Source organism: Acomys russatus, chromosome 1, assembly GCF_903995435.1.
Source record: "Acomys russatus chromosome 1, mAcoRus1.1, whole genome shotgun sequence".
Taxonomy (NCBI): Eukaryota; Metazoa; Chordata; class Mammalia; order Rodentia; family Muridae; genus Acomys; species Acomys russatus.
In genome coordinates, this window is record NC_067137.1 from 112,117,353 (window position 1) to 112,188,907 (window position 71,555).

At 47.9% G+C, this 71,555-nt stretch overlaps 2 protein-coding genes across 2 annotated transcripts; both read right to left on the bottom strand.

Moving 5' to 3' along the window:
• Nucleotides 1-9,128: 9,128 nt before the first annotated feature.
• Nucleotides 9,129-25,788, bottom strand: Serpina9 (serpin family A member 9). Its single transcript, XM_051150881.1, has 5 exons — nt 25,512-25,788; nt 19,985-20,631; nt 12,468-12,741; nt 10,739-10,886; nt 9,129-9,635 (listed from the first exon to the last, which is right to left on the bottom strand). The coding sequence occupies exons 2-5, from the start codon at nt 20,613-20,615 to the stop codon at nt 9,435-9,437; spliced, it is 1,254 nt and encodes a 417-aa protein (XP_051006838.1). The 5' UTR covers nt 20,616-20,631; nt 25,512-25,788; the 3' UTR covers nt 9,129-9,434.
• A 13,723-nt stretch (nt 25,789-39,511) lies between these two features.
• Serpina12 (serpin family A member 12) lies at nt 39,512-54,933 on the bottom strand. The gene is made up of 5 exons (XM_051150843.1): nt 54,746-54,933; nt 47,316-47,966; nt 45,167-45,437; nt 41,178-41,325; nt 39,512-39,704 (listed from the first exon to the last, which is right to left on the bottom strand). The coding sequence occupies exons 2-5, from the start codon at nt 47,947-47,949 to the stop codon at nt 39,513-39,515; spliced, it is 1,245 nt and encodes a 414-aa protein (XP_051006800.1). The 5' UTR covers nt 47,950-47,966; nt 54,746-54,933; the 3' UTR covers nt 39,512.
• Between the last annotated feature and the right edge of the window lie 16,622 nt (nt 54,934-71,555).

Sequence of the window (71,555 nt, forward strand, 5' to 3'; positions counted from 1 at the left end):
TTCCAGTTTCCAGAAGTGCAAGGCACATATATATATTCCAGGTGTCCCACCCACCCCCACAGCCCTGCAGAGGACATATTGCCACTGCCCACCCCGAAGCCTGGAATCTTCTGGACCCCGATATCTTCCCACATCCCTCCAACACAGCCCTTCCACTTTTTAATTACGCAGCAGCTACAGGCTGATCCTTGTTTTGTTTGTCCTGGAAGCATCCACACTGTGATCAATACCTTCTGTATGTTTTGCCTATGTGGTGGCCCTTGGCTCGGTGTCAACTGCAGAAGTGATGTGACGGAGGGAGTCTAGGACTGCAGATAGACTACTGCTCCTGGTGCCCAGAACACCTGCCCACCAAATTACAAGAGCCGCCTGCTCTCAGAAGGCAAGGGGACACTGTGTGGAAACACATTTGCTGGTGGGGTGCCTTCTAAAGTCACAGGCTCCCTCAAGCCCAGTTTATCAGCAGTTCTGTCTGCTTGGGACTTTTCTTAGGTAGAAAACCCGGAAGACATAGAATAACTGAATAATTGGAAAAGTAAGGGCAGAAAATGTGAGGGAGTTGAGTTCAGCATCTTCCTGTACTCTGGGGCACCCCAAGGTGACTGGCAGAAGGGTGTGTTTTCCAAGGAATACTGAGCTGTAGCCAGAGGCCTGGGCTCTGCAGTAATTCTGTCCCATTTCTACCAGGGCTGGGTGCACTGGAAATGTAGTGCACTTAAGTTCTTCCCAGGCAGGTTCTCTGAGATAATTCAGAACCCTATTCCTGACTTATAACCTCGCTGCTGAGTGTTTGTGGAAGTGCTGGTACATTGGGCACATTGCTTCATCGGTCTGCAGACAGAGGTGTTGACAAATGTGTGGGGAGGCTGTGGTGGGGGTGGCGTCCCAGGTTGTGACAATGACTATATTGCTGCTGCTTCTCAGCTGAGACTCAGACACCTGGGAGCTATTGAGATAGAAGAGTCATGGTCCTCTTCAAATGCCGTGCCAATGTGTTCTCGTCTGTTTAAATCAATGCTCCCGAGACTCTCAAGTCACAGAACTTTTTACCCAGGTGTGAATATAGAAAAACTGAGGCTTAGAGCTGGCTAGGCTCAATTCCAGACCTGGGCTTCTTTGTATGGGCCTCTGTGCAGCTTTCAGAACTAAGTTCCTAGTAAAGTTGCCATTTTTTGCTTCGAGCCCTTTCCTTGTTGGCCTGCCAGGGACATTGGGAGTTCATGTGTCAAGAGTCCTGGGGGCCTGGGTTTTCCGGAGAAGATGACTGAAAACCTGAAGCTCCAGTTTCCAAGATTCAGAGGCTGTGCTCAGCAAGGTCATTCAGGGTCTCATTGTCCCCGTTTCTGCCTCTAAGCCAAAGGTAAGCAGGCAGGCAGGCAGACAGACAGACAGGCAGACAGACAGACAGAAACAGCTCCACTTTCATTTGGGGTACAGAGCATACTCACCGAGATGTCACTCAGGTGGGCACAGCTCTACAGCCCGCACTGCCTCCTGCTCACAGGCGGTAATGTTTGAAGAACACAGCATAACCTGGTCGATATTTGTTAGGTCGATTCCTGGAACTGACAGGAAGGCAAATGGGACAACGGAAAAAGGATTTTTTTTTTTTTTTTTTTTGGATGTGTGCGTGTCCTGGCTGCTGTGCCACAAACAAGCGAGTGACTTGTGCTTGTCTGATAATGTTGTGACACTGGTGGTGAGGGGGTTAGGGAGTGTGGGAGATGCTGACACGTGTACTGGGGCTTTGCAGGATCCAGCAACCCTAGCGGTGAGATAGTGAGAAAAGTGTGGCCATCCCTACTTCACAGAGAGAAGCACACGGCCAAGTGACTTGCTCACAAGTTACCCCAAGCCTTTGCCACTGTGCCAAATCATCCCACTGTTTTATGGACACTTTAAATAATATGAAGTAGTAGAATCTGTGCAGAGCATGGAAGATTCTGGAGAGAAGTTTACTGAGTGTTGAAAGATGTAGAAAATGGGGACCGGAGATGTGGCTCAGAGGCTGAAAACGCACTGCTCTTGCAAGGACATGAGTTTGGTTCCCAGCGTACACAAGTGAGTGTGTGTGTGTGTGTGTGTGTGTGTGTGTGTGTGTGTGCGTGCGTGTACGTGCACACATACACACAAACAAGTAGTGAATGTACACACTTTTTTGTTTTGATCCCAAGTGTGGGATATGTAATGAATGTAAACTTGTTTTTGTTTCGATCCCAAGTGTGGCATGGGGAACAGACTTGTAAGAGAACAGCTGGTGTTTATCCACTAGAAAACAAACCACCTCTGGCGGAGGCTTGAGTTTTGCCAGCTGGAACACATCTGAGAGAAGATACCTATATGAGCCCAAACCAGTAGGTGGGGGTTTCTTGGGTCTTGGTTTTGCTTGGCTGTTCATCGCTCCATTTTGAGACTCTCCTAGAGAGACTGCTCCAGTGAAAGCTTCAGGGCTCCAGGTTCCAGCTGCTGTTCCAGGTTCCAGTAGCAACTTTGGTTGAATTGCTGGTCTGCTGAAATCCTGCCGACTTCTTCAGGGGAATCACTCCCAGGAACTGAGTCCAAAAAGATCCACTTCTCCCATTCCCATTAACCTCTTTTCTCTCCTATCTAGGGTAGGTGGGTTGGAAGGGAAGTATAAATAAAGTAGGTTTGGAAAAGGTTGAAGCCTACACACACACACACACACACACACACACACACACACACACACACACTAAAAAAAAAGACTTGTGAGTTGGGATGCTGGGTTTTTGTTTAAGAGATCTTTTCCTGTTGGAGCAGGTATGATTTTTATGTTCATGTGTGTGTGTGTGTGTGTGTGTGTGTGTGTGTGTGTGTGTGTAGGGGGATGCTGTGTGCATATTAACATGGAGGCCAGAGGCCAGTCCCAGAGGGTGTCATTTCTCAGAAGCCACCCACCTTGTTTGATGAGTCAGAAGAAGACATACATACACGTGGGTGCAGGAGGTGCCCAACACATACGACCTCTGGTAGCTTCATGTTCTGAGTCTCCCGGCAGCCGGTATGATAGGAGAATTGGCTGTGCCCAATAACGAGCCTCTCTGCTCTTGTCTCCACTCCCCTACACTCGCCTTCCACTTCCTAAAATCAAGTGCCATGTATGACCCCCCTCCCCCCACCCCCAATGGCTGCTCTGAGTCCTGCTTTCCTGGCTGGTTCTCTAGACTGATCTCTTCAGGGCCCTGGGGTCACTGATTGGACTATGCCAGCGTCTCAGGGAGCCCAGTGAGATTACAAGCACAGAGTACCACATGTAGCATCTTATGTGGGTGCTGGGGATCCAACCTAGGTCCTTGCGTTTCACTTCACCGACTCAGTGGCATCCCGAAACCCCTTTGCAGGCCTCCGTGTTCCTCAATTTTCTTCTAGAGCACGTGTCTTGATCTCAACAAGACTAACAAAAATTTAACATGAAAAAGTAGAGTTCTTTAATTTTACAAGTAAATCTCACCAGCAAGGGGCATTTTTAAGGTATGACATATCACAGGAGGCTGCCTGACTCTCCAGTGGGAACTGGGAGTCTCCAGTTGTCACAGGGCTTTTCCTGACCCACCTGACACAGCGTCTTCCTGGAGCAGCACTTGGAGACAGTTGGTAACGGTCTGCTCCTCTCCCCACCTTGAATATTCTCTCAGCTTCCTTTTGAGAGAGAGAGAGACTCTCAAATATAGAACCAGCAAACAGCTCAGTGGATGAAGGCGCCTGCGTCAAGCCTGACCACCTGAATTTGAATAGGGAAACTGAAGATGGGAATCTGCACTCTTGACTCTTTCCCACTGTGGCTGCACGTGGGGTCCTGTGGGATGCAGAAAACACAGTGTGGGAGAGATGGGGTCAGGCCTGAGATGTAGGGAAGAGAAGCCATGTGCCCTTGTGTCCTCACTTAGGACCAGGCTCTAGCGTCCCCTCACAGGAGCTCCTTACCAGGACTCTGGGACTTGAAGGAGAGAAAAACCTATGTTTTAGGATCCCAAGTGTGAGATTGGAGCTGTCTTGAGAGAACAGGTGAGGTTAATCCACTAGAAGACAAACCACCTAGTGCAGGAGCTTGATTGTTGCCAGCTGAAAAGATCCCGTGAACTGACTCTGGGAGGAGATATACAAATGAGCCGAAAACTGAAGGCAGGGCCTTTGGAGACTTGGGATAATTTTGGCTATTCATCACTCCACTTCCAGACACTCCTAGAGAGAACTGCGAGGGGTGGGGGGGGGGGGGGGGGGGGGGCAGAGGGAGGGCTTTGGGGCTCCAGCTCCTGCTGAAGTTCCGGGTTCTGGTTACTCTAGGTTCCAGCAGAAGAAATCCTGCTGGTTATGCCAGGAGACTCATTCCTTGGAACTGATAACTTTATGGTTTTGTTATTGTGTTCCTTAATCCTCTTATTCATACTGTTTTGGTTAGTTGGGTTATAAGTGACATATGCTCAGTTAATACCTGTAATAAAATATATTGGTTAGGAAAACTGAGCCTACAGAGACTGTCCTCATCAGGCAAGCCCTGCCACCACATTCCCTGAGAGTAAAACTTTATCCCCTATTCCACCTCCATGGGACCACTGGAAAGAGTGGTTCCTCTTTCAGAGGCGCAGCTTCCTGTGCTTTGTTTTGAAGGCTGCTCTCAGAGTGGGTGGAGCAGACACCTGTTGCAGAAGGTGCCCGACACTTATGACCTCTGGTAGCTTGATGTTCTGAGTCTCCTGGTGCCAAAATGATAGAAGAATTGGCTGTGCCCAACTCAACTCACCACTTCCTAACCAAGGGCTATGTATGACACCCCCAACCCCCCCTTCCCCAATGGCTGCTCTGAGTCCTGCTTTCCTGCTGGTTTTCTAGAATGCTCTCCTGAGGGACTTGACCCCAATACAGGTGCCTCATATTGGCTGCAACAGCATGGCCCTGGCTTTTGGTCAATGATCACACACGCCTGCTTGCATCGGGGCCTGGCCTGTGTTCCTCCCTCTGAAGACTCTTCCTTGCCCCACCTCAAACCTGGTCAGACTGCCTACCTGCTCTCCAGTCTGAATTTGCCCATTTCCCCCTTTGCAGCCACCAGCCAGCCATTTCTTGCAGATGCTCATGGGACTGCTACATTGCACCTCACCTCCCACCTCCGAAACTCCACTCTTGCACCATCCCGAACAATCACAATAAGCAAAGGAGCTCTGCTTCCTTTTGTGCATGCCCTATCTCCTGCCTAGCGTGACGTCCCCACCCCTTCTGCTCCTCAGACAGACACCAGGCCCTATTCATTATTCATTCTTCAGTTTCAGCCTAGATCTCTCCTTCAGAAAGCCCCCCCCCCCCCCCCCCGTGACCACTCCTCCCCAGCTGCCTAGGCTGTTAGTTCTTCTCCTGGGTTAATGCTTGTAGCACAATGAGTCACCGGACTCTTCTCATGCTGCCTTGCAAAAAGTGTCATTTCCCTTTGGTCTGTGAGACCTTTGTGGTGTGGAAATAACCAGTATATAGTTGGTTCTTGTTGCCTGTTGTGTTGGTACAGGGCAGGCACATGTGTGTGCTGCCAATACATGCATGTTGGCAACACAGAAACGCACTTTCTTACACTCACAACCGATAGGCAGCTGACAGATGCTGGGGCAGAGGGTGGCATGTTACCCAGCTGTGTGCCCGCTCTTGGGAGTATAGCGCTCCGATAGTGAGTTTGTTCCAAACTCAGGGTCACACAGACACAGCCTTAGTTAAACTCTGTGGAACATGACCCAAAACAAAAACTAGTAAATATGGGCCAATGCTTGTAAGGAAGAAAGGGGGCTGACAGGGGTGAGAAGAAAATGAGAGAGGGTAAGAGAGAAACCTGAATGCATTGTATACATGTGTAAAATGGTCTAAGGACAAACTTTTATTAGTAATAAAAGAGACTCACATTCTTTTCTACGGTCATGCCTCTTTCAGTATGGCATGGTCACCTGTGACAGAGGAGGAAGGAAATGTGACTTATAGGTCACTTCTGAACACATGACTTGTGCTTTTGAACAGCAACAGTGGTCACCCCTGTGCTGTAATGGAGCCTGTACCACTCATGGGGCCCTGTGCGACATGCCCTCTGCGTGTTATATCACACCAATCTTCACAGCTACCACACAGCAGGTGATGTTACCACTGTCCCCAAACTCATTGTATGTGGGCTCCTTTGATTGGTGGAGAGGAAGAGTGTTAACACCGGGAAGCAAGCATGCACCATGGAGCAGAAGGGGCACATTTTCCTGCAGCCGGTTCTGAGCTCCAGGAAGGATGGAGGATGCTGGGTGTCAGGTGTCAAGGATGCTTCTCAAGGGTGGGGAAGTGGGGAGGTGGGTGATGGGTAGGAGCCAGGATGATATTCTGCAGAGATACCTGCCTTTCTCCACGGCTTTCAGCTTATCAGAAACATCATTGCTGTCCGGCTTCTGGACGTCAGCTGCGGTAAGAGCAACAGTGCGCATGGGCGGTGCTCCCTGAGATGTCTTCCTCAGCCCTCAGTGTGTTTGCTCATGTGACAACCCAGTGACATGAAAGCCACGGGTTCTTAAGAAGGGGGATGGAGCACATAGAGATTAAACAGACAGAAGTGGTGCACAGCCTGGGGGGTGGGGCAGGGCTGCCTTTCCATATACCCGAGAAAACCTGCACTGAGACCCCTCTGTGGTCTTCAATCCTGAGCTTGTTCCCTGCTGCCTCTTGCCTGCATGATGGGTACCTGTCTTGCATGCAAAGTCCCAGTGTCAGACACCAGAAGCCACTCTTACCCGTGTTTGTGTCCTGAGAGGGCAGGGACACAAGTGGAAGCCAGAACTCTGCACCTGATGATCTTCCCAATCTTGGTACCCATAGGAGTGCTCTTAGCACTCGTGAACAGACCCAGCCTCTTGTCTGAACCAGTGAGTGTTAACTCTTCCCTCCCTCCCTCCTACCTCACTGTAAACTCTGCAGTGTGGGTGTGAGTCGTGAGCACACCCCATCCTCAGGGGCTGCTTCTACCCATAGTAGGGCCCAGTTCAGTTAAATACCTGCAGACTGATTCTCTGAGTAGGTGATGAGGAAGGGACATCCACTTAGAATTTCCAAATAGCTGGTGCCCTGGGACAGGTGCCCACATGCTCTATTAACACTCTTTAAAATATTCCTGCATGGACAGGAATGGCCAGCCATTGTTTTTATTTACATTCTAAGGTGCTTAGGTAGCTGCCAAGGATCCAGCTCAGCCATCCCACCTGAGGGCTGGTTAGCATGGGCGAGCTGGTATTCTGCACCCTGGCCGAGCAGAATGCACAGTGGGAGCAGTGAATAGCTAAACCGAGAAGGAAACATGTTCCATCGAGGAGATGCCTGGTGTGCAAGATGTAGAGCTTGGCTAGAGTAATAGTTCCTTGTCCTTCTTACTGTAAGCAAAAAAACAACCTTGGCAAATTCAGCTCAAGAAAGGAAAGGCTTGCTCTACCTCATGGTTCAAGGTACAGTTCAGAGAGGTCTTGGTGGCTGGAGCTTGAGGCATCTGGTCGCACTGCATCCGTAGTCAGGAAGAGCAATGTTTGTGTCTGGATTTCTCCTCTGTATTTAGTCAGAGATATCAGACCAAGGAATGGTACCCCTCTTCCTACCTCAACCAACCTCATTGATAGAAGCCCTCACAGCTTCTTCTCTCTGTCCGCTGACACTCCATCCTGACCATCACATCTGCAAACATTGTACAGCTGCCTCTGGAACTGTATGGGCAGCTCGGGCCCTTGAGCTCTGGATTCAGGACTGGGAATCTATAGTTTGTTTGTTTAGATGCCCCTTTGGAAATGTTGTCACCCTGGCCTCTACTAGCTACAACTGCCTTTAGAATATTGTTAGTCATCTTGGGTGAGACACTCATGCCAGGCTTTCTCTTTCTGGGCGTTTTGTAGTTGATGATCTTGACGTCATGGGCCAGCCCCTGGTGGTGAGTGGTTCCTATCCACACCTCATATGCAGCAGTCAAGCCTTCCAACGTGTATTTTGCTTCCTGCCCAGCAGAGGGCACCCCACTTGACTTCCTTTTGAAAGTCAGCAGCAGTCCCCAGGGTTAAGTCTGGTTTTTTTTCTTTCCGGGTAACAGAGCACTAGAAAGCCAACACAGGGTCCTTAGGTGACACATTTAGGATGGTAGGAAGCCAGAGCCTCCAGAAAAGGAACCCCAGGTTTGCTGAAGGTTGCAGGGGACACGTCATTGCTGAGAAATGAAGTGGCCAGGAGCCTACATGGGACACCTGCAATGGGGGCAGAAGGGACCGTGGGGAATGAGGGTGACCTGCTGCTGCCTCCAGGGCCCAGGACATTCAATGTGGCTTTCAGAATGTGGCAGCCTGTTGTCACTACAAACAACCATATCCAGGGAGAGGCTGAGAACTTGAGGGCTGTGTCACAGGGCTGAAAAGGTGGCCTCATTGAAGAGGTCTTTTTTTTTTTTTCCTTCCCGAGACAGGGTTTCTCTGTGTAGCCTTGGCTTTCCTGGACTCACGTTGTAGACCAGGCTGGCCTCGAACTCACAGACAACCCATACTGTGCGGACACTTGTTATGCTCAGGGAAACTCTAAGGTATGGCTGTTCCCATAACTTACCTGGCTTAGGTCACTGTCCTGGGCAGTGTGTATTCCTATACCATTCTCTCTCCAGTTACTTGAGTGCCAGCGTTTATCTGAGTGTCCGTGACACACAATGCTGCAGCCACAGGACCATCCTACTGTCCCTCTAATGCTGGCTTATCCTGCAAAAACTCTCTTGCCTCTCCTGTGAGTATCTTGACTATCCGACACAGCCTATGTGGCACTTACCCTATTTTGTCACAACCTCCTTATGCACAGATTCAGTTCCTCGCTATTGAATGGTCTCTGTCACGTAGACCTAGCATGCCAGGACCCTTGTCCTTGAAGAGCTCAATAGGCTTGACTGAGAAAACGAGAGAATGGATCAATGTAGCCACTGCAATGTCACAAGTGACAACCCAGCCACTCAGATATGAGCTATCTATCACTTTCAGAGTAGGGCCCTGGTGATAGGGGTAGGGGGTGGAGGGGTCTGTTGCCACTGAGTTTATACATCAGGTTTATTGAATGCAGTGTTGGAAGCTGGCAATTAGAGTAAGGGAACTGAGTTATGTGTGCCATTATCCCCCAGAGCTCTGAAGAATGGAGCCCCGCCTGCCCTGCCACACTCCAGAAAAAGGCTATGTGGGAAAACAAGTGGGGGAACCACTGGCAGGGTGACCGGGCTCTGATGTCACTTTGATGATTGGGCCCCAGAGGGCTATCCCTGAGGCCAATGCATTCTTGTTTGGGTCAAGTGGACCTGAAGCAAGGAAACAAGTCTTGACATCAGCCTGCGAGCGTCTTCCAACACATTTCTTGTTTCTCGTGCATTGTCAACATGAGACCAGGCCACAGTTCACTTCCACTTACATCTTCCTGGGATTTTCAACTTTCCCTAGAAAGAGAATAGACTCTGTACTTTTTTCTAGAAGTAGAATCAGGAAGGGCTTGTCGAAGGAGAGGACAGAAGAAGGGGTGTCCCTTGAGCGGACTACAAGGTTGGTGGTGGTGGCTGCTGCGGCTTCTGTTCCTTCCTCACTGACATCCAGCACAGCTTTGTGAGCAACCTGTAAAAGGGGGAACATGTGTCAGTGGTTCCCACAGAAGCTGTGACATGAGCCTACTGCAAACCCCCGCAGACCAATGACAAAAAAAAAAAAAAAATGTCCTCAGAACTGTATCTGAGCATCACAGTCCATTAGCAAATCAAGAAATTAAGCCAAGGGTCAACAACCTGCTGAATCTGGACTTGGCTGTGGACTTAGGCTAGACAGATGACCCATAAACAAAGAGACGTTCTGCAGGGGATTGGGGATGCAGGGGATGGCACTGCCAGGCTAAGCGACTACAGATGCAACTATTGCTAAAGCATGTGGGAATTGAATTCAACAATTTCTCACAAAAGGACAAAAAAAATCTGAAGTTTTAGAACCCAGACTCCTTCAGGACAAACGTCATAGCTTATAGGTACAAAACGCACCTGGGCAGCACCTGCCATGGTATCTGCTTGGGATACCAACCCACCCTGGCACCTCAAGCCGATCTTCTTCCACTGAAGCCAGACTAGGCAGCCCAACTAGGGGAAAGGAACCCAAAAGCAGGCAACAGAGTCAGAAATGTGCCCTTCTCCCGTTGCTAGCGGACCCACATGGTGACCTGCAGCACACCTGTTACATATGTGTAAGGGATCTTAGAGGCCTCTCCTTCTCTGAGAAGAGGGAGACGATAGAATCAGGGTAGGGGATTGTGAGGGCAGGGCTAGGAGGAGAGGAGGAAGGGGTTTGGGATCAAGTTGTAAAGTGATGAACAAATAAATAAAAACAAACAAAACCCAACTGCTTGGGAATTCAGCTGCAGTGGGGAAGGCAGGGATGCTGGGCTCCTGTTTGCTCTTCCACTGCTAGTATGTGGCAACAATGCTGCTTTCTAGGAACAGATCTGCTTTTCAAAGAAGCACCAACTATTTGCTTGAAGAGGGATTATGGGTATCCACCAGTGAGATTTGTGGTGGCTGTAATGGCCCAGGCCTTGCAGCCATGAGCCTTGGCTTTTCCTTTGGCCGTTAAACATCTCCCCATCTCCAGCCTGCCACCTTCTCAGAAAGATGAGAGTACTTTGTTGGCTGGCTTTTCCAGCATGGGCTTTCTTACAAACATCTCCACCAACTCACTTTAGAAACCTGCAGGAAATGTGTCTTTGTAATTCCGGAAAAGTCAGCATTTGCGGTAAAGGCATCTCGGATCCCCATTTGGGGGAGGATGGTTTCCAGGTTGTAGGAAGCAGAAATGGAAAACTTGGGGATGAACACCTTGATCCACCTATGGGCAACGGAAAGGAAAAAGACGGGGTTAGGGTGTCTCCATCTCTGCTTCCGTGTGGCATTTTTTGGAGAGTCTGCTTTCTCCAGCACTGTTAATGGCTTGCCAGAGAAATCCCCATGTCCCAGCCCCAAAGCACCAGACCGCTCTGTCTATGACCCTCCCAGATGAGCAAGTCCATTTCTTGGAATCAGAATAAAACATAAGGACCCTATAATCAAGTAAGAGCCAGAGGTGAGATGATGGCACAGCAGGGGAACCACAGCAGAAACTAAGAGGGACATCAGGAAGTGATGGTAGCTCAGGGACCAGGCACATTACCTGGCCCTGCCCAACAGGATTTCCTGAGAATAGTGAGCCTTGATAACCTCCCAGAGGGACAAACCCCCAGAGAATGTTTTACCATGCTGGGACTACACCTACACCTGCCCTGTCCAATATGGCTGCCACTGGCTGCATGTGGCTACTGAACAATTTGATACATGTCTACAGCACACAAGGAGCTAAACTCTTACTTTAGTTAATTTGTTCATTACACTGATTGATAGATGGCGTTTGGTGTCACGTGTGTGTGTGTGTGTGTGTGTGTGTGTGTGTGTGTGTGTGTGTGACAGAGACAGAGACACACACAGAGAGAGACAGAGAGAGAAGATCAGAGGACAACATTTTGGGGATCAGTCCCCTCCTTCTTCTTACTTGAGGATCTTGAGGTTCACACTCAACCTGTCTGGCTTGAAAGCAAGAACCTGTACCCAGTGAGCCACGCCACTCTCCTTTAATTTCATTTCATTTTGCGAATTCAGATATGAATGAGCACTTGTGGCCAGTAACTACCATATTGGACAGTACAAACCTGGAGTTTGGCATATTTTCTTCTTCTGTAATGATTTCCCCACCCGAGAGCAAACACTGAACATTTACCATGAACCACTCTCCTAGGCACATTCGGCTACATTTCTCTCATTTTAAAAGATGCTCAGGCTTAATTGTAGTCCTTTGCCTATGTTTATATGCTTAGCTTCTCTCAGAAAGAAAAGCACAAGACATTGGGGAGGTACCCCAGTCCTCATCTGATAGACCTCCCTGACATCTAGTACCACAGACATCTCTCTCTCCCACTGGCCTGGGCATCCCTGTGTTCTCAGGCTCCCTATGTGTTCTACCTTCCCATAGCCTCCCCACTGCCTTGTCTTCCTCCTCCATCCACCATTAATGTGGTGGGAGAAGAGAAGAAACCCTGAAAGCCTGCAGCGTCTCTTCATTCTCACCTTCCACCTTTGTCAGTGACACTGCCTACATCAGAAGTGCCCCCACCTTCACCACAGCCTCTATGTGTTTATGTCCTACCTGAGGCAGGCGAGCGTAGGGAACAGCTCAATGATCTTGGACTCCACTTGATCTGGATGATACACACAACCACTTCCAATCAACGTACCTAGCAACCTGCTGGCCACCCAGAGTCCCCACCTTCACAGAATTGCACACACACCTGCTTTAATCATGAAATCATTTACACATTGCTCTCCCTCCATCAACCCATCTTTGGATGGACAGCTCCTAGCACACGACAGCGGTACTCACCTTTTCTGGAGTGTACGCCTCCACTTTCTCAGCCTCCTGGCTGACAGGCTTTTCTCCAGCTGCCACATCTTGCCCTTGTCCGGGAGGACAAAGAAAGCCATGGCGTCGCCCTTGTAGTCCATCTGCAGCACAGTGCAGCCAAGCTCTCTGTCCACACCAAAAGCAAACAACTCCGTCTGGTGCATCATGGGGACACGCACAGTGCTGCCCTTGCTCAGAAGGAATGGGAAGCTCCTGTTTGTGTTTGCAGCACTAAAGGGCTGTGTCCAGTTGGCTAGCGTGGGGGAAAGAAGAGCGAGATTAGGTCAGTGGGTGTTACACCCCTGCAACCTGCCAGGTAAAGACAGGCAAAGAGGGGAGATGGGGATCTCTGAAAACTCAATTCTCCAACAGACAAAAACAAACACAAAAACGAAACAGCCATGACTAACATTGTGAGGCCCAGACTTTAATCCCCAACACTCCTCACACACGTACCGCACACACCACACACACATATAAATAATACCACACACACATACACCACACACACACATATAAAACACACTACGCACACACTGTACCACACACACATAGCATGCCATATACATATCATACACAATGCCCCCTCATACCACACAATACATTCCATATACATGCACACACACAAGGCACAAACACACGCATCACAACACACATACACACATAACAAACACCCCCATACACCACACACACATATGTGCCACATATATACACACACATGCCACACACACACAAATACACTCTACACACCACACCCCCACACAAACCACACATGCACTTGCATACACACAGAAAGGAACCCACACATGCTACGTACTTCCACTCTTACATGTACTTTCCCATACATACAACATACACTGTGTACACACCAAACGCACCTGCACACATACAAATACACTTCACTTATCTAATACTACACACACACACACACACACACACACACACACACACCTGCCCACAGTGGTCATAATAAATTCATTTAGAACTCTGAAAAATACTCAAATTCTCATAGCTAGCTGAGAAACAAAATATTAAAGAAAATAAGTGGCATCTTGCTAGCAGCTGTGATGTTAGACTCAGCTTAAGTTTCTCCAGCACTCCACCTCACTCCCCATTCTGGGTGGTCTTGAAAATTAACAGCCCACAACAGCAGTGAAATCAAGATGCAGCTGAGCACGTGAAGGTCTGCTTCTCAGCTTGAACATAGTGGCTCACGCTTGCAATCCCAGAACTAGGGAGGCCCAGGCTAGAAGGTTGTGCACTTGAGGTTATCTCAGGCTACAGAAAGAGACCATACCGCAGAGCATCAACAGCCACAAGCTTATTCCCAAAGAATTGCCTTTATCAGACCTGCCTCTGCCATACCAAAAGGATGACTTATAAAAGCTGTCAGTATTTAATCTGACTTGGCGTTCAACCAAGGCAAATACCATTTCCCCGAGGACATTTGCCAAGACAGTGGCAGGCGGAACTCTAAAACACCTCGGGCAGTACATAACAGTTGACACAAATAATCCACTAACCACAAAGCTTAAGAGGACAAACTGAGAGGAGAGGGGGAAGGTCTTATCAGCAAAACTGACAAAACATTTGTCTCTACGAATCCACCCTTCCCAAGACATGGTCCCAGCCAGCTGTGGTGACAAAAGGAGAGGTCATCCAAGACAAGTGGCTGAATGCTGGTGGCAATGGCCAGCCTTGTGACACCCTGACTGGCTCTGCTCCCGTCCTTTAGATCAACACTAGTCTAGAAGGATTCTAGACTGATTAGTGCAAACGGAGGGAGAGGAGCAGAACTTGGAGAGGGGCTCAATATTTCATTCCCAAAAAATTGTCATGGTGTGACCTGCATGGGGGCTCCCCAAAGACTCCCCCTCACACAACTACCTGAGGCACACTTGGTGCCTAATGCCTTCTCCCTAGAGGTGTGGGGGTGTATTTCAAATGCAAGTACAGACAAGTGTCCTCACTTCCTGGCTGTCTGAAGGGTGGATAAAAGATAAGACATAGAGATATAAACAAATAAATATCTAAGGAATCAAATGTTTACAGAAGATTTGGAAACTTCCAGCATATCTCACACACACAGGCCCAAGACATGAGTAAAGCTATAGACAGCTTGGGAAATAGCTGGGCATTTCAGAGTTCTCACTGCCATCTGGCCTTGGCATTCACAAAGAGAAAATAAAAGGTTAGTCAAAATTATACACTAGCTAGCCAAGTGTGGATGGCAAGTTGTAATATGCACACAACGGTCCTATGCAAAATTGGGGAGATGTTCCAGCCAAGAAATCATCTGTGACTTTAAAGAATTCACTCAGAAGAAATAGGAAACAGTTACCACAATGAACAACTACAAGGATAAACCCTCTGGATGGGAAAGTTATTGTCTAGAATTGATTTATACTATTTACAATGTTGGGCTGAAAACATACAAATGGACTGAAGACATGGCTCTGAGGCTAAGAGCACTCACTCCTCTTGCAGAGGACCCTGTTACAGCTCCCAGATTACATGTTTCTGTAGCCCCAGGTTCCAGGAGAGCCGATGTCCGCTTCTGGACTCTGTAGATAACTGTGCTGTATATAAACATTTAGCACAAGACACATATGTGCATATACATAACTAAAAATAAATAAAATATTTTAAAAAAAACAAGCAAAAATGGGATATGAAAAGAGACAGGAAAGTATGCCCCCAAACTTTAGGGGGTGGAGAGTGGTTAATGAAAGTGTTCCTAAGGAAAACCAGATATGGCCACAAAGCATAAAGACACTCAAAAAGTTAAAAGAAAGCATTTAAGTAAGCATCTAAGCAATAAGAGAAATGATTTGGAGTCATTATGTGTAGTCCAGAGTTGGAAAATATGGTAAGAGAAATGAAGATGTCACTAGCGAGACTCAACAGAAGATTAGAGCCAATGGAAAACAGTAACACTGAGCTAGAAAATGCATCAGTTAGCTCTGTAATATGAGGACTATTGAGAAAGAAGATGGAGGGAAGAGGACAACACATCAAACACCTGCGATACACCATCAAGCATAGCAATACACCCATCATGGGACTCCCAAAAGGAGGAGAGAGAAAGAAAAAAAGAGAGTGGTTACGGGAAGAAATAACATTTGGAAGCTCCCCAACCATAGTTTATAAAGATCTTCCAACACAGTTAACAACTTCCAGGCTTAGGCACACCACAATCAATCAAAAGACAAAGAAGAGACTTCATAAGAAACATCTCCTTTGAGGTGGCCTCAGTAAGATTAGCAGATGATTTCTTAACCAGAAAGTATGAGGATCGAACAGCAGCTGGATGAAGCAAAAACAAGCCAGCTTTCATCAGTGCTGCAGGAGCCTCTCAGGCTGGATTGCAGCAGTAACACGGATTCATACCAACTCAGAACAGACATCAACAAAGGAAGTTATGCTTTAAACATGAAAGACAACGTAAGTATTTTGGAGGTGGACGTGGTGGTACACACTTAAATTCCAGCACTTGGCGGCAGAGAAAGGAAGATTGCTGCAAATTCAAGTCCAGTTTGATCAAGAATGAAAATTCTTGACTATAGAGTGAGACCCTGTCTCTAAATAAAGGAGAAAGCCAAAATAGGAGAGCATAAGGTTTCTCTTTTATGCTGTCTTCTCTGAAAAGGCAACTCACAAAGTGATTACAAGGCTGGGGAGATGGCTCAGCTGTTAAGGCACTGACTGCTCCTTCAGAGGACCCAGATTCAGTTCCCAGCACCCACGTGGCAGCTCACAATGGATTGTAACTCCAGTTCTGGGGGATCAGACACCCTCTTCTGGCTTCTACAGGTATGGCACACATGTGGCACACATATACACAGACATTGATCATAACATAATTGAAACAAAATACATTGATCATAAAAAAATCTATATTGGTGAGCATGCATGTGTAGAAATATAATATATGACAATGATGTCAAAGTGATGGGGATAAATGTAACTACCAAAAAATGTTTATAACTATTGGAATAATGATTGATATTAACACAAACTACATTACAATTACATGGTAATTGTAATCCCCACTTTAACCCCTAGGAAAGTAACTAAAGTGATAACGAAAGAAAAAGGAATTAAAAACTAGGAAATTGTAAACTAAAAAATATTTCAACCTAAAAGATGCCAATATGGAGACATTGAGGAAGGAAAACACACAAGATATACAGAAAATATAGTGAAATGACACCCATGTACCCTATCAACATGAATAAATTTTGCTCTGCAGCTAAAAATGGACACTGGGAGAGGTAACTTATAATTGTACTCTCAAGAGATATGCACTGTTTAGAGAGACAAAAGGCCCAAGGAAAGACGGCAAATGCCATTAGTCATTAGGGAATACAGAACAAACCCACAACGAGTTACTACTGCCCAGCACCATGGCTGTCATCAGAAAGACAGATAACAGGAAGTACTGGGGCTGGTGAAATGGCTCAGTGGATAAAGTCACTCTACTTGACAACATGAGTTCAATTTCCAGTGATGGAAGAAGAGAACCATTCCTGTATGCTGTCTTCTGAATTACACACACACACACACACACACACACACACACACACACACACACACAGAGAGAGAGAGAGAGAGAGAGAGAGAGAGAGAGAGAGAGAGAGAGAGAGAGAGAGGAGAGGGAAGTAAAGTGAAATTTAAAAAAGAAAAAAAAATGGTAATGAGAATATGAAAAAGACCGGATCCCTGAGCCCTTGTTGGTGAAAATGAAAAAAATGCTGTGGGCTCTGTGGACACAGCTCCTCACTCCTTAGCAGGTGAGGATGGAATTGCCACATGACCCTGCAGTCTCTCTCCCGGGTGCAAATTTGGAAAGGTCAAAAACGGCATCCACACAAATGCAAGTTGCCTGATGTTCACAGTAAGGTCATCACAGTGGCCCATAATCTGACACATAGGTGCGCAGACTGCTGCAGTGTCCACATAACAGTGTTTAACAATGTTAATGAATGAGACTTGGGAGCTAGCTCATGCGTTTGGATCCATGCCTCGCAGGAGCAAGGTCCTGGCTCCTATTCACAGCATCAAACTAGCAATAGGAACAGAGACTGGGAAAGAAAGGAAAAGTACAGAAAAGAGAGGATGAGTGAGTGGGGTGCTATTAAATGTTAGACAATATGGATGAAACTTGAACAGACACAGAAGCCTGGGGGGGTGACATGGCCTGGAATCGGTGTCATTTACTTTGCTAGTAATGTCTAAAACAGGCAGGTTGCAGAGACAGACTCTAGGGGGAAGAACAGGAATCCGGGGCAGCTCCTTTCCTGGGGTGGGGTGGGGTCTTCTTTCTAAGGGGGGCGGGGCAATGTGCTGTGGAATTACAGAAAGCGATTGAGATCTGTCTTCCAAGCAGATTCTCACTCAACTTCGGAACAGTGTCCTCTTAATACGCTGTCCTTGTGTGAACAACAGTGATTCTCCACCTCCCAAAGCTGCGACCTTTGATACAGTTCCTCGTGCTGTGGTGATCTGTTGACTCTGTTTCTTAGCAATTAAACTTTATTATACAACCCAACTAGCTTATACAAGAAGGAAAAAAGGTTAAAGGGACAAAAGAGTGAACCTTCCAGTAGCCGTTCCACGGGAAGGGTCCTTAGGTGTCTCTGGCCTGCGTGCTGGTCCAGCCGGTCCGCTGCTCTCCCTGCGCTCTCTCACCCAGCTGACTTTGTTGTTCTCTCTTCCCCCAACTCCCTGAGTCACGTGGGAAGGACCGTCTCCTTCTCCCGGTGAGGGTCAATTAGGAAGACAATAGTCCAGGTGGGGTTCCCAGGTCTGCTTCCTGAATTCCAGATCCGGATGGCTCCACTCAGTCTGTCACAAAGTATTCATGGGGTGCCCCAAGGGTAAACCCCGCCAAGACTGCTCCCACCTGTGACAAGGCTTATTCTTTCCCACAGTGATCCCCTGTCATGAAATCATTTCGTTGTTACTTCATTGCTTTAATTTTGCCACCGCTGCTACTGAATGTAATGTAAACAGCTGATTTGCAGGAGATCTAATGTGCAAACTCTGTGAAAAGGTCATTTGCCGCCCTCCCCAAGAGGGCGGCAACCCAGAAGTTGAGAACCACCGCTCTAGACAGATAGGAGTGACAGCCACCAGCTTGCCTGTCTTTGCAACCCAGCACAGCTTTGGTGAAGATGCCAGCAACCAAAAATACCGACGTGGACACTTAAAAATGGTCTTACGCTGTGTGCACGGCCTTTCATTAGAAATAAAGCCAAAAGGCTAATACATAGCAGATGAAAGTAACTCACCAATGAAGGAAAGCCGACCAATTTTCTTTTCCTCTTTTCTGTGTTTGGAGGATGTGCGGTAGTGGCTAGATTAATGGGCGGGTTGGATTAGTTAATAGAAAAATGGACATATGGATGAAGTGCTGGCTTGGTGAGCTGGTGGTTGGGTAATGGGAGGATGGACGGAGGGAAGGAAGCACAAAGGAAAGGCGAAAGGAACCATGGCACAGTGGCACAGACAGCTCTGAAGACTTAGCTTCAGGCATGGTCCTGTGAGGTTGTGTGTGCCTGCTGGTCTCCCAGCCAAGCGGCATAGACTGGCACCGAGTTGGCACTTAGTCCTTGGCGGATCGCCTATAGCATCACACTTAGGACTGTGGAAAAAAGGAGGGACAGAGGTACAACCTGAACTCAGGACCATGAAACACCACTTGTGTAACAGTGTCCTTGTGAACAGCGAGGCTCCAGACAGACACGAGTGACAAACCGGCTTGTCCACACCTCTAAACCTTTGGAACTGTTCTCATCATTGGGATGGCTTTTTAAAATGGCCTGTCAGGGACCCCTGTGTCACTGCTGTGAAGTTTCCAGGCAGTAGTAAGATAGTAGCTGGTGGCAAGTTGCAGGCTCTTTTCTCCTAAAGAGATCCAGAGTGCATGTCGGGAGGCAACAGGGGGCCTCCTTCACTGAACGCAGTGTCGGCTAGCCCTGAAGGACAGTTCCTTGCTTCATGCTAACACAGAGATGAATGAGGCCCCATGTTAATTAATGAATGGAGGCTAGAGAGAAGGAACAAAAGACAGCCAAAAGTGTACAGGCAGCTACCTGCAAAGCTGATGGGAACTCGGACACACCCTGCTGTCTAGGGCTTGTCTTATACACCTGTTCCCTTGACTACACAACACCAAAGAGAAAAGAAATGTCAACCGGGGTAAGCTGGGGTTGTGTGTCTGTTGGTAGATGATTTGTGTGGCTTGCAAAAAAGCCCTGGGTTCAGTCCCCACTGCATCAACGGGGTGTCGAGAACACACCTATAATCCCAGCACTATGGAGGTGGAGGCAGGAGAATCGAAAAGTTCAAGGTCACCCTCAGCTGCATAGCATGATGGAGACCATCTTGGAATACACAAAACCCTGACTCAAGAAAAACAAGCAAACAAACAAATACCCAAGTAAATAAAAATGGAAGGAAAGGGAAAAAAGAGAAAGAAAAATCAGCCTCACCTTTAAAGAAGATGTGGTTCACCAGGACCATGGCTGCCTGAGAGTCAAGGTCTTGGATTACGTCTACCACCTTGCCCTTGGTTTCCTTCTCCACATAACGGTTGATCCGGGCCTGAGCGCTGACAGTGTTTGAGAAGTCTTCAGAAAAGACCTTTGTTCCATAAAGCCTCTTGACCTTGTCCAGAAAACTAGCCTGCAGCTGCAGCTCCTTCCTGATGAAGAGGACACTGCCCATGCGCAAGTCCCGATCTCTATGGCGCGCGTTCAGCGAGCGGACCAGTTGCTCGAAGCCCAGGTGGATGGTAGGCTCCAGCGCGTGTGTGTGGTTGAAGCCAAGGCTCCGGAGGATTTGCGTCTTGGTGGCCGAGCGGGCCCCCAGAGACAGCATGGCTAGGGAAGTAGAGATACTTACAGGAGAAAAAATGACATTCTGACCTGGGCTATCCTGAGCTAGCCTCTGGTACAGGAAGAAGGCGAACCTGGTGTTGCTGGGAGACACCTGGGAGACTGGGTTGTTCTTCGTAGTGGGAGGGTGGAAGGACTCTCTGATGAAAGGATTGGATGCCAACTTGCAGAAAATTGGAGCACAGAAGCCAACCAATAGGAGAGCTCGGTAAACGGAAGGGCCCATTTGGAAGGAAGGAAGTCTGTAAAACAGAAGGGACCCATTGTGGGGGGGGGGGTGAGCTGAGGGCCCAGGTGGGGACCTCCCATTCCATTCGAGCCTCACCGAAATCCTGCCAAGTCAGAGCCGTGTATGTTCTGACCCTACAGAGGGCAATAAAGCCTCGTGAGGGTGTGGCTGTGTACGTTGGCACAGTCATAGGCGCGGCTGTATGGTAGCTGGGATGCCAGTCAGGGTTCCAGCCCAAAGTTTTACTATTTCCTCCGTCGACTCCTTAAACCACGAGGAAAGTGAAAGAGTGTTGCTTTGCAAACACTAGGGCCCACATCCCGACTCTGAAATTCAGAAGTGACTCCCATCCTTTCAGAGATGCCTCTAAATATTTCTGTGTGGGTGGGATCATTGCCTCCCCGCCCCATCTGTCCCCAGGCACACGCTTTTTCCATTGTATACACATCTCTGAAAACATGTAAACCGGAGCCTGGAGCTGTAGTTCAGTTGGTAGAACGTTCACTAGTGTGTGCTAAGCCTGGGGTTCCATATCACCACAAAACTAGGTGGCAAATGCCTGCAACCCAGACACTACTGGGAGGCAGCAGTAGGAAAATCAGAAATTCAAGCGTATCCTCTACTACACAGGGGTTCGAGTCCAGCCTAGGCTACATGAGACTGTACCCACACAAGACAGAAAACCAGTTTGTAGTTCCAGCATTCAGGAGGTAGAAGCAGAAGCAGGCGGATCTCTGAGAGGCTGAGGCCAGCCTGGTCTACACAGCAAGATCCAGGCCAGACAGTGAGACTCTGTCTAAAAGAGAGGCAGGCAGATATTACAGGGTATGCCTGGGACCTCAGTACTGAGGTGGGTGGGGGTAGCTAACATGGAAAGCTTGCTATGAACTCCAGGCTAGCCTGAGCTACATAGCCAGATTCTGTCTCAAAGTAAGGAAGGGGAGGGGGAAAAAAAGAGCAGAGAGGAAGGAATGGAAGGAAAGGAGACCACAGAACAGATAGCTGTTCGTGGAACCATGAGCTCCCTGGTGGTTTTTGAGCATCTGGATCCAGTGGGGCTGCCCACTTACTTCCTCAAGCCTCAACTAGAAAGACCTTGGAACGAGAAGAGTCAGGATCAGAGTGTCAAAGTGAATTGTTTGGCCTAAATGTTTTTCCATACAGGGTGATCTGTAACCCAACTTGCTATGTACACAGACCAAAATCTATCAGTGTTAACAAAGGGGAGTGCTAGCCAATCACAGATGGCCAACCTTTCAAAACAGGGTCAGAGAATGTGGTCACAGCCAGTTAGGCTGTCCCCGGTTCACTTGTATTTTCTACAGGTCACCTGCTGTCACTGTGAATTAAACATGTCCATGTGGAACTTTATCTTATTTTATTGTTTGCTTTCTGGCTCTCCCAATGTAGCCCAGCCTGGCATGAACACTTGATCTTCCTGACTCCTCCTCCCAAGTGCTGAGAGGACACATAGCTACCTCCATGACTGGTAGCTGGAGACCTCTGAATGGCTTCTGGTCTAGGACTGCTGCCTGATTCTGTCATTAGAAATAAAGCCAATTGAGACTTGCAGAACCAGGGCTTGGGGAGGTAACTCGTCAGTAAAGTGTTTGCCTTGTAAACCTGAGGACCTGAGTTCAATCCCCAGAACCTGGAGGGGCAGAGACCCATAGAACCCTGGGGCTTGCTGGCCAGCCATCCTACTGGACTTTCCACCAGCAACAGATGCTGCCTCAAAAACAAAGTGAAAGGCACCATTCATGAGGTGATCCCAGAGAGCGCCCTCTGATATGAACAGGAACATACACATATGCACACACATACACACACATGAGATATACAAAACTGGATCTGTTGTCATCTTCTCTTTCAAGACCACGTGGCTCAATGGCAGTAAGAGACTCCAGCAGAACAGGGCTGGGTCTACTACACCAGCTCTGAGATTCATCAAAGGCAAGGAACTTGTCCTAACCTCGGTCCTCAGTTTTGTTTTTGTAAACAAGAGTCAACCTTACAGGGTTGACCAATTGACAGCTGCACAGTAAGTGCTCAATAAGTGACTTTCGCCATTGCTACCAGTTAACTGACTTTGACAGTTAGACTTAGGGGTGATTTTGTGCAGCGATCATTCTAGAATACCCAGTTCCCAAACCACCCTCATGCAAAAAAAAAACCACCATCTGTAAGATGTCTGCTGTAAGACACTTTTATGGAGGTGCTCTGGCCTGGGGGCTTGCCTCTGAGATTCTGTGAAGGATGAAGACAGTGGACTAAAAGGCAGTGTGGGACCTGGGCCAGGTCAGAGGGGGGAAAGAGAAAAGCCACGTTCCCGCAAGTCAGAAGCTTTGAAGTCCTTTCTAGAACACTCTCCTTATTTTCGAACCTTCTCTCTATATTAGACAGCCTCCCCTGCATCACCCTATTACAAGTCCCCTACCCTCTGTCAAAGTTTGCTTCTGGTCACTTACTGCCACTTACTCTTGTCATGAGGCCATCTTTACTGACTGAGAAGGAAAGACTTCGCTCACAAAACAAGATTTAGCCAACAACTGAAACAATTGTTTCATCAGATGTGGGGAAGGGAGAAGACAGGAGGCCCTTGGTCCAGAGCCACAGGTTACTTGTTTGTGTCATACGTGGCCTCACAGCATGGTCGAACACTTCCCACAGCATCCGGTGTGATTAAACTTAGGAGGGTCTGCCTGGAGAAGCCTAACAGCAACCATTACTTCAGCTTGTAGCCTTGCGTGTGCCTGCTGAGTAGTAGGGCTGTCTCTGGAAGGACACTCACAATCCTCACTTCCTGACTTCTTGTCAGTCTGCTTTATGCTGACCCCAAGATGACCACACAGAGCTCTGTCTCTCCTTTCTCCAAGAGTCTAAGAGACCGCATTACGGGGTGCCAGCCAAGCTGCAAATGGAACTCTGCCATGCCTTCTTTTCTCTCTTCCCCTCCTTCTCTCCTGCATTGTCCTGAAGGCCCTGGACTCATCTCCCTCTCCCCCCCTCTTCCCCTCCCCCTCCCCCCTTTCTTATCTCTCTTCCCCCTCTCTCTGTCCCTCTCCCCCTCTCCCTCCCTCTCCTCTCCCTCTCCCCCTCCCTTTCCCTCTCCCATCTCTCTGTGTATCCTTCAATGGGACATTTCCCAGAATCCCCACCATCCCTGCCTTCACAGCCTCTTGGGAGTACAGGCAAATGCCCTCCAAAGGTTGACCTCCCCTGCTACCTTCAGCCCTGATGATGCTCAGTGCTGTGTCTCTCTGTTTGCCTGGACTAGACAGCAATAGCCATCTACTGTGAGTTACCACCCACCCGTCTCTCCCCACAACCTTGCCTGATTCACCTCCCCATCATCTAACACCAAGGGTGGCTCTGATGGAAAGTGAGCCGATGTCTGCATAGCACTCAGCCAATGCGTATGGTGTGCAATGGGCAGGCGCTTGAAGCAGCTGCTTCTTGCTTTGTGCTTGGAAGGAGGAAGGTGCAGAATGTCCCTCACTATTCATAACCAGTGGAGAAGGAATGAAGCTAAAGAGAATATTGCCTGAATATATGGCATGAGGCTGTAAGGTCCCCTGTATTTCGGCAAGGCTGCATCATGTTGGAGGTCAGAGAAAGGAAGTCCCAAAGGGGTCCTTCTTGAAAAGATGGGGGTTCCTCAAGCCCCCCACCCAAAGCATCATAGTCTCTGAAAATAGCTCTAGCCAGAGCTCACTCTGCCAGCTTTCAACTCCAGCCTCACTCCCTCTCTAGCCTTCCCGAAGATAGCTCTGGTACTCTCATGGCTGTCTCAACTCTTGCCTCTCTCCTAGCCCTGCCAAGCCCACTGCCCTGTTGTACCTCCAGTATATGTGTACATCCTGCCAGTGGGCTCCACCTGTTGAGGTGACAGGGACCCCGTCTTTCCTGGGTTTGTCCCATCTAGGCCTATCCCTCCCATTAGCCTGGCTTTTATCCCACCCTCTATTGTCTCTCAGAGCTATTACCCAAATGCCTGCCACCCCTGTCACTCACCACACTACAGGCAGGGCCAGCACGTCACTCCCAGTTCCTCACAGCATTCTTGGAGCTCAGAAGAGACACTCAAGCTCCTGTCATGTATCTCTTTTCCCACTGTGCCCAGTCTCGCTTGCAGGTGCCCAGCTATTCTGTCATCCTATAGTTGACCACAATTCCCAGCTTCAGGTGCTTCCAGACCCAGCCCGCGTATAGAGTATTCCATCCAACGCACACCCTTCCCTACCTGGAGCCCCAGCTTTTGTAAGGTGTCCTAGCCTGGTGGCTCTCGGGCTGGCAGAGCCCATTAATGTACCTTCTCCTCTGCCCAGTGTACCTGGGAAGCTGGCTCCACTGCCACTGCTGGCCAATGTACTTTCCTACTGACTGCAGGAAGACATCTTTCCAATGGGCACGCACCTAGACACAGGACACATGCAGCCACTACACACACACACACACACACACACACACACACACACACACACACACGAAAATATACATGATCACCCTCAGCCAGCCATCTTTCCTAACTCCCATCAAAAACTGACCCTCAGCCAATGAGCTTCTTCAGCCTCCTGTGGGAGTGGATACTTTTGCCTTCATCTCCACTCCTCCAACTGCTACTCTCCTTGTGGCCATCCTGGAAAACCCAACTCCATCTTCTGTACCTCCCTCCTTCTCCCCACCATCCTCTAAACGAGCTCCTACAGCCACAAGAAAGCACCCACAACCATAACCAACCTTTCTTCTTTCATCTGTTTTTGGTGCCATCTTGTCCATCCTCAAGTGTCCCTGACCCTGCACCCTCATTTTTAACTCATAGTCTGCCTTCTATAGCCACAGAAACCAGACCCACATTTACAGCCAGTGACTGTGTCTGAGTGTTCACCTTACCTGCTTTCCCAGTAGGACAACAAAGGCGACCTCAGCTCCTGCTCCAGCCAGCCCTTAGGCAGCTGGATTTTGTGCAAACATCTGCTCCTCCTCCTCTTTCTCCTCCTCCTCTTCACGGGGTCCAGTCGTCCAGTGATCCTTATAAGCCAGCAGGCTTCATCTGCTGGCTGGCAGCTCTCACCTCTCCCTCACAGCTCTCACCACACCCACAGCTTCCTTGTGAAGAGATGCAAATGACAGAACACTTTGTATCTCTAGCCAGGTCCCTTCCCTCTGAACTCTTGCATGGCTAACTGCCTCCCTGCCAGCGCCTCCTAATGCTACAAGCCAGTTCCAACACAATAGACCAAATTGGAATCAACTTTGACAGTCTGCTTCCTGATGAGAGTCACAGGCAAACATCAGCATCTGCACCAGTGGTACCCCGTCCACCAGGCCATCTGAGCCTCGGAACCATCCTTGCACTACCACTACCTCTTCCTTATTTCAAGTGTCATCCATCACTAGTCTTGTCAATACACCTCAAGTTAAGACACCGAGAATGAGGAAGCGTCTATGCACAGTTGACTCTCAGGGAGCCTGGTGGATGGTGGTGGCACTGATGCAGCTGCACGTAAAGATTTTGCTGTAACTTTTGTTGAGCTATGCTGGCTCCCAAAAAAGTCTCATCTCCCCTGCAATGGTGGGAGACCTGTCACTCAACTGGCACAGTAGGGCCTCTTCCACACCATCACACATCCAAAGAGCCCCTCGATCTTGACTCCTTAAATCCTATTCAGCCTCATTTTAGGATAATCACTTTGATTTTGCTTGGACCCTATTCCTGGAGTATCTTTCTTCCAATTTTCCTTCCAATGAACACATTCTTTGTTTAGATCCCAAGTCACACCATCACCTCACGGAAGCTGTCTTTGATGACCCATGTGAGAAAAATGGCTCCCTGTAGGTGTTTCCGTGCCGCCGTCCGCCTGTTGGCAAAACAATTACTACTGTTGTGATTTCACATCTATGTGGTATTGAATGCTGCATGATTCAGGGCTCTTGACTGTCTTGTCCTCCCTGAAGACCCACTGTTTGGCCAACACTTAATGTGTTCTGTGAGTGCCTGCTGAACGGATGACTGAGCTAAAATTAAACTCAATGAGCAGCTTGCCTCTGAGGAGTGGTGCTGACTGGAAATGGGCGGGAAGAACTCCAAGTCAGGGTGATGAAAACTCTTTGGCTCCATCAAAGCTCAAGTGTCACAGGAAATGCATGTGTGAAATTTGAGTTACACTTTTATCCCAAGCAGAGGGACTAAGATTGGATTTATGAATTGGTATAAACAAATCCCTCTATGCCCCCCCCCCCCTCAAAGAAGTAAAAATGTATGGAACCACTGAGACACTGGGGAAAAAATCACATATTCAATTTAAGGCCATCCAAAGGGGAGACCCATGGGAAGCTGAGAGATGTCACATTTTGTCATTGGAACTGAATTAATTTTAGTTTAGAATCATACTAGACTAATCCCAGAGCTCACAACAGCCATTGCTGGGGCCAAGAAGCTCTTTTAAGTACCTTAGTTGTGCTTAAAAGTGAGATCAGCAGACTGCAAAGGAAGATCACAAAATCTAGACAGCAAAATAATGCTATAATGTCTAACGCCTAACTCCAAATTTCTATACACTCAAAGAACAATGTTGCATAAAATAACGACTGCTTTGGAGGAAATATGAAAATCACTTGTTCTTAGCTATGGCCAGAAAAGACAGATGCAAGTGGCCTCGAATGACACACTCTACCATGGAAACGCTTACATGTTCCTGTTACAGCAAAAGCAAGAAACAAATCAGTTCACATGCTTTGGGGGAGCTTCCACTATCTGTAAGGTGGGGGACTTTGTTTTACAAGATTTGGGTATTTGCCACAGTCTTGTTTTGGGGTTGGTGGAGGGCTGAGGTCTGGCAAGCGTAGCAGAGTGGCTAGCAAGATGCAGCGGCTAGCAATAATTGTCCATGAAAAGGGACTGGAGATAGCTGGAGATAGCTGGAGATAGCCTTGGCTCTTGAGCCACAGCATTCCATTTCTCCACAGTCACAATGTTCTAGTCACCTCAGGTCAAGTACTTGATATGCTGTGCTTCTCCACAAACCTCTGGTTCACAATGGGGAAATGTTCAATGGCTGCGAAAGAAAAATGAGACAACAGGAAGAGAGCCAGTCATGATCGATAGTAAGGCATTTACAGACAGGATTTTTAAGCAGTCTGTTAAAGTATACTTTAATTTTTTTCCCTTAAAAATAGATTGCTTTAACAATCCATTTTGACTATAGTCTCCTCTCCTCCAACTCATCCCAGATATTCCCCTAATCACCCAAATTCTCACCCTTTTTTTCCTCTACCATTAGAAAACAAACAGGCATCTTCAAAACCTGATAAAAATAAAATAAGATTTAAAAAAACTAGAACAGAACAAAACAAACAGAAAAAGAGCCAAAGGAAACATAAGAAACACAAACAGATGGAAAGACACACATTAACACACAGAGAAATCCCATAAAGAAACAACATTGGAAAACATGGTATAAAAATAAAGGATCTGGAAGGGAGCAGAGAGCCAAGAAAAAGCATTATAAGACCAAACTACAACAGCAAAACCAATAGCCAACCAACCTGCCAATCCCCTTCCTCCCCAAAGGCTTAGAAATACATTGTTGAGTTCATTTTGTGTTGGCCAATAATCACTGGGCATGGGGACTGCCCATAAGTGTGGTCTGCATACCAGTGAGACTCCATTGGAGACAATTAATTTTTCCTTTGCCAGTTCATTGTCAATTGGAGAGAGCTTCTGAATTAGGGATGGGAGCTGTGTCTACTTTTTCAGTTCTGGGATCCTGTCTGGCTCAGGCCTGTGCATGCTGTGACAGTCTCTGTGAGTCATATGTGTGCCAGTGCTGTTGTGACTCACAGACTTTGTTTCCCTGGGGTCTTTCATCCTCATTGGCTCCTACATTCATTCCTTCCTCTTCTGCAGAGTTCCCTGAACCCCCAAGGGGAGGGATTTGATAAAGACATCATATTTAGGACCGAGTGTTCCAAAGTCTTTCACTCTCTGAACATTTTACGATTGCGGGTCTCTGTATTTGTGCTTGCCTACTGTACGTGGAGGCTTCTCTGATGATGGCTGAACAAGACACTGACCTATAAGGATAGCAGAATGACATTAGGAGTCGTTTTATTTGTATGTTCATTTAGCAGAACAGGAGTATTTGGTTTTCCCTTAGCTCCATGTTTCATCTAGTCTTAGCTCTTGGCTACCTGAGCAGTGTTAGGTATGGGTTACACCTTCTGGAGGGGGCCTTAAATCCAATCAGACATTGCTTGGCTACTCCCATAACTTTTGTGCCACTGTTGCATTGGCAGAGTGGCCACCATTATAGATTAAAGGGTCTGTAGCTGGGTTGGTGCTTACCTTTCTCCTTTGCTAGTACCTTCTGGTACCATGAGCACGAATCAATAGGGGTGAAGTCTCTAGGTAAGCACTGCCTCAACGTCTTCATGTTCCGTGAGTTATGTAGGCGTTGTCTTCAGCAAAAGAGCTTTGCCAGTGGTGTGTGGAGAGTGACCCAAAGCCTTCACAGTAGCCTTGGTCGCTTGGAGGTTTCCATGTGGCCCCTTTGGCTAACAACTCAATTAGAGGTCATCCATTCTTGGAGGTTTCATTTGGTGACAAGAGATGCCTTGTTGGGCCTTTGTTTCTCCTGTTACTTGATGATTCCTTTTAGATTCCTATCTTATATACATACACACACACACACACACACACACACACACACACACACATTTTAAGAAACTTCGACTGTAGCAGGTGTCCATATGATCCCTCTAATGACCCTACCTTACTCCCCTCTGTGCCCCTCCTATTCACTTCATCCTGCTTCACTCTGTACCCATCACCCTCACCTCTGTCTGTCCATAATGATAGAGTCTGTTTACCCTTACTTGGGAAGTCTCTTCCTCTTCCCCCTGGTCCCTTACTCCATTACATAACCTCTGTGGTTGCAGAAATTATACTCTGGTTATCAAAGCTTTAACGTCCACATATAGGTGAATACATACCATATTACTGGTCTATTGGGGTCTGGGTTACTTCACTCAAGCTGAATTTTTCTCTAGCTCCATTCATTGTTAACATATACCTAAACAAGGAATACGTCACTATAATATGAGGAACAGAAATTTATAGTGTGGATCTAAAACAGTAGGAGAACTGATCAAGGAGCTTGAAAACATGTAACCAGATGGGTTGGAGAAACGGCCCAACAGTTAAGAGCACTGGCTATTCTCGCAAAGGGCCAGAGTTCAGTTTCCAGCAGGTACAGGGCAGCTCATAGCAGTCTGTACCTCCAGCTCCAGGGAATTTGCTATCTTCTTCTGGCCTTCTTGGAAGAGACACACATGGGCACAAACACCCAGAGAGACATACATATACCCTTAAGTAAAAATAAAACGAACCTTTTCGAAAGACAGAAAACACACCAGCAGGTCCAAACCAAAGTGAAGAACAGCTGGCTAGCTAAACAAACAAACAATCCAAGTGCCATGGTGATCTTGTCAGAACATAGGAATTGCTAACGCGTGTTATCAGAATCCTGGGCGTGAAAGGGGAGAGGACACAGACAATAGAAAAATGGATGAAGGTATCTGTATGGTGCAGTAGAAAACTGTATGCTCTGGTGATCCGTGCTTTTAAAAAATACGGTAAGTAGAATCAATACAAAGCAGGCAGCTGCGTCATTTCTGTCTTACTCTGTGTGATCGCCCATGATTCTCTGATTAGACCACTCTTTCCTTCCCCTCCCCTCCCCTCCCCTCCCCTCCCCTCCCCTCCCCTCCCTTCCCCTGACAGCCTTTCCATTCACTAGCTACAATTCAGGCTCTCCCACAACAGTCTTTCTGAGTCATACAATCTGCCCCTCCCCTATCAACATCCGAAGCAAACTTTGGCTTTTCGCTTCCTTATATGTCTGTCTTTCCTGGCTACAATGTCTAGACATTGTGTGGGTTTCCCCAAAGCAAAGCTGTAAGTAACGTATTCTAGAGAAGAAGGGGAGAGAAGAAGACGAATCAAAGAGATATGAAGGTGTGGATGGAGTAGGAGGGTCGGGGGAGAGATGATGGGAACCCTGACGGTCAACCCTGGGTGACCGCACCCAGTGACTTCTGTCCAGTGTTACAACTGATGTGTGACAGGAAAGCAACTTGAAGGGTTCAGGATTTCCCAAGTTTGGCTAATCATGGTTCTGATCAGGATGCAAGTCCCCAGGCCCCACCTAGAAGCCCAGAATCAGTTTCCTAGAAAGACCTGAGAGTCATGAGGGAAGGTGCCTCCCAACATGCTCACCCCTACCCCAGCTTCAGTCCTTGACCCAGAAAGAAGTTCGTCCAAGCTCATCTCCAGTACTGAGGTATCGGGTCTTGGGGTCTCGGGGCCACTTATAAAACAAAGGCTTACCTCTTCCACAATTCCTAAACCTAATCACAGTATAGAAGTGAAGGGGAAAGGGCAGGTTCTCACAGGCTACCCCAGGGTCATCACCACGATTTGTTCCCAGTGTAGCCTCCTCCATGGGATGTGGAGGAAGCAGGTATCTAGAGTCGTCTATTCTAAACTACTGGCTCTGTTATGTTCCTTATATTCTTTGATGTGCCTACTTCCTTTCTGGTTTTATAAAGATGTTTGTTCACTTGGATTTTTGAGGTAGGCTATTGCTAATGTAGTCCAGGCTAGCCTTGAACTAGAGACCCTTCAACCACACAAATACTGGGATTATAGCCATAAACTGACATGCCTGGTTCATATCCCTTTTAAAACCACGGCTGTAACAGCCAGCCACGGTGGTGCACACCTTTAATTCTAGTCACGAGGCTGAGGCAGGTGGACTTCTCTTAAGTTCCAGGCCAGCCTGGTCTACACATCAAGTTTCAGGCCAGCCAGGGATGCATAATAGAGATACCTTGTCTCAAAGAATACAAAACAAACATAGAAAAGTAAACAAGTAATCAAATATGCCTATGGGCTGGTGCCATGGCGGGTAGGGATGCTAGCTGGCAAGATTGGTGGCCTATATTCAATCCCTGGGGCCTATATGGTAGGAGAGAACTGATTCCTGCAAATTGTCTTCATACTTCAATATGTGCATTATGGCATATGTGTGCCCAACACACACACACACACACACACACACACACACACACACACACACACACGCACGCATGCACGCACATACACGAATGAATAAACACAGTAGAAATTGTTTGGCTACATTTTTATACATTTCTGTTAAGTGGCTGTCTATTTCACCTCTCTTTTTCTCACAATAGGGAAGCAGATTGATGCCTCAAGAGTGAACCTGAACACCACACAACTAGAAGCCTCATGTCTCATGGTCAGAAGCCTATGTAGTTAGGCCACTGCCCCCCACTGTGGAGCTGCCCAGTGGGAGGTGCTCCTGTAGCTTCTGGTGATCTCTTACTCCAACGTGAGTCATTCCTTAGCCTTCCCAGCAGCCATCTCACTGGTGAGAAACTGAGGATGAGATGAAGATGAATCTCATCAGACCCCCCAGGTCCCGAGGAATTCTCTCTCTCTGTTGTCTTTTCTACGTGGTGGAACACAGGAGATTTCTGTCCCGAGATAACCTTCATCCTGAAGGGGCCCCACAGGCTTTGTACAGGACTCTGCAAACAAAACAACCTGTGTCAGGGCAAGAGACCTTGGAAAAGTCCTCTTGGTCACTGAAACTAAGCAGATGTTGCATGGATAGGGGACCAGGATGTCACCTGGTTCCTCATAAAGGCCCCTGATGGTAGACTCTGAGATCCCCACCTCTCAGACCCAGGATGCCACATGTCTTGTGGAGTATCCCTAGCAGATGACCCATCTGTGAGTTCAACTTCATTCTATGTGGCTCTGGGGCATCCCAGCCACCTTCAGCCCCTTGAGGGACCCAGAGACACCTTTGTGGTGTTACCCATTATATCACGCACCCTGGATGGGATCCTGGAGCAGAAAGAAGAGTGTTTATGATGAAATTAGTGAAATTCAAATAATGGTCACAGTTCACTTAGTGACGTAGCATCAGTGTTTACTGCTTTGTTGTGACTAGTGTCCCACACTTATGGAATATGATGGCATCAGAGGAAGCTACTGGAAACCACATCTTAGCTCATCACTTTCTGTATACCCAAAACTTATATCCAAGGAAGCAGCTTAGTAGGAGAGCACTTGCTGGGTTCAATCCCTAGTACTGCCAAAGATTAAATATAAAATAAAAGTTAATCAAATGAAGCTGAACAATAAGGTACATAGGTGAAAAAATGTTTCCACCTTGGCCGACAGCCCAAGCGTAGGGCCCATCTTTGACCTCCAGATCTAAGAATCTCCTGTTGTTTCTGTCAGCTCATGCAAGTAGAAAGTCTGAACACCACATACATAGCCCTAACAGGCTCTTCCAGGTAGCAAATCCCTAAATGGATAAGGGCTACAGGCAGGACAGGCTACCACAATCCTTGACAAACTAACCTGGCCTGTTGTTCTTCTAGACATGTCCTTGAGACTCCCCAGACACCTACCTCAGCTAGAAATACAAGCAAACACGGTGTCTCTTAGTCTAGTTTGGTGACGCCACCTGACCTCGGCAAGACACGTCTCCCTCCTTAGTCTCCTCACAGGGATCTTTACAAGAACTGGATCTGCTCTCCCTGGACAGGCTGAGGCTTTGCTCTTCAGACTCTACTAGCCTGTAATGCCAGCCAGGCTAAGGGATGTTCCTATCCTGCACCGCTCCCCCTCTATCCTCACCCCTCTCCCTCCCCCTAAATTCCAACATTTTCTGCCCATGGAGCTCTATGTAAAGTCCTATGTTCTCTGTGATGTCCTCAATCATGAAGGCTCAGCTTAGGGCCATCCTGGACTTACTAATTTCCCAAGAGCTTTCCCAGGCTAGACCCAAACTGCTGACTCATTTGGGTGAGATTTAATCTGCATCTGTTCTATGGTCGCTCTGTAACTCTCCTGGCATAAATGAAGGTATTCTATGCAGATTCCTAGCCCCCTTCCTTTGTCCTATCAGACTATTGAAGTAGTGGACCCCAAGCCATTGCAGATCCCCAGGAATTGGGAGAGGGAAAAGGCTGAAGCCTGGTGCCCAGTGGAGGAGGGCTTGTCTCTTAGCAAAGTGATTTGACAGTTCTGAAAAACTTGTCAGGGCATGTCACAGGACAGACTGGAAGCCAGACAATGAGGGTCAGTGATGGACAGGGCCACCCCTACCCCAGGACTACACAGCTACACACACCTCTGGCTGTATATTTGAGCCGGAGCCTCCTGTCAGAACCCGAAAGATGGACTTGGGAGTGTCACTAGATCCCTCTGTCACTCTTCCCAATGTGGCTACATTGGATAAATCTCCTTTTTCTGCTTTTCATCATTATTTGTTTAATTGGCCGACTGAGGATGGGCGGCTGAATCTAACTTCTTACCCAGGCTCTGACACTGGTTCTGCTAACAACAAGTTCACTAGGTTCGCAAACGGTCAATTGGTTTCTACAAGAAATTAGGAAGCAGCGATTGATAAAGGAAGCAGGTTACTTTCCAGTTTGGCTAAATAGAAAGAGAGACTTTCCCACTTCTCTCCACTCTCAGGAGCAGAGATACAGTTTTATAGAAAACAACGAAACAAAAGCCAGGGCATATAGGGGTATTAATTTAGTTGTGAGTAAAAGATGAACAACCCTCCATACACACACAGTGGTTCAGGCTCAGCCTTTCTCTGCTCCAGCATAGGGTCCTGGAGAAACTGTAATTCCTAGCATTGTCTAGTGTGATGGCCCACCACGGGGACACACATGTCTTCCTTCCTCCCAGGGCTGGGCTTACACTGTCACTGTAGGGTGCAATTACTTTCTGCCTGCGGTAAGTTGATTTAGTTTTCTATGTAAGATTGTGAGGTTATGTTTTTCTGCTTTGCCAGCCCCAATTTTATTTTTCAATATGAACTGTTTTAAAGATAAAAGTTGACCAAATAATATAGTTGGTTCAATTTAGGATGTTTTGACCTCTGTGAGGTGGCAAAAAAAAAAAAAAAAAAAAGTCAAATTCCAACTCGTGTTCTTTTTCCTAGGCTAGCGACATGTGGTCTGTGCCATGGTTCTCCATCACCTCTGCAAGGGCAGGAACAACCTACACTCTGTGGAGTGCTGGTTCCTGAGCTGTGGTTCTCAGATGACAAGATGTCAGATAGTTCCTACTTGAGGTGGGCTCACTGGTATGGACTGAAGGCCAGCGTAAGTCAAGGAGTGCCCCTAACACAAACGAGGGTTCAGCCATAATTGTGTGTGTGTGTGTGTGTGTGTGTGTGTGTGTAGGTCAGAGATGAGTGAAAGTTGGGAAACAGAGTGTGAATGGAGGGCAGGCTTCCTGAATCACAAAAGCTGCCTTCCTTTTGCATCCCTATTGTAAAAGCTGAGAACCATTGTGGTGACTGACAGGGCAGGGAGCTCTCTCCTTGGGCCTGACTAGGACATTAGGGGATAATGGGATTAAGGGCATGTGGTAACCTCCTCCCAGCTTGTATCTGGGCTGGTTTCCCCACTTCTGGTTTTGCTGTCTTGGTTCATAGGAAGTGCCCATTTGGTGCCTGCTCATTCAATTTGTGCATGGAAGAATGGCTGTTTTGTCAGCCGCGGGGTGGGAGAGGGGTGTCTTCTGATGTCAGCCCTGTGGGGGAGGGGTGTCCTCTGATGCCAGCCTTGTGGGGGAGGGGTGTCTTCTGGTGGCAGCCCTGTAGTTGTGCAAAGGAAGAGTGGGAGCCCAGGCCCAAGCCACATAGAGAGTGTCTGGAAAAAAAGCAGGGCAGAACACTGGGACTTGCCCTTGGTGGTCTTTCCTGCCAACATGTCAGCCTGCCATTCCTGATGCATCCCATGGAAAGGACCTCAGCAAGAGGCAGGTGAAGCTGTGGTCTGAACTGGCACAGACAGGAAGCAAGATTCCTGGCCTAACCCCTGTGTGTGCCTGAAGAGATGCTCAAAAGCTGTGCCAAGGCTTCCTGCACCCCAAAAAAGGCATGTTGGATCACACCAAAAGGGCTCCTCTCATGGGGATTTTGGTGTTAGGCATGTACATTCTAAGGATGCATCTCTGTCCACATCAGCAGTATGTAGGCATCACACCAGTGTGTGGGCAGCACCAAGGTCCAGCAGTGCAACAGACTTTCCAACATGGAATCATCATTTGGCTGTTTAGGTAGTGAGCATCCCCTGCTCAGAGGGTTGGATCTTGACCCCCTCTACCACCACCAACACCTCCTTTATTGCATACCTTGCTTATTTTCTGCCTCTCCAAATAGTCTAAAGCCTCCATGAATGTGAAGATCTTTGTAAAGTTTGTTACCTGGTATAATTCAAGTCCCTAGATCAATCCATAACACAAAGTGGACAGGTAGATGGATGGACCAGTGGGAGGGTGAAGGGTAGGTAGATGGATGGACAGATGGATGCATGGATAAGTACTTCTATGGGTAGATTTGTCAATGGCTTGGGTAGGTGAATAGATGGAGTCATTAGGATGGATAGGTTCTTGAGTACATGGATGGGTGGATGGATGGTTGGGTCAAAGGATGGATAGATCAGTGAAATGAATAGGTAGATGGGTAGAAAGATACCAAGATGAATGGGTGGGTAGATAGATAAGTGGATGGATGGATGAACAGAGAATGATAAATAAATGGGTCAATGGGGTAGAGAGGTTGGTGTGTAGGTAGATGAATGGATGGGTCAGAAGATGAGTGATTGGGTGGGCGGGAAGATGAATGGATGGATTGGTGAAGAGTGGACAGTAAGGATGCTCTAGCTGTGGGTCTTTGGGCAGGTTACATGGTTTTCTTGAGCTTGAGTTTCCTTATTGAATGGAGCTTGGTGAGTTTGAGGCTCTAATGGCACGCCCACATAGTATAGGCTTCCATGAGTCACTAAGAGGTGTTGGTTACATCAGAGTCAATCCCACGGATGTGCTTGCTCACTCATTCATGAGGTCAGCAAGTCCACAACCAGGTGGGCTGGGAAACCCTGGAGATGAAGGAGCTGGCTTTTCCTGGAAAGATGAGTCAAGCTCTGCAAGGCAGTAGTGGGAGTGAGCAGCACCCAGGCAGGGTCCTATGTCTTGAGTAGACACAAAGAGGTGGGTCAGCAACTGCAATGAAGAAGTAGGCAGGTGACTTCCCCAGGGACAGACCTGCCATGCCAGTAGCCCTTCTCTCCCAGAGAACAGGGAGACTGGGGGGTGGGGGGATGGGGGGTGACCAGTTGTATGCAAAGGAGGAGTGGCTGCATGGAAGTCTCCTTTCAACACCACATACTGAGCACACACACCTTGTTGCATGTACTAGTCTGGGCACATGAAGGTAAGAACGTGTGGTCATCCGCTAGAGTGTCACTCTTGGGGCGACAAGTTTGCTAGCATTGTTCTTCCGTGTGGGGAACAAGGCTCTGCCTACTGTTCCAGTCTCATGGCCCAACTCTTCCTGACTTATTTTATTGCTCTGGCCACTTGAATGCCATTTTAGTTCCCCATCGATGCTGCTTACTGCAAGGCCTTTGCACACGCTGTTCTTGATGCCTGAGTGGCTCCCTCTTCTCCGACCCTAACTTCCTCTAGGAAAAAATTTTAAATATGATTTTTAGAGTGAAGAGTGAATTGTGGTTTGTGAAGGTCAGAAGCCATATTGAAATTGAAAAATATTTAAAATAAGTCACAATCCCTTTTCAAAGTGAGACCTTTTGTCCAATTTCTGTTTGGAAGACAAATTGACATTTTGTGTCTTATTAACTACACTGGGAAAACATAGTAGTTTTAACTTCTTTTCTTTCTTTTTTGAAATGGAATTCGTGTACGCAGGTCCTCATGCCTGCTGGCCAAGCACTATCTCACTGGGCCCTATGATTAGAATTAGCAGCTGTGGTGGTGGTGGTCTCCAAATGTTATATCCCTGGGGAAACTTTTCTGGGGTTCCCAAATAGGATCAGACTGTCCTGTGACACTCACCTAAGTGTCACTGTCCACATTTCTTATGGTTCACAGAGACTATAAACATGAGCTTAAAGTTGAATGAGGACAGTAGATATGAGGGCGGCCATTTCCTCGACTTGACAGTAACTCCGTGGCACCCATGTGCCTCAGCCACACAGCGTGCAGCTCTGAGAGCTCCTGCATGGCGCTCACTCAATGACCGCAACTCACAGGAAGACAGGGGAACCATTCAGACCCACAAGCCACTGATGAGCACGAAAGTGAGTGATTTCCTGGGAGGAAGGCTGCTTGGGTGATGCTGAAAAAGAGGCCGGAAGCTCATGAAGAGGCTATAATGAGCTGAGCAGAAGGAGAGTAGGAATTCCCTAGGGAGGAGGAGGGCATTCCCATGGAATGTTGGGGGGTTTGATATTTAGATATGATATTCTCAGGAAGCCACTGGTCATCTCCATGGCTGGAGGAGGTGATAGAAGAAGACAATCCCGGGTCCTACTGGAGAACTCCATGGGACCCATGCAGTCAGTCTGGTCCCTGGAGGCATCTAGCATTATTCCGTCAGTACAGGCATTGGCCTTGGCTGTAGCCAGGACACCCAGCTGGTCAGTGGCTAAATTAGCGGTGTTACAGCCCAGCACCTTGACTTTCACAGCATGCTATAGGAAAGTGCTCATGGTGAGCTCAGCCTCTGTCCCCTGAATCGCCCCTCCCACCACCATGCGCATCCATGCCAATCCCCGCCTCCCCCCCCCCCCAGCTGCTAACTCTACAACTTTCTGCTCACAGCCTTTGGTCCTCTTCAGATCTCCTCAGACCGTCAGAGGGCAGGATGGAGGAAGAGGGGCTTGCAGGCCTCTCACTGGCTGGAGCAGAGATGCAGAGCAAAATGGAGAGCTTCCTATCACTAACTCCAATACTGCTTCCCATGGCTTACTCTAACACCACAGGAAGCCACTTCACCTTTCTAAGCCTCATTTCCTCATTTTGACGCCTATTGGGCTTTAGTGACCAAAACACGAAGGGCACAGTGTTGAGAAAACTGCTATGTGAGAAGTGGCAACTGCTGCTTTAAAGGTACCAATCCAATCTGAATGCCCCTCTTCCAACACAGCAGGTTAAGGCCGGAGGGAGAATAGCATCTCTGTCCAGCCCCACACCATTGGCCTAGCCCTTGGTGCCCCCTAGTGGTCACAAGCAGACTCTGTAGGGCCAGTTTTCTGTAGGGCCAGTTTCAATAGTAGAACCTGCCTTAGGAACCTCAGAATCTTCCTCTTCTGCCTGAAATAAATCAACAACGCTGGTAGTGGGTCACAGATTCTTCTAATGCTGGGCCACTTCCCCTGTGCTCCCGGAGGCCTGGCTGGGCTGGAAACTCCACCTACATGCTCTGGGAGGAAAGCCATTTAGCATATATGCCTGAGTTCCCAGCCTTGGGTTTACAAGGGAGAACACATTCTGCTGGGGATTGGTGCCGATTTTGTCAAAGCTTCACCAAGGAATAGTGTAATCTTCACTTCAGAAAGGGGAGCAGGGGCTCCCCGACAAGACATGTGACTTTCCTAGTAACGCCTCCTGGGCCTCACATCTTCCACAGAGTGTGCACCCGAGAGCTACTAAACGAGTGAGGGGAGGCGGCATTTATCAAATCACAAACACATCTGTCTGTTGGAGTGATGGAGGTGAGGGCCTACTAGGGGCAGTGGTCGGCATTTAGTCCAGGAAAGCTCATCGCTAGGAAAGGGAGTACAGGTGGATACAGTGTGCAAAGCCCCGAGAGCCAGCTGGGCTGCTGGTTCAGGCAGCAGTGGGTCATTATGACTCTGGGGGATTAGGTTCCAGTGCACGCGGAGGCCTCTCCTCCATGCCAAGCAGATGAAATGCCTCCAGCCCTACGAAATGGGTGAGGTCTGAAGCCGACGGAAATACCCCCTTTATTTCCCACTGGGATCATAAATCCTCGCCAAGAAGATCATGGAAGGCATAAAACGCTCATAAATCATCATCAGGAAGGGCCTGTCTATCTTCATCTTTCGTGGGGTCTCCATGGGCAGCGTCTGGGCTCCAGAGCCTGCAGCCCCTTCTGAGCCCTTCTCATCCATCTTCAGCTCAGCCTTGTGTACAGCCTGCAGAAGCAAGACACAGTCAGTGGCTGCCGAGCCAGGGGTGCGGGGTGGGGGGGGGGGGGGGGGTGCGGGGTGCGGGGTGCTGGGTGGGGCTGGCTATGTAGGGCCAAGGTTGGGAAGTCCAGACAGGGAGACAATTTGGCCAGGGTTCCTCAGCTTAGTCGTGAGGATGATGCTACAGTGGAAGTGAGACAATATGGGGAGACTCAGTGAGGCTGGCGATCTTCCCTGAATTTCAGGGGCTCCCCCAACAGTGAGAAGGCAGAAAGGGGCTGTGAAGTCTTACTTAGTTCAGACTGGCAGGTAGTGAGCACCTGCCTCATCCTGCTCAGAGGACAGGATCCCTCCCACAATCCCCCACCACAGTTCCCTCTCTGAACCCCCTTCCTTTATTACACTTAACACCAGCCAATTCCCTTACCTCCCACATTGGCCACACCCCTCCCTCAGATGGTCACTCCCCTTAAGTGGAGGTTTGAATAAGAAATGTCCTCATAGGCTCCTGTGTTTGAGCACTTCTTCCTCAGCTCCTGGCGCTGTTTGGAGAGGTTTAGGAGGCGCAGCCTTGCTGGGAGAAACACCCCACCATGGGTGGGCTTTGAGAGTTTAAAGTCTCACCCCATTTCATGTCTTCACTCTGTACTTTCTGTCTGTAAATAAAATGCAACAAGCCAGCCACTGCTCTAGCAGCCTGCCGCCATGGCTTTCCTTTTAAGGACTGTCTCTCTGGAACCACAGACCATAGTAAATGCTTCTGTAAGTTGGTTTTGGCCGTAGTGCTTTATTGCAGCAGCAGAACAAAACCTAATACACACCTTTTGTCTTTGTTTCTGGAATCTTGCCCTTCTATGCCTCTTTAACTCCAAAGCTGGGTTACTAACTATATAAAATATATAGTTAAATTTTCATTCATGATAAGCTACGATTGTGTTTACTTTTGAATATGCCCTATGCAATATTCTGGACATAATGGACATAATTATGCTACAAAACAATGATACATTATGTCTTTGAGTTTTAAATTTAACTGAGCGTCTTAAACTGTGCCTGCTAAGTCTGAAGATGCTGTCCACCTGGTTCTCCTTTCCTACCCTAAAAAGCAGGTTGCTACCCTTCTACGGACCACACAGCCTCTCTCTGCCTGTCTCCATGGTGTACTTTACTCCTTCCTTCTAGAAGGCTGTGAGACCTAGAGAACAGGCTCAGAATAGATCCAGACTGGTTATGGGTCTGATAAATGTACCAACACTTGATCAATATGCAGTGCATTGAGCCAACTTTCAGTAAAAAAAAAAAAAAAAAAAAAAAAAAAAAAAAAAAAAAAACTATGTGAGTGATAACTCTAGCTATAAGGACTGGAACCAGAGGCTCAGTGGTGGTTTGCCTGAGATCATAGGGCTGGATGCTCTGACAGTAGCTTTGGCTAAGGACTCCCTAGTAGGAGAGGACAGTGGTCCAGCCAGGTGAGCTTACCTCTCCCACTTTCAGGCTGCGATGAGATGAGATCCTCTTGAGGTCACCATGCTCCTCAAAGATTTTGCTGATGCCGAGGTGGGAAAGAACCTTCTTCATGTTGTAAGTACCAGAGATGTGGAACCGGGGCACCCACACATCTACCACTCTGTGGAGCAGAGAGGGACAGTGGTGAAGAGAAGGACACTGACCACCCAGGTTGGGTTCCTGGAAAGATGGCGAATGAGACCTTTACCCTCTCAGCATTGAGGCTCATGGGTCTTTCTGCCCTTGGAATGAGAAAGGCTCAACTGTGGGATTTAAGACACCTTATACTATCTGGCTACGCCCTGCTTCCTGCTCAGCCGGCCCCCAGAGAACTCATCCACTGGGAACATTCTCAAGCTCCTTCCCCATGTTCATGATCTCCCATAGCAGACTGGGCTGTACTGTACCCTGAGTCACATTAGACCTCTGCAATCCTGATGCTGCTAGAGAGAGCAGAGCTTAAAACCTGGAGCTATTCAGTGTTGGGGCCAAGCCCACTGTGCCTCCATGAGCCCCATGGCTGGGGCAAAGGACCTTAGTCTTCTGAGCCATGCACATGAGGAAGACTGCACTTGTGCCCTTTGGCACCCTCTCCACCTTCACTTCTGGCCTGCTCCTGACTCTTACCCAGCCTCATAATTTGATATTGTTCATAGGCCTGATACTCACCAAACTTACCTTTCTAGTTCTTTAAAAGTCCTTCCCCTAAACCTGTGCTCCAGCTGGGAAGACAAAGAATAAAAAAAAAAAAAAAAAGCATCGTGTGGGCATGTTCATAAATACTGGTGTGTGTGTAAAGAGGCAGTAAGTATGAGGGGAAAAGAGAAAAAAAAGGATCAACTTTTGGAAATCAAGAATGATGGGTGTCAAGTAAGAGATGTGGGCCCAGCTTGAAGAGACAAGTGAGTTGGTCAAGCTGGATTGTCCTCCTGAGTCAATAAGGAGCCATGGTCAGATTCTGAAAGAGCAGAGGTGTGCCGTGGTCTTGATTACAACTCGAAAGGATGACTGTGCCTTTCTGCTTAGGATACACTCTTCGTGTTTGATGTTGTGGGCAGGCATTGTTGCCAGGTGGTGGACGAATGACAGCCAGTTTGTACGGGGACCTCAGAGATGGAAGGAAGAGGCTAAGTCCCAATTGGCTTCAATGCGGGGCTTCCTGACACATGCAGGAGGGGTTGGGAGAAACCTGATCAAGCATGACCCAATGGGGGGCAGCTTCTGAGCACGTGGAGACTATGATCCCATCAGATGGCCAGGGACATCCTGGGTGAGTCAAAAGGAAAAGGGCTCTGGCGTTGGTGGGGGAGGGGGGAAGGAATTAGGGCTGAGGACAGGAATAGTGTCATGGCTGGTAGCGTTGAAGGCTCTGTGCCAGTGGCAGCCGTCAAAGGGTAAATCTAGACAGCAAAGAGCTCCAGGACTGGTCCCTTTGGCATTGAGCTCTAAGATAGGGACAAGGGAAGGGAGCCAGCAAAGGAGAGAGGCAAGCAGAGCCCTGGGAGGAGAAGGTATGGCTGTCCAGTGGGAAGGAAATATCCAGGTGCTAACTCTGGACTCTGCAACATGGCCCCTTAGTCACTCTGGTCTGAGAGAAAAGAAGAGTGCAAACATCTGGCCAAGTGAGTTTGAGGTAAGAGGACTAGAGGCAAATGTTTCAAGGCACTCAGCAGCTGACAGGACCAAGGGAACTGAGTGCCTGGGGAGGGTTAATAGCTTCAGGAGTTTCCTTCAGACCAGCCATAGGGGGACATGTGCCATATGTCTGCTGTGGGATTAGTCACAACTGAGTGATGTCAGTTATCCTAGCCCCCATGAGATGACTGAATGACAGGAAGTGTGATAGTGGCCTGGTTATTGGTGATAAGTCTAAAGAGGACACAGCCATTGCTAACATCAGGAAGTGAAGGCAAAGCTCTAGAATGTAGTTCCCAGATAGTGAAAGGATACAGCATCTGTGCACAGATGTGGAGACTGCACAAATGTAGCAAGACTTCAGTTCTTGCCAATAACAAGGCGGAAAACACAGGGTACAACAACAGATGAATAGATTAAAAAAAAAAAAAAGAACAAAAACAGGGTGCTTATATATACACAGTAGAGTTTTACTAAGATTTAAGAATGAGAGCACCGCATTTATAAGAAAATGGATGCAACTGTGGGTCATGTTAAGTGAAAGAAGCCAGACTCAGAAAGACAAGCATCTAAATCTGTCTAAACCAAGCATGGTGATGTATGTTTGTGATCCTAGCACTTGGAAGATACAGGCAGGAGGATTGGGAGTTCAGCATCATCCTTGGCTACATGGGGAGTTCAAGGCTACCCTGAGTTACAGGAGACTCTGCCCCCAATAAACAGAAAAAGAAAAAAGAGAAAAAAAATTCAAATATTAAATGTTTTCTTTTGTATATGGGATATAGACTTAAGTATGTATGCACGTACATATTTTGTGTGCATATAATTGTGACATGAAAGGAGAAGACCGAGGGGGATTGGACCCAAAGAGAACAGAAAGGAGAATAAGAGAGGTATAGGGAAAGAAAAAAGAAAGCAGCAAGTTTCCTCTTAAATGTGGAATCTAGATTCACACACACATACTCACACACATAATGCATGTGTGACACAATACCATGACACTATATGGGGGGAAAAGGGGAACCAGTGCACACATATACACATACATACGTATACACATACATATGTATATATAAAGGCACACGTATATATATATACACAGATATATGTACACATATACATATTTATATATATGTATGAAAATATCATCATGAAACCTGTTATCTTGCAGGCTGACTAAAATATTAGTTTAACATTTCTAAATGAAACGTTAAAATTAAAACATGAAGAGGCACTATTTAGACCAAATTAAAAAAAAATGTTTCAACATCATTTACTCTCTATATAGAATTTATGAGTAATAATTTTAAACTTGAAAAAAAAAAAGCCTCAGGCTACCTCACGATGGATGGTCTCCAGTCCACTCATACAGCGAGGGTGGCCATGGAGCCTCAAAGTTTGTTGATGGAAAGGTAGCTGTTCCCAAACCCCAGCAGCTGTGTGCCTCTCGAAGAGGAAGCTTTCTGTTTCTTCCAAGGAAAACCTGAGCTTTCGCTCTGGAACTCTGGGCACCAGGCTCCAAACTGTGTGAAGGCCCTGCCCTGAGTATGCAAGCCATGCTGGAGGTCCCTGGAGCCTGAATTCTGGTATGTTCTACAGGCTGGGAAATCAGGGGTGTAGGTGGGAGGGGCTAGGCATGCATCTGTTTATGTGCTCCCTTCTCTTGGAAGAGAGGGTGGCCCTTCAGCCTCTCCTAGGCCTTCCATCTCATCTCCTCCTCTTCCTCCATTGCCCAATAAAGGAAGCTGACAATGTTTAGGCTCGACTCCCCATCTGTACTTCAAAATAATTTCACAACTACCTGTCAGCCAAAATGAATTTGGGAAGTAGGGATATCAGCTCTTTGTGTGTGTTCTGATAAAATGAAAAGTTCCCATTAGCAGTTGTGGACAAGTCCACTACCCTGAGGAGAGATGGGGGTGGTCTTCTATAGAAGAGATGGATGCTACTCCAGACCCAGAAGGGGCTGGGTGACAAGACACATCTCAGCTCAGGGAATCCACTTGTCCCTTTGATACCCAAGTGTCCATCCTTAAAGTTTCCTCTCCTATAGCCTTGAAGCTGTTCCTTAAATGCCACCTCCTCTGTGATGCTCTCCCTGAGCACCACCATCCAGCAAGACTCCATCCTCAACCCTCCCATAGCTCCAGTGCATCAACCTCAAAGAGCCAGTGTCTCACCAACTCCTTGATTTGTTCCCAGTTTCCTGCCCACATTTACAGAGCCCCAAAGAGGGCAGGGCTATGCACCAAGGCTAAAAGAAACAAAGAGAGTGTGAGCAAGAGGGGAAGGAGCAAGAATCTCTGTGGACCAGGCTCTGACATCACCTTTTTGAGAGTAGGCTTTTCCATTTGGCAAAGATGTCTGCCTGCAAGCCCTGCTCTACTTGCTCCAGTTTGCCCCTGTCAGGAAGGACGAAGGTGGCTGTGATGTTTCCTCGGTAGGGCATTTCCAGGATGGTGCAGGAGAGCTCCTTGTCGTAAGCCATGTCATACATGCCCCCTTTGAACATCATGGGCACCTTCACGGTCTTGCCTTCCTCCACGAAGAAATCTTCCTCTTTGGTTTGTTTCGGATCAAATTCATGCTGCCACCTGCCTTAGGAGTAAAGACGGACAAAATGGCACAAGTGTCTGGAGGCAAAGGAGGGAGGCCCGTACCCAGCTGATCCCTGGCCGCCATCATCCACACAGATTCAGAGGGAAGAGATGTATGTCAGGGAAGGACTTATGGAGTCCGTCTCCTCTATGCCTGGACCACCTCTGTGGGATGGACACAGGCCCTGGGACCCGGTTAAGAAGAGCCTGGGACTAATGTTGCAGGCCTGGAGTGGCACAATACATTACCCTAGGGCCAGCTGCCCCTGAAGCTGGGATGGCTTATATCTTAACAGAGGGCTGGATTGCAGTTCCTGAGGCTGTTTGATATTGTGAGGGTGAAAATGCTTAACTCAGTATTCTGAAGCCACTCTCAGGTCACCGTGACAAAACCTTAGGGACAGTATGCTGTGGGACCCTGCTGCAGAGCTCTGTCTGTATCTTCCATATCTATCTATCTATCTATCTATCTATCTATCTATCTATCTATCTATCTATCTATCTATCTTGTGTGTGTGTGTGTGTGTGTGTGTGTGTGTGTGTGTGTTTGCGTGTTGCAGGCTCTCACTGATAGGCTAGACTGACTGTCCAGAGAGCTCCTGTCTCTGTCCCCTAACCCTGGGGGCTAGGGTTAGGGTTATAGGTGTTTATCAGCTCGCCTGGATCTTGGTATATATGCTGGGAATCTGAACTCAGGTCTTCGTGCTTGCGAAACAGGGCATTTTGCCACTGGAGCTGTCTCCTCACCCTCAGGATCCCTCTGTATTTAATAAGAGAGTGCCATGACATTGCACATAAACTTACAGCTGCATCATTACTAACCCGCTGTTCTCAGAGCTTTGAGGGCCAGCTCCCTAAGTTCAAATCCTGGCATCACTTGTCTGAAAGGATGACCTTGAACAAGTGTCTTAATCTCCCTGGATCTCAGTCCTAAATTGGTAGAGTGGGGATATTAGCAGGTGAGTCAAGGGGCTGCCTGCTCACTTAGCAGGATGAGGCTGCAGAGCTCCTCAGCTGTGCCTAGAGTGTGTGTTGAGTGAATGCTCGCCAGAGTCACATCAGCACTGTGGTGATTGCTGCCCCTAATGTAGACTCTTAGCTATCCCAAATGCTTCCTTATCCCTCTCTGGTTTGGGAAGACTGTGCTTTCAGGCTACCAAGGCCTTCACTTTCCTTGCTCTCAGTAGTCACCAGTCTTCCCATGGAATGTGGAGTCCCTATTTGGGACCATGTTGGTGAGCCAAGTGATGCCTTTGCTGGAGATGAAGGATGTTAACCTTGGCTTTTCCTTTCTCTTTTTCTTCCTTTTGTTCACATTTCCAAACCCTGTGTATATATGTGCCGTGTGAGTACAGATGTTGGAAAGCATTCGTCTATATTCGTTCTCAATCTTTCCTTTACCCTTAGCGAATTCCGAAGACTGATGAAGAAATGAGGGTACCAACCAAATATGACTCCTCATTATGAAGCAGGGTGCATAGCACTAGGCCCTGGAGAAGTGGCTTCCAGTTCTTAATTACTAGCTTTGGAACTTGGAGTAAATAATCTCTCTCTCTCTTTCTCCAATTTTCTTCTCTCTCTCTCTCTCTCTCTCTCTCTCTCTCTCTCTCTCTCTCTCTCTCTCTCTCTCTCTCTCTCTCTCTCTGAGGCAGAAACTCCAAATTCTAAATCAAGGCAAATGAGGGCAATCAGGCACAATGAGAACACACTTGTGGAGTAATCTAGACTTTGCAGTGCCCACTTTCCCATCATTTCCAGTCTGAGTCACCAAAACCCCTTGGTGGGGAGGGCAGAGCCCTTGCTTGTTTGTGACATGGGGATTCAGACTCACAAAGCAAGTCCCTCTACTGTCCCCACACCAGTGGGCCCCTAGCCTTACCTCGAAAGTAAACATAGTTTGCAAGAAGCATCACCGTGCCTGGGTCGATGTTTTTGACCAGGTTGTTGATTCTGTTGTGGGTTTTCTGACTGATGTATCTGTTGATATCCCTCTGAGCATTTTCAAAGTCCTGGAAGTTGGTCCTCACCAGGTCCGCATCATACACACTCTTAGTCAGTTTCAGGAACCTCTGCTGGGGCCTCAGCTTCTGGTCCATAAACAAGGCGTTGCCTAGGTCCAAGTCTACGTCCTGCGTCCTCTGGTTGAACTTTTGAAGGATGTAGTGGAAGCCTGTGTGCAGGTCCCTGTCCTCCATCTCCTTGAAGTTGAAACCTTCCTTGATTTCTTCCAGTGTGGAGTTCTGGGCCCCCAGAGACAGCATGGAGAAGGCAGTAGAGATGCTCAGTGGAGACAAGAAGATGTTCTGCCGAGGGGTGTTTCTGGCCAACTTCTGGAGCAGCTTGAAGCCAAATTGCATGTTGTGTCGAGCCAGTTCTCTGGCTTCCTTCTTGCCCCTCCACTTTTGGACCTTGCTTGGAGAGTCATACATTTCTAGTGGATCCCTAACCTGCAGGAGACCTTTCACAGCAAGGAGACCTGCCAGAAACAGGCCCAGGCCCAGCACGAGGTTCATTGTCCTTGTAGATTATCCTGTTGAGCAGTAGGTTTGAGGTTAATGTGAGGAGAAGAAGAGAAGCCCATTGGCTCCTGCCTTAGCCACCAGGGAGAGCGTGGGAGAAGACAGTGGTTGTGGGGTGCTGAGTGCCATTGCTGAGTGCTTTAAGATTCTTGATGGCATCTAATCTTTGTCATCTCCTCAGAGACTAGAAAGTATTGCACCCGCACCCTAAGTGAGAGGCCTGAACATAGAACACCTTGCTTTAAATGTTTTTTTTTTTTTTACATGTCTTCCTTTACTGTTCTGAGCACACATGCACATGAGAAAACACACACACACATACACACACACACACACACACACACACACACACACACACACCACATGTGAAGATCAAAGGACATTTTCAAGGAGTTAGTTCCTTTCTCCCATCATATGGTCCTGGGGCTTACACTCCGATCAAGCTTGATGGCAAGTGCCTTTGTTGCCTAAGCCATCTTGCTAGCCCACTGCTCTTGCTTTTGAGCCATTCTCTATTTTCTTTGTGTGTATAAATGTATATATGATGGACATGAACATGTGCACCGGTGTGCGTGTGTGCGTGTGTGTGTGTGTGTGTGTGTGTGTGTGTGTGTGTGTGTGTACCCACACATGCGGCTAGGAGAGGACAACCTGGGTGTCAGTCCTTGCTGTCTACCTTGTCTGAGACCTCTTGTTCCTCATTGTTGCACAGGCCAGACTCACTATCCCATGAGCTTCTGGGCCCTTCTCCCATCTCTGCCTGGCATTTTGCCATAGGACATGGAGATTAAAGACGCCTGCTACAGTTCCTGGTTTTATGTGGGTTCTGAGGATTCAATGCCTCCACAGCAAGTGCTTTACCCACGAACCCATCCACTCAGGCCCTCTTTATCTTAAGATAGAAGTGTCTCAGTGTCTTTGAAGACACTTTACTCTCCACAGTAGCAATATATTGCAGTGTGGCACGTGACTGGGAACATGCCAGAATAATACTTCATGCTTTTGCTACAACTATTTCATGAGTGAGAGTGAGACTCGACTCAGGATAGTCAGTGACTTTTCTGGGGAGACACAGAATCCCACAAAGAATGAGTGCTTTAATGACAAGGCCCCAAACCTGAATCTAGCCATGTCTCCCACAGGTAGATTGAGAGAACAGACACAGAGATGGAGACATAAATGGAGAGTCACATTTAATGACATCTTGAGACCCTGAATCAATCTTTATCTGGTACCCACATGCCACCATTTCCCAAAACAAGCCAACAGACTTCCATGTTGAGGTTGGCTGGCTTGAGCTCACTTTGGTTTTCTGGATAATTCTTAGAGATCAAGCTCTCTGTAGAGGACCCTCTGGCCTGCATGACATGAGTGCCGTCCAGAGAAGAACCTCAGTCTTCAGCAGTCATTTTTTGGGGGGCTCTTCATATGTAAACAAAAGCAGGCCTCTGTGTAGATTTCTGACTTGCCACAATGTTTTCCTATTAATATCCATTTTCCGGAGTCCACGGCCCATGGGGAAAGGTAAACCACTTAACAGTAATCACTCTTAGGACTTAGCTGATAGCTGTCTTAGAGAAAGCCTATGGGTAAGCAAGGGAACCAGTATAAAAGGGGAGGGGACAGAAAAAGGATGTCAACCAGGTGCCAGCCAGCCTTGGTCTGGTCTCAAAGCAGGAATCTTAAGAGATTCTGACCCTTTGGACATAATTAGACAGTGAGTGGCTGTGGTCTGTCCCTGGGATTCAGGATGTGACTTACAACTTCCTGAGACAATTGGCTCCTTTCAACCAGCAGAGATTTTTATAGTCAGGGAGAGGAATCAGGACCTGCATAATGCCACTGGTCATCAACAGTGTCTGCTAGTGCCACTGGTCATCAACAGTGTCTGCTAGTGCCACTGGTCATCAACAGTGTCTGCTAGTGTCACTGGACATCAACAGGATCTGCTAGTGCCACTGGACATCAACAGTGTCTGCTAGTGCCACTGGACATCAACAGTGTCTGCTAGTGCCACTGGACATCAACAGTGTCTGCTAGTGCCACTGGACATCAACAGGGTCTGCTAGTGCCACTGGTCATCCACAGGGTCTGCTAGTGCCACTGGACATCAACAGTGTCTGATAATGCCAACTGGTCAATAGGGTCTGAAGCAACTAGATCCTAGGACCTGGTACCATGTCTGGGTCCAGGTGACTGAGCAAATGACCAGATGCTGGCATAGCACATGTATACAGAGTGCCATAGCCCCCAGGTCTTCCTGTAGTCTGTGGATGTAGTACTGTGGATGTGATGGCCTGCAGCACATCAGAGAGGTCTTTGAAGAGTTTGTGGCACACACAGTATTGGGAAATTCTATGGGCACTGATTGTTATGTCTTAAATCTGGACTGCTCCACTTGGGCTCCTGTTTTGAGTACTTGGTCCTTAGTTGGTTCCATATTTGGGAAGATTATGAAACCCTGGACTTGATGTTGCTACTAATGGGTGGACCTTCATGGCCATCTCTACCCCTGATACAACTCTATGCTTCCATCCATCCTTCCTTCTTCCTTCCTTCTTCCTTTCTTTCTTTTCTTCCTTCTTCCCTCCTCTCTTTCTTCTTCTTCTTCTTCTTCTTCTTCTTCTTCTTCTTCTTCTTCTTCTTCTTCTTCTTCTTCTTCTTCTTCTTCTTCTCTCTCTCTCTCTCTCTCTCTCTCTCTCTCTCTCTCTCTCTCTCTCTGGAGACAGGATTTCTCTGTGTATTTCTGGCTGTCCTGGAAGTTACCCTGTAGACCAGGCTTGTATAGAACTCAGAGATCCACCTGCCTCTGCCTCCTGAGTGCTGGCATGAAGGTGTGCACCACCACCACATTCACTTGTTCTCTGCTTTCTTATCCCACAAGATCTTAGAAGTCTTCACCTCAGGCTCCCCCAACCATAAACTCCCCATACCTTTCCTGCCATGGTGGACTGCAACTGTGAATCAGAATATCCCTTTCCTTGGTGCAGGTATGTTGTGATAACGCAAGAAGCATAATTATGAGTTATCCAAGCATCCATTCTTACTTTACTTGCCCACCCTCTATGGAGGACTTACATGGATCTCAGGGACCAGATTTCTGTCCAATCTCTAAGGGAGAATCAGATGGAAGCAATCTCATGTCCCCTACTGTGTGCCTTGGGAGTCCTGACTCAGTGAGGGCAAGCACAGAGAGGGGCCCATGACTCCAGCAGTCCACTGCGGGTGAACCTCAGAGCTGTGTGCTGGCATGTGTTGGTAATGTCCTGTTTTTCCTGGGTCCAGGTTTTTAGGACACTTTACATTCTCAGGAATCCCATTTGGTTATGATTAAAAATTAATTTGCTATTGTGAGGGTCTGGGTGGAAACAGATTATCGGAGAGAAATGATTTAGTCTGTAAAGATGCTTCGGATAAATTAAAGAAAATAAGACTGAGTTGGGTGATGGTGGTGCACACCCTTAATCCCAGCACTCGGGAGGCAGGCGGATCTGAGTTTGAGGCCAGCCAGGTCTATATAATGAGTTCCAGGACAGCCAAGGCTACACAGAAAAACCTCTGTCTCAAAAAAATCAGAGAAAAAGAAGGAAGGGAGCAAATGGGACTGGAGCTCAGCGTTCTGTGGGCTGGGCTGCTGACACAGGCACCCTGGATTAAAATAGAAGCTTGGGTTGCTTGAAGTGGACTGCCACCCTGTGTCATTTCCCAATGCTGAGGAGTGGAAGAGATAAGCCAAGACACTCACACAACCGACAAAAAGTTCTCAGCACTGGGAGTCAGGGCCATGCACAAGCCTGCAGGAGCCTGCAGGAGCTAGGTGCGAGTCAGTGCAGGCAGGCCAGAGCCTGGGCCAGCCGGAGGAAGGCAACTTTTGACTCGGCTCCAGAAATACTCTCTGCTATTCTCACTCCCAGGCTAGCTCTTTGTGGAGCTCCACTTCCAGCCCCAATGGGGCTCTCTACAGTGCCAGGTTACAGCGGTGAGGACTGGCTAGGGAATCGCACACCTGGGAGCTGAGCTTCTCTCTTCATACGCTGTGTTAACCCTTGGGGCATCAGCATCTGCACGTGCTAAACAGTGCTGGAGGTGGGGTCAGAATTTGGTTTCTTCCCCCACAAGATGCTACTACCCAGCAGGTGCCCTACCCCTCAGGACACAGCTATACACTGACCACACCTCCCACCTCTACAAGCCCGTGACACTGCCACTATGATCCCTTCAGGTTTCCTGCCCAGCCCTGCCTTTGACCTTTTTCTTCCAAGCAGCCCACGCTAGTCCCATGTTTTCCATTCATCTCCACAGGCCCTAAACTGACCCCAATTTGTCAGATGGGTGAGATACCTAAGTAAGCTATTTCTTTTTTAATTCTGGCAATTAAAATAGTAGGGCAACTGGTTATTTCCCAATAAATAGATGGGCCAGCTCTCTTGAATTGAGTAACAGTTTATTGGGTTGTACGCTGGAATCTGTATGTGGTTCTCCTTTCTGTAGCTGTGTGTATTTGTGTATTTAAGTGTGTGTTCATTACTCAAAAAAATCACATATATAAAAATAAAAACAAGAAAAAGAAGATTGATACTGAAGAAGCTTGTGGGACACACAAGGAAAAGCCAACAACAATATTTAGACTTGCTGATTATTTGCATCCCACATTATTTGAGAAATTCATAAATTCACCTCCTATTTATCCCCAGCTGGGGAGAGTCTACTGGGACAAGTTACACTGCTAGCTTCAAGCCTGTACATGATGCCAGGCCTTGCTGAAAGGCTCTCAGGCTGGGCCATGGGCACTGCCTCCTTCTCTACTGACAAAGCCACAAAGAAGTGCGATGGCTGATATACGGATTTTCCTCTGCTGATGTACACTTTCAATCCTAACACTTGGAAGGCTGAGAGGCAAGGAACTGCAAACTTGAGGCCAGGCTGAGCTACACTGGGGGAGACATTATCTAAGTAAGTGTGTGTGCATGCATGCGAGCATGTGTGTCTGTGTGTGTGTGTGTGTGTGTGTGTGTGTGTGTGTCTGTGTGTGTGTGTGTGTGTGTGCGCGCACGCATATGTAATGAATGTATAAAATAATATATAACCCTCCTTTTAGTATCCTGGTGGGTTTCAGTTCTTGTGAATAAAATGATATGGTGCTGACCTCCAGTCTCTGCACCTGCCCTGTCTCCTTCAAATCATTTCTATATTGCAGACAATTCCTACACAATGCATATTCTCTGGCAGTCATTATCACCCTGGCTGGTTTAAGGAATACAAGGAGAAAAAATAGTCTGCACATTCACTGCTGGTGTAAGTGTTGTCTTCAAACATTAGCTGGCCCATGGAAGGTCAGATCTGTGGGTGTGGTGCCCGTGGGCACAGAGATCAACTGTAGTACTGGTGGGCTTGCAAATCACTTCTCTGGTTAGTAGCAGCTGGCTGGAGAAGCCGGTCATAAGCAGAACATGTGAGCAACAGACAACCTAGACTTTGGAACCACTCACTTTGGAATAGGGACCCCCACCTCACCCACCTCTCTCCTAAGGCTGTGGCGCTTTCCTCCCTGTTGAAGCTGCTGGCCAGCTAGCTCTTCTCCAATCAGTGAGAGCAACTCACATGGCTGCTTCTGACAAGTTCTCACTCATCGTGAGCTTTAAGCAATCACAGAGTTCCTGCTCTGTGGGGGCATCCCATGTTGGCTGCCGATACCAAACACCTTTCTTCCCCTGCCCACAGGAGCCTGCCCCCTCTGAAGCCTCAGCTTTCCTCGGATCTTTCCTGGAGTTTCTCGGTATGCAACACTTGGATCTGTCCATTGCTCTCCCTGGAGCTGAGAGATTCGAAAGATCTCGCCCAATAATGCACCAAAGTAACCCAAAAGAGGACCAGTAAGACATCTTGGATATGCTTTGAGCTCACTCAATTTAAGGGACGGATATTGTTTAAGATAAAACTAGAGGCAATCAAGATGACATTGTTATTTTCCCATGCAAGTTTAGAATTAAAAGAAAAGTATCTTTTCCAGCTACTGGAGAGAAGCCCTACAAGACTCCTCCAATGCCCTCTGTAATGCACTTAGTCTTTCCTGGAGAACAGGGGCTGGAATGACCCCAAGTGTTAATTTGACCTGTAGAATTTTCTTTTCATTCTTTTAAGACCTAGTTTTTGAGTGCTGAGTGGAAAGATATACCCTGTAATCCCAACACTCAGGAGGCCAAGGCAGAAGGGTAGACAGTTCTAGGCCAGCTTGGGCTACATATTAAAACACACACACACACACACACACACACACACACACACACACACACACACACACACAGACAGAGAGAGAGAGAGAGAGAGAGAGAGAGAGAGAGAGAGAGAGAGAGAGAGAGAGAGAGCACTAAGCAGGCAAAGGGGCAGTGTGTCTCATTTTCTCCATGAATTTGTAAGTTGATGGAAGCTTCCTGGCTCAGCTGGCTCAGCTGGAGGCAAACAGAGCCACCAAAGCTGAGTGGAGCCAGTCAGAGGTCAGGGTGGACTCTGGGTAGGAGGACTACCTTGCCTCTGAAGAAGATCTCCCTGATATCCCCAGGTCCCCCTTGGCCCCAGTTTTCTTCTAAAAATTTCTCAGAAGTAGGTATTCATGGAAATGAACCAAGCTTGCACTGTACCTGCCCTGCACTCCTCCCCTCCCCCTCTGGCATCTTCTTCCAGTGCATGTGGGCTGGAAGGTACGATACCCTTTTACCTTGCAGATCTATAGTAGGCCCCAAAGGAACACACTAGAAACTCCAAATCTTTCCAGAAAGAGTTGCATACTTACAGTGCATTCAGGCTCCGTCCACAGGGCCAAACGGACCTGCCTGGCTTGCTCTGTTATTTATACCTCCAGGGCCTCCTGAAGAGGCAGAGTGTAGCCAATTGAAGCAGCTAGCTGAGGGTCAGTCAATGAGCTTCCAGGAGCAGTGGCCACACCAGTTCACTTGAAGGATCCTCCTCATCCCTGGAGCCTAGACACAGTGTGATATGTGCAGACCACGCCCAGTGGGCAGGAGCTGCCTTAACACTGGCCCCTCATGGCTTTTGCAACGTTTTAGTTTCCCAATCACTGCTTGGAGATTTGAGAGAGTCAACAGGCAGACTCAACTTTGGTATTGACCTTGAAGAGTCTCAACCTTTGCAAAGGTTGAGAGCTGTGTGGTTGGGGGGGGGGGGAGGGAGGGTCATTCCTTTGCCTCCACTCTTTTTTTATTTTGCTATTTTTTCATGCTAGTAGTCAACTCAGATTCTGTGGTGCCTGTGAAGCTCCTCAGGAGGAATGGTCTGAGTATGGGTGAGCAAATAGCCAGATGTAACCATTCCTGTTGGGGTAAGAGAAACCAAACCCCTCAATGGTAGCCTTGGCCACTGACTTCATGGGACTTATAATCATCGTTGATGTATATCTGTGCAGCGGACTTGTATTAGGTTAATACAGGTGAGAAGACACAGTCTAAATGTGGGCAACAGGCTTTAGTGGGCTCAATTCTTTAGACTGAATAAAAAGGAGAAATTGAGTTGAGCACCAGTATTCATCTTTCTGCTTCCTTGAGAGCGGGCTGCATCGTGTTGTCATGAGTGCTCCACACCATGGACTGTCCCCTCGGGCTGTGAACCAAAACAAAACACTCCCTTCCTTCAGTTGGTTTTGTTAGGTGTCCTGTCACAGCAGCGACACAAACATCTGACACAAACACATGTGCCAAAGTCTGGGGCCATTTAAGAGAATGGCTCTGCGTGTCTGTCGCATATTTGTTGTGGCTATGCTTGGATTTTGCTCCCTCATTTGCTTGTCTGCATTTCCCAGATTGGGTATTCCTTGGGAGTTAAATTCCAAACATTTAAAAGAAAATCAAACCATTCTTCTTTCTATTTTTCTCACTTCCACAAAGTCATGAGGATGATGCCAGCATCTTCTAGAACCAATGGTCCTGGTTTGGAAGAGCAATGGGCCCACAGGTCAGTTTCCAACTCTGCTGATGAGCTGCTATACACAACAGACTCACCTGGATATTCCTTTCCTACAGTAGCTTCTGTGACCCTGGAAGATGTGAGTGTCATCTCCAAAGTGGTGCTGAGCAGTTGGCAACCCAGGGGAGGATTTATGGAGCAGCTGCTCATCTGCGATCATGATGTAGTCATGACCCTGGTCATTGAGGCCGTGGGTAACAGGGAGTGTGGGACTCTGAACCCTCAGCATCAGAACGATCCCTGAGCTACCCCGAGCCCCACCCCTGGGAGGCTAGGCCCGCCTGGGATATGTACTGGAATATGAGCATGTAAAGTGCTCATGCTGCAGATGTGGCCGGGGCTGGTGGTCCCATCTTAGCAGGGGCTACAGAGGTGACCACTGAGTGCTGCTGACAAGGATGCTGACCCAGAAGCTGCATATGCATGTATTATGGCTTTGGGAGGGAAGAACCCTGCCCACTAATGACAGGGTGAGGCCTGTGAGTCCCATGGCCACACCTGCCTGTCTTCTCCAGACACTCTCTATGCTCTAGGCCAAACTCCCACAGAAGACACACAGGGAGAGTCTCAGGTGGGAAGGCCCGCTGAGGTTTGGCCTGCATCGGGGATGGCTAAAGTCAGGAAGTTCTCAGAGGCCTCAGCAGTGGAAAAAAACTACCTCTTCCATCAGGAGATCATGACCTGGAATTAGGCTGCCACCACCAACATCTATAGCATGGCCCAAGGTTTAGACTTGGTGCCCATCAGGGGCTAGGAAGATGGAAATGTTTCATCTGGGGATAGTGCTATAAACTGATGGATGGCTCAGAATCACTGGCCTCACAGGACTGTTTTGTGAGGGGATCACAAAGAATCCCCTGTCTCTCTCCTCCTCCTAGGTAGACACCACAAGGGATCTCAGAATGCTTAGCATTCTAGTCCTGGATTCAAAGCTCTGATCTGAAGAGAGTAGAGGAGAACACAAACACAGGGGTGCATGCTGGGTTTGTAAGGACCAAGATGAAGAAACTCTGAGAGACTGGAGTGTGGAGGAGGTGCCCAATCCCACCTGGAGTGCCCAGGTCTACTTCAAAGCTGGGGCACTCTTGAGCTGGGTTCTGAAGGATGAATAGGAGTTCTCTGGGTGAAAACTTGGAGCCAGGGTAGCCAGCTCATCGGAAGTCTTGCAGCCTACAGAAAAGTGAGGGGACGACCTGAGGATTACAGAACTTGAAAATGCATCTTTGACCTTGTGGTTTCTTAGTTATGTGCAGGGAGCACTCTGCAGCCCCTACAAGGGTGGGTCATGAGCTCTGGTTGTGGCCAGACATATCTGTAACTATGCAGAGGCCCCACTCTTATCTGGTCACGTGATGCCCTTAGAACTTTAGGTAAAGTTGTTTTCCAAACATCCCTCTGGAGATCTGGAGTGAGCAGGGATGGGATAAGCCTGACATTCTCCTGGGGGCCATACCACATACACAGGCAGCATAAACACTCTTTTCTCTCTGTAAGGAAGCTCCTTCTGATGCCCTTGGAGCCATCTAGGACAGTATTAAAAATCCCAGGTCTGGAGTAGATGGCAGAATTGGCAAAGTGTTTGCTGTGCAAACTTCAGGACCTGAGTTCAAGCCCTAGAACTCATGTCTTTAAAAAAATGTTAGGGATAGGAGCACATGCTTGCAATTTGAGAGTTGAGGATACAGAGATGGGCAGATCATTGGAGCATGTGGGGACAGCCAACCTAGCCACTCAAGAAGTGCCAGGCCAATGAGAGACCCTGTCTCATAAAAACAAGACAGAGCAAGGGGTGTGATTCAGCAGATAGAGTTCTTGCTTCGCAGACATTAATCGCTGGGTACAATCCTCAAGGCTGCATGAGCTAAGTGTGATGGTGTGCCTTATGATCTGAGCACTCAGGAAATGGAGGCAGGAGGAAGTAGATACAGGAAGCTATGTCATCCTCAGCTTCACAGGGAGTTTGTAGCCAACCTGGGCTACATGGGATCCTGTCTTTGAACCACAAAGTGGATGGCACAGCTGAGGTTGCCTTTTTGCCTCCATTTGCATGCTTACATATATGTGAACTCCACAGACAGACACACGCTCGCACGTGCGCGCGCATGCACACACACACACACACACACACACACACACACACACACACACACAGCAGCAGCAGCAGCAGCAGCAAGCTATAAAGCTGCTGAAACCAAGACAGAAAGACCCAGACTGGCCAACAGAAAAGACTAGAGAACAAGGGAGCAAACACAGAAGGAGCCAACTGCATCTCAGCCAAGACACCATGTACCTTGATGTGACTAAGGGTGGGTCCCTGCAGTGACAGTGCTGGGGACTAAGTATCCACATGGGGAAGGGTGATCATGACCCTGGTCTTTTTTATAAATAGAAACCAAAGGAAGAATTGCAGGTCCCATCACATGGACCCTCATGAGGCTGATGGCACCCAAACCCTTGCAATGCCAAGACTCTCAAGCTTCTATCAGAAGACATAGGAGACTGTATTTATGGTCTTGAGCTAAGCAGAATCTTCCAAACAGCACACAGTGACCTCCTAAGTGGACCTGCCTTGACCTGAAGAGCATTGTTCCAGGATAGGAAAATGGCCCTATTAGTTAAATGCAGTGTAAATGTGAGGACGTGTTCAGATCCCCAGCATCACGCCAGAACTAGGTGTGTCAGCATGTGCCTATAATCCTACTAATGAGACAACACAGGTGGATCCTCAGAGTTCTAGCCAGCCAGTCTAGCCAATCAGTGAGCTTCAGGTTGGCTGAGAGATCCTGACTCAAAAACCACACACGTGCACACTTGTGCATACACCATAAACAACTCTGTTCAAAACCACCTGAGAGAGGTCAGAGGTGAGCCAGGCACGGGAGGTGAACTTACAGTGCAGCCTATGATAAAGGTCTCACCCTTCACTTCATGTAAACTATAAGAAGAAGAGGACATCGGAAGCAGACAACAAGTAACTACTGAATGGCAGAAAATAGTCTAATGGCCAACAGACCCCTGAGCCAGTTATCAGTGAGGTGCAAAATGAAACTGCAGAACTATCACACACTGAGCTCAGGATTAACACAGCAGGCATGGGTACAGGGAACACCCGGGCATGGTGGGGGCATCACTAGCATTTGTGAAATTGCTAGGTAGAAGCCCTTCAAGCCAAGGCTTTGCTTCCCCTCTAACCTATACACTGTTCCCTCGGGCACATGCAAGGAGGGTGTGGGGTTCATAAGAACACGTACAGCAGCCACCCCAAGTTCCTGTATTAACCCCAACATAGAATTGACTCAGATGTCTAGTAATGGGACTGCGGGGAGAGAGACTCTCAGCCACTGACCCAGATCAAAGGTTCCGCTTTCTAGGGTGACCCCAATCCTTGTTGCCCACAGGACCCCCAGATGACACCGAAGATGGGCAGTCATGGTGCCAGTGACCACAAGACCATGATGTAGATGACACCATTGACCACAAGCCACAAGAGAACAAACAAAGCCATCTGGGTTAGAATCAACTTAATAAAGGTGTCACTTGATTCATGCATTTAGGCTCCAACTGAGCTGAGTCAGTTAATGACTTAAATCTAGTGATTAAAATTAATAAATTTTTTTCCCAAAGAAAAGTTTAAAAGAAATCTGGCACATGCCTTTAATCCCAGCACTCGGGAGGCAGAGGTAGACGGATCGCTGTGAGTTCGAGGCCAGCCTGGTCTACAAAGTGAGTCCAGGACAGTCAAGGCTACACAGAGAAACCCTGTCTCAAAAAAACCATAAAAAAGAAAGAAAGAAAGAAAGAAATCTTCAGAGCTAAAGAATGGCTCAAGAATTAAGACATGCACTGCTCCTGCAGAGAACCCAAATTCAATTCCCTGCATTCATATTGGTTAGCTCATAATTGCTTGTAACTCCAGTTCTGGAGGTGGGGTGGGGTTCACCCTCTCTTCTGGCCCCTCAGGCACTGGTACTCGTGTGTGTGTGTGTGTGTGTGTGTGTGTGTGTGTGTGTGTGTGTGTGTGATGAACACATGCACAGAGTTTAAAATAAATCTTTTCAAAAAACAATTTCCAACAAGACCCTGGATTATCCTGAGGTTTCAGTGAAAATGTTGAAAATCTTTGTAAATAAAATATGAGTAGATAGGAAAAAAAGGAGTGAAATATAAATCTGTCCTTTCTTTCTTTCTTTCTTTCTTTCTTTCTTTCATTCTTTCTTTCTTAGTAGGAAGCATTCTTTATACAAAAACAAAATCACATTGGGTCAGGGATGTGGCTCAGTGGTTAGGTCAGGGCTATTGCTCAGTGGTCAGGTCAGGGCTGTGGCTCAGTGGCAGAGCAGTTACTTAGAAGCCATCTGTGAGGAGTGAGCCTACAGTTAAGCGGTCGAGTACTTGACAACGTGGTGTGAGACCCTGAGTTTGATCCCAAGAAGCATTAAAACAAAACAACACAAACCAAAACAAAACAAAGTCACATCCAGATGCATTTCAAAGCCACAGAGAAAAGACAAACATCATTGGGGAGTAAATAAATCATTTCACAAATAAAAGCCTGGAGATTTTGGTTAAAAAGAGGAGGAGAAGGAAGTTTTTTTTCTAATGTTAAGAATGGGAAAGAACTGTGAGGAGGCCACACAGGCCAGACACTGTGGAGAGGGCAGATGGACTATGCTTCTGTGGCATTTCAAACACAAGCAACAGCAAGTAACCAACTGAAAGGGGCACACGAGATAGAACGCCACGTTCTCACATCAGCAGCGAGAAGCCCCAGCGTCCACACAGCCTGTCTGGGAAGAATGTAGGCAGCATGCAGTGAAGGGTTGCGAGGAGCCACTCTGGATATTACCGCCCTAGAGAACATTGCTCTCTTGTTGCCCTTTCGCCCGGCCTCCGCAGAACAAGACAGTCTCCGGTGCGCTGTCAGTAGACATGCTTGCTCATGCATGTGCTCCAGTACCACCTTGATTGTGAGTTCTGTGCAGGGGACCCAGCAGCAGAAAGGTTTCCTTACCCAGGTTTTGGCAGACTCAGGACTCCCAAGGCAGGTCCGCTTCTGAACCCTTGGTTCACGGGCTCTGAAGGACCATGAAGAGAGCAGCTTGGGCCACAGCATTTTGAGAAGCAGCTCAGACTCCTGCTCAGCTGCGACCCTAGAGCTGGGCCCTGGCAAGACACCTGAGAGATGTCTACGTGATCACCTAAGCCCTTGGCTCAAGTTCTTATGGCAATTTGCCCTACCTGATGACAGGTGACCAGATGGATCCACACATAGATAGCTAGATGACCATAATGATGACAGACCAACAGCTCGAAACACACACACACACACACACACACACACACACACACACACACACACACACACACACACCATGAGCTCCAGGCTCTCCTTTCCTTCAACTTCCCCACAGTCCACACCATTCCCATGGCCCTTAGCATTTCTCATTTCTGTTTTGGTCCAATGGCCTCTAGTTTCTAGTGAGTTCCTCAGTACTTTAAAATTCTGCCCAATTGTCCAACCTGCCTATGGCCCATCCTCCCATGGTCAGCCTGCCTGGGTGGCCCTATGGGTGCTGCTTCCTTTAACAACAAGGCTGGGAGTTCCTCACTCTTCAAAGAAGCCCAGGCCAGCTTTTCTCTTCCATCCACCAAGCATGTGGTGCTCCATGCTAGGCTGGTCCAGATGCTCTGCAGGGTGATTAAAAGGGTCTGGCATGCTGGTCCAAGTACTCGGTACTCAGTAAGCCTCAGAAAGAAAGACATGAGCATGCTGTCCAGGAACTAGCGCAAGTTCCATGGCTCCATCCATGTGATGTCTTTGAGCTGAATCATCACCCCACATTCCTTTCTGAGAACAGGAGTGGGTGTTTACACAGATATTTACCTGGCCCAAGCCCCATCTCCCAGGTGCAGGCTGAGAGCCTGCACCTTGGCTGGCCTCACACCCAAACTCTGGGAGGTCCTGGGCCTGGAATCTAGGACCCAAGCATTGAAGGCCACATGTGGCACATGACTGAGAAAACTACCCCTAAGTCTGGTTTACTGACCTTTACAATGGGCAAAAGGTACCTGCATTAACTTACCTTTAACAGCCCATCTCTCGGAGGCCATGGTGTCAACCATTTTCACTTAGAATAATGCAATCCAAGCCTGTGCTACTGGCACTCTAGCAAGGACAAGATTCTGGGATAAGAGAAAAGCAGAGTGTGTAAGAACAAAATTCTGGGAAATCATAGCATACAAAAAAGGTTAAAATTAAAGTAAAAAAAATCACTAATTTAATGTCTTACTTACCAAACTTTGAGATAAGACCACCAGTTGGAGTTCAGCATTAGGAATCCACTTGTGCATGTACACACACACACACACACACACACACACACTCCCCCACATTTAATTCTTAGTACTCCATGAGGGTTTGGCTCTTGCTTCATTGTATAGATTAGAAATTTGAGGTTACTTAGAGAGAAATCTGTTTAATAGTTTTGCCTTTTGTGTGGCTACTGAGGAGTATTCTTCTAGGACTACCAGAATATAAAATTTAATAAGTAATTGTGGGGTGGGGATAGAGAGATGGCTCAGTGGTTGAGAACCAGCTGTTCTTGCAAAGGACCTGAGTTTGGTTCCCAGCACCAACACTTGTCAGGAACTCAAGTTCCATGGATCTGATACCCTCTTCTGGCCTCTGTAAGCACCAGGCACATATAGGGCGCATGGATAGACAAAGAAGGCATACACATAAAAAAGAAATGGGCGTGCTGTGTGTGTGTGTGTGTGTTTGCAAGGGTGGAGGGTGGGTATGAGGGGAGGGGAGATGGGTGCAATTTGGGTGCATGATGCAAAATCCTCTAAGAACCAATAAAATGTTTTAAAAAAATAAATAATTTTTTAAGTATTAGAAGAGAAAGTTTGAGAGATGCTGAGTAAGTCCTGACTGCCCTCATACATCCACGTAAAGCCCCAGGCACCAGACCCATCTACAGCCTTGTCTGGGTGGGTGCACAGCCTGGCAGGGGCAGCAGGCAGGCACCACATGCCACTCTCTTCAGTAGCAACCCGTGTTCCTAATCTCTCCTTTCCTTCCAAAGTGGCAGAATGAGAGCTTACATGTGTATTGAAGATTTAATGTGCTGGTCAACCAGACATGTGTGGGGCAAAGGAAAAGAACAAAGGCCACCTCGTCTGGGAGGCCATAGACCTAGCAAAAGAAGGCACCATGGCTGCTGCCACACCTGAATTCAAGTCAGACCCCTCAGGCCCTCCAGGGGGTGATGTCTTAGTCATTTAGGCAAGCAGAGGAGGTGGCACCTGCTTCACTATGAAGTCTGAAATGTTCCTGCTGTGCTGTGGCAGCCCCAACAAGGTGACTGATGAAAGTAGTGTCCTTGTCAATCCACAGGAAGTAAGGTACCCTAGAGGCCTCAAAAAGCATTCTGTGTACCTGCAAACTAGGATGGGAGCAAGGCCGGGAAGGAGCCTGCAGGGGAAGGCAAGAGGAGCAGAACCAGGCCAGGCTCCTACATAGGGGAATCCACGATGCTCGTAAGTACAAACAGTGGGCTTAGGACTTCCCTGCCAGCCACTCAGGCACTCTTCTCAGGGACATCTTGTGACACTGAGGTGGCCTGAAGTCCCACAGTCAGAGCAGGTTGACTCCTTTGCTGATTGTGTTGAGCCACCTCCCCCAGGTTACCACACCTCGCCAGTGTCTCACTGTTTCCATTTTTTTTTTAATGGGATATATAATTGAAGTAACTCCATTGTCCCCTTCAACAAATAGTTAGCAGCCCTGTCAAAGGCCATGACTCATCTGAAGGAAGCAAATTAACAATAATTAGTAATAATCACAGTAATAGTGATAATTAATTACAATAGTAATGATGAGATCAAGGCAGAGAGCTAGCTCTACTCACCCAAGTGGCAAACTTCCCCCTGTCCACACACTCCTGCAGCAAGAGTACGTGTGTCTATTTAATAGGCCCGGAGAGGGACGATCACATTCTACCCAAAGTCATGTGTGCTGGAAACAGCAAGAAGGCAGGCTGAGGTCTGCACGTAATGTGAGTAGCACTATCTTCTAGCTCAGTGACCCCTGGCCTTCTGTGCTACAGGGAAGGGATGGATGGAAAACCTTATCTCTGTGGACCTCTGGCTGGAGGAAGAAACATCAGAGATACACATTCCACAGGGATGCTCCATGCCCCCACTAAGAAACCCTGAAACCAGGTCCAGCCACTATACAGGGAGGACTCATAAGTAGGGTGTGGTGGCACAGTCCTGTAACCCCCCAGTACCCTGGAGGCAGACGCAGGAGGATTATGAATTCAAGGCTATCCTGGACTACATAGTGAGTATGAGTCCAACCTGGGCTATATATTGGGGTTCTTTATCAAAATCTCCCAGCCACCCACCCTAGTCCAAAAAGAAAAAAGAAAAAGAAAGGAATAACACAAAAGAACACTCTACACGGGTGGAGAAGAAGACTTTATCCTTTCCTCCATGCTTTCTCCCAGAGGCAGGGGTAGCAGGCAGGAGCAAGCCAAGCTGGCACTGAAAAGTAGGTCACCTCTGTGCAGATGTGCTGGGAGCTGCCTCTGTCTGCTTACTGACACCAGACAGTCCTTCTGCAGGGGACTGGCTGCCTTGAGAGTCCAAGAGAAAATGGAGGGAACTGTTGGAGAGAAACCATATGCCTTGAAAACTAAATGCAAATGACTAACATCAGAAAGAAAACCCAAGGCACCATGGATTGGAGGCATGGAGGAAGACTACGGGAGCAGGGAGGGATGGGGTGGGGGGACAGAGTATTGCATGTGCCCTGCCATTGCTGTCCCAGCTGTACACTCCTCTACTAGGGATTGCATCCATCTGGATCTTGATTTCTTCACTGAGAAAACTGAGGAAAGCCTTGAGAAATCCCAGCTATGAAGCTAGTGGCTTTGCAGGGGACAGTGTGAATGACAACCACCACCACCTCCACACACACATATATACACACACCCACACACAGACACACAGACACACACACACACCCCTACACACAGACACATACAAACACAGACACACACACTCACATACACATAGACACACAGATGCACACACACAGACACACACACTCACATACACACAGACACACAGATGCACACACACAGACACACAGACACACACATTCATATACACACAGACACACAGATTGCACATACACATAGACACACACACATACATAGACACAGTCTCACACACACACACACACACACACACATGGTCTGAAAGACTAGGTACAATCATTTGCATTTGTTCCCACCAGGGCTTTTAAAAATATTTGGTTTATTTTTATTTTTCTGTAGGTCTGTGTTCGTGCATGTGTGCAGTGCCATTGGAGGTCAAAATGGGGCATCTGATTCCCTGGAGCAGGAGTCGCAGATGGTTCTGAACTGCCTGAACCTGGGTCTATTCCCCAGGGAAGAGTTTTTTTTTTAAAAGAATATATATATTAAGCCTTTAATTCCAGTTCCCAGCACTTAGAGACAAGCCTCTTGTCTCTACATTATGAAATCCTGTCTTTACAAAAACAAAAAACAAAAAACCAAAAAAAAACCAACAAAAAACAAAAAAGCACCAAGTGCTCAGTGGAGCCCATGGCATGATGGGTGCTTAGTGCAGAGTCTGTGGCACTCTGTCTAAAGCCAGCATCCTCCAGGTAGACCAGAAAAGAAAAAAGAAGTGAGAGCAGGTCAAAATTTATAAACAGAACAGCAAAGGCTTTTAACTGGGGCTTCAGCTCACAAGCAGAGGGAGAGGATACTGACAGAAAGGACCAGGCTGTTCTTGGCCACACACAGAGGGAGATGTTTGTTAGCTTGCCGAGGCTAACACATGGGGCTTTTCACTATCTATGGATGGGTTTAAGATGTTTCCTTTCACAGTGTCCTGGCTTTGAGGTGCAGTTAACTCAGTCCTGGCACTGTAGCTTACGTCACAGTCTACCATGAACATCCTTGTCTGTTTTCTCGGAACTAATGAGGAGGCTGCTGAGAAAGCACACAGGAGAGGGAGGAGCAGCACAGGATAGCCCCAAAGCACACAGGTGAGAGGGAAAAGAAGCACAGGATAGCCCCAAGTAGGCATCAGGCCAATTCACTTTGTATGACAGTCTACCCCAAAATATTTTAAACAAACATGAGTGCATGCAGGACCAAGTAGAGTCAGACAGAAAAGAGGACAGGTGGCAGGAAGATGGAGGCCAACCCTTGTACCTATTTTTGTCACCATGGGTAGATATCTGAAGACTCCCATGAAAGTGTGGGTCTTCGGCTTGCATGACATTCAAATCCCTGCAGAGTGAACTAGGCAACTCTTATACCTTCATGTCACAGGTGCTCTCTACAGCGAAGACATTAGGAAACTAACTGTGTTCTGCTCAACTGTGTGGCCTTCAAAGTGGAGGACTGTTGAGGAGGCAGGGTCTCAGGTAGCCCAGGCTAACCTACAGCTAAGAATGCCTAGGATAACTGTGAACTTCTGCTGCCCAGAGTACTGGAATTAGAGAGTGCTGGGGTCACAGGCCTAGACTGAAGTGCTTCACAGGCACTGAGCTGGCTGCTTGTTTTTTTTTTTTGTCATGACCATTGTCACGTAGAACTCCGATGATGGAGTGGCTTGTTTCGGGGCAGCAACTCCAAAAGGCTGGAGTCCAGAAAGCTGAGTGTTCACACACATGTGACTGTATCACCATCCCCCACCCGCCACACCACCCATTCATGCCTGCCTCCGCCCAACACACTATGGCAGCCTGCAGCATGCCAGGTCTGGGAGGTAGCTTGGCACAGGCACACGGGGAGATCTGGATGCCAGAGCAAGAAGTGGGTAGCCTCAGCCAGGTCCTGCCAGCAGTGACTCACATGCCAGAGATGACAGAAAGGGAGGGGGTGTAGTATTTGGAATCCATGGGAAAGGAGCAGGCTGGCAAGATCCAGTGGGCTTGGATTCCTGAAAGTTGGCATGATCTGGGCATTGGAGGCCTGAGTGGGGTCCCTACAACTTGAGTCTCTGTAGATGTCCAGGCTTGGGAACTGTAGGTAGGGCCAGACATTCTCAGAGTCTGTCTGTTCCCAGGATAAATATATCTGGAGACTGATGGGTAAAACAGGAGTGAGGAAATCCTGGTGGCTGTGTGTGTGTGTGTGTGTGTGTGTGTGTGTGTGTGTGTGTGTGTGTGTGTGTTTGTATGAGAGAGAGAGAGAGAGAAAGAAAGAGAGAGAGAGAGAGAGAGAGGGAGGGAGGGAGGGAGAGAGAGAGAGAGAGAGAGAGAGAGAGAGAGAGAGAGACAGAGAGAGACAGAGAGAGAGAGAGAGAGAGAGAGACAGAGAGATGGTGGCTAGAGAAAGAGCTGTCACCACTTTTTTGTTAGACTCAGTTCTCACTCATGGAAGGAAGGCTGCGAACAGCATGTGCTGGAAGCCTGGGCTTTCAAAGAGTGCTAGGGAGGCTTCCTGAAGAACTGAGCAAAGCCTGTGGAGGAGGCTGACTTTTCACACGACCTCACTTGGGAAGGGTCCACCGGGTGTGCCCACGCATTCTCGCCTCTACCCCTGAATTTACTCTTCTGCTCCAAAGCCATCACTGACTCCATATTGCCCATGGAATGAGCTCCAACCAAGGTGTTGCACGGTCTCAGTCACTCTAGATTCGATTTCTCTTCTATTCTGTAACTATGGCTGCGTTGAGTCAGCTCTGGCCCTTCTAAGGAGCTCGGTGGCTCTGCTCCCCAGGAAACTATGCTCACTTCAAAGGTGCTCCATGCTCAGTCAGGACAGAAATATCCCCTCCCATACCACACCATGTTCTGTGCTGGATATATGTCTGTAATTCTGATTCCTTGCTAAGCAGGATGGGAGGGCTCTATGTGCTACAGGCTGGAGCTTGTCTCCACTCCTCTCCTGACATGTTCTCTGGGGGCTTCTAGATGTTTTATCTTCATCTACAGGTCCCGGTGTAAGCTCAGAGAGGTGGCATCTCAGTCTCACCTCTGCCCAGTGCTCACCTTTTCAGCACTGGGGATCTTCATCCTTGGTCATAGACTGACGTTCTGACATGGGCTCAGTGCCAGGAAAATGTGACATCAGATAGAACTAGTCGGAACAGCAGCTCTGCTCCCATTAGCTAGCACAGCCCTGGAAAGTTACTGCTTCCTTAGCCTTTGATATGCAGATGATGTTTCAGTCAAAACTGGGAAGATCAGAGAAAGTACCCTAGATGCCGCAGGCAGGAATGAGGCTGCATATTACACGTAGTAATGGGAGACTTCAGAGGGGCCTCAGAACTGGGATGTGATGCTTCTGGAACCTTCCATCCTCCACAGCCAGCCTCAAGAGGGTGTCCAGCATTAGCCTTTCCTTATAAAACTGGCTTCCTCTACCACCAGCTGGCCTTCCACCAGGGCAGCAAAGCCAGTGTGATACAAGAACCATTCCAGCGGGCATGGGTGGCATCCTTCTCCAGCCTGGTGAGCCAGCAGCAGGGCATAGCTTTTCTCCTGGTCCAGGATGTGGGAAATCCCAGCGAGGAGCCACTGGTTAGATCTGAGGAGCTTGCTTGGCACAGACACTGCTTCATAACAAGAAGGTGTGCCAGCAGGCAAGGCAGGAGGATGGCACCTGACACTCCACACCAACCTCAGAGCACATGACCTGGAAGTGCATGACAAAGGGTTCCAAAGACACCTGCAAGTGTCATCTCCCACCCACCACCCTCTAAGTGGCATGCCTTATGGTTTCTACCTCATATCTTTAACTTTACTGTCCTCAACTTACCATGCCAGGACAGATAAGAAGGACCATGAGGCTGGGCATGGAGGTGGAGGCAGGACTTCTGTGAGCACCGTGACAGTTTGGTCTATAAATCAAGCTGCAGGCCAGCCTGGGCTACAAAGTGAAACTAGGTCTCAAAAAAAATAGATAGATAGATAGATAGATAGATAGATAGATAGATAAGGACAACAAGAATGAAACTATGACAGGCCAGGTATCACATACACACACACACACACACACACACACACACACACCCCAAATGTAAATGGGAAGCCAGACATTTTGGCACATATCTTTAATCCTATGATTCAGGAGGCAGAGGCCAACAGATCTTAATGACTTCAAAGCCAGCCTGTTCTGCCCAGCAAGTTCTAGGACAGCCAGGGCTCCATTGTGAGACTGTCTCAACCTCCCCCTCAAAGCAAACAAACAGAAACCGTAAGGTGAAATGTGGGAGAGAAGGGGGAATAAGAGAGAAAAGCCACACTTCTGTGGACAGAAGGAGCAATGAGCTCGCCCTTTGGAGACATAACTGCCAAGAGCTTGCAATACAAAGAAGAGTGTATGTCACGTCCTCATGCCACTGTGGACACCTGGGTGCTGGGACAAGACTGCCATAGTTTTGTGTCCTGGGGGTGGCTGTCCCAACAGGAAGCACATTATGAACTTATCACTGTCTCTCAGGCAGCTCCAGGTTCCGTACCTGTGTCTCTGAAAGTATGTGCCTTAGCTCCTTCCTTTTCTCCTACAGCACCTTTTGAAGTGTGGTTACATCCTCCTTTAACTGTCACTCTCTGTGTTCATTCCCAAGCATCTGTTTGGCACCAACTGCATACCAACACAGTCTATGATCTCAAGGAGCTAATACTGGAGTCCGGGAAGGTCACACGAGTTACCACCAATCTGGTGTAGCTACATGACCATCAGGAGCGCCTCCCCACCTCGACGCTGAGTCTACTTTTTCCTTGTGCTGTCTGCATATTGAGTTATCCGTCCAACCTCTCCAAGCCCTCCCAAGCAATGAAAGCTTCTGCTTCTCCTCCTGGGGATGAACACTCTGCAGACCTTAGAAGAAAACCTTCCCTGGGCTTCCTGCTCCAGTGTGGAGATTCTGTTTCAGCTACAGGAGCTGTTTCCAGTGATGTGATGCCAGCTGGCTTCTAGCACTGTAGAGCGTTGGGAGTGGTGGGATCACTCATAGCCGATCACTAGTCACCAAAAGTCAACCTAAGATGGTGGCTCTCAAGCTTCTTCTTCTTCTTCTTCTTCTTCTTCTTCTTCTTCTTCTTCTTCTTCTTCTTCTTCTTCTTCTTCTTCTTTTTCTCGACAAAAACACAGGCAGGGATGGGAGGTAGTCATGGAGGAAGCCTCCTCTGTGCATCTGTCAGCTGCTTTGCTAGGGTTGACCTTGGTTCATCTGCTGTCCACTAGCCATGGCTCTGGCTTCCCTAGTGGACAGCCTTGCACGTGTTACTGAGCTCCAACCTTGGCTGCTGTCTTGTCTACTGTTAATTGTGTTACACCATCTTTGTGCTCATGTTAAATAGGCAGCTTGTAGTTTTATTGGGAGCCTTTTTTTCCCCATTTGCTGCCTATAGAGAGCTAACTGCTTACCTCACTGGCTATCCTCCTGCATCAGGCAGGAGGATGGCCAGGACTGTCCTATCAAGCACTTTGGGCTTCACTGACACCCAGAGAGTGTCTCATCTATGACCCCTCCCCATGGTGCCCTCCAGGGACAGGCCAAGCAGAAAGGAGGCCTGGAGACATGTAGGATTGGGGTGCTGCAAGGATATTTGAGGTTGCCATGGCTCTGGTGGAAAAGACCCAGGGCCACCAGAACTCAGTCTGCTTCTGGGAAGCCTGTGGTGTTCTCATCAGAGATCAGAGGATGTTGGTAAGAAATAACACTCTCATTCCATTTAATCAGGGGAGGAAGGAAGTCTGAAAGCGTTGCTCTGGAGGAAGCACATGGAGGTCAGTGTTCCCCACCCACTGTGCTTTCATCTCAGACAGAGCAGCAAAGTGAAGATCAAGACCAGCTGCTCAAATGCCTGCAGAGTCCCGGGGGGCTAGAAGGAATGTTTAGCCCCTCCAGACTTCCATCATGTCTAAAAACAGACTTAACTCATCCACATGGGCATCATTGGGAATAACTGTGCAAATGCCAGGTCTAATGTATAGAGTCCAGGAGCTGGAGAGATGGCAATGCAGCACTAGTATGAGACCCAGAGTTCAAATCCCAGCAAAAGCTCTGTGTGGTGGCCACAGCTGAACCTCTGGCAGTTGGGTGGAGGCAGGGCAAAGAGACACATAGGTCTGTGGAGCTACTGGGCAGCCCGGTGGTGAGTTTCTGGTGCAGTAAGAGATCTTGCCTCAAAGGGTAAGAGGGGAATTTGATAGTGGAAGACACAACTCCAAGCTCCAGCCTCCACACACATGTACACTCATACACACTCACACCCTATTCATGCATGCACACACAGGCAATACACACGTATACTTACACTATCCACAGAAAGAGAGCTTGAAGTGTTTTTGCTTTTACTGATAATAGCAAAATGATATTTGCTTGTAACTCCTAGAAATTTTTGTGAACATTTCAGAGGTTTTTGCTTGTGTGTTTTCCTTGTTTGTTTTTTTCTTGCTTGCAACCCTTGAACCTTACACAGAGAGGCACTTACTACATACCCATTAAATAAATTAATAAGTAATTGTTATTCTCTGAATATGAAGAAAAATACAAATGTGTTTAATAGCAACAATAATCACCATTGAAATGGCCATGTCACCACTCTGATTCTGGTTCTT

Excerpts from the sequence above, each read along its gene's own strand:
- Serpina9 (XM_051150881.1), bottom strand. The coding sequence starts at position 20,615 with ATGGGCCCTTCCGTTTACCGAGCTCTCCTATTGGTTGGCTTCTGTGCT. Across the intron at positions 12,742-19,984 it reads GAACCACATCTTCTTTAAAG|CCAACTGGACACAGCCCTTT; the intron begins GTGAGGCTGATT and ends CCCCCACGCTAG. Across the intron at positions 9,636-10,738 it reads ATTTCCTGCAGGTTTCTAAA|GTTGCTCACAAAGCTGTGCT; the intron begins GTGAGTTGGTGG and ends CCCCTTTTACAG.
- Serpina12 (XM_051150843.1), bottom strand. The coding sequence starts at position 47,949 with ATGAACCTCGTGCTGGGCCTGGGCCTGTTTCTGGCAGGTCTCCTTGCT. Across the intron at positions 41,326-45,166 it reads AAAAGCCTACTCTCAAAAAG|AGTGGTAGATGTGTGGGTGC; the intron begins GTGATGTCAGAG and ends TCTGCTCCACAG. Across the intron at positions 39,705-41,177 it reads GCAGCCTGAAAGTGGGAGAG|GCTGTACACAAGGCTGAGCT; the intron begins GTAAGCTCACCT and ends TTGCTTCTGCAG.